This window comes from Embiotoca jacksoni, unplaced genomic scaffold (genome assembly GCF_022577435.1).
Source record: "Embiotoca jacksoni isolate LCO1_2020_lvr unplaced genomic scaffold, fEmbJac1.0.p SCAF_5, whole genome shotgun sequence".
Classification (NCBI taxonomy): domain Eukaryota; kingdom Metazoa; phylum Chordata; class Actinopteri; family Embiotocidae; genus Embiotoca; species Embiotoca jacksoni.
Genome location: NW_027185403.1, coordinates 22,485,722 through 22,557,810, shown reverse-complemented (window position 1 = coordinate 22,557,810; position 72,089 = coordinate 22,485,722). Strand labels below are relative to the sequence as shown.

At 42.6% G+C, this 72,089-nt stretch overlaps 2 protein-coding genes across 3 annotated transcripts in view; one reads left to right on the top strand and one right to left on the bottom strand.

The window, feature by feature from the left end:
* Positions 1 to 43,350: 43,350 nt before the first annotated feature.
* LOC138211485 (protein NLRC3-like) lies at positions 43,351 to 62,941 on the bottom strand. Its single transcript, XM_069171417.1, is given in 12 exon segments — positions 43,351 to 43,417; positions 44,324 to 44,464; positions 46,966 to 47,148; positions 47,531 to 47,713; positions 49,159 to 49,341; positions 50,092 to 50,268; positions 50,652 to 50,825; positions 51,328 to 51,504; positions 52,258 to 54,042; positions 55,700 to 55,930; positions 56,338 to 56,437; positions 62,800 to 62,941. Coding segments are annotated over 12 exon segments (3,480 nt in total). The 3' UTR covers positions 43,351 to 43,413.
* Positions 62,942 to 68,910: 5,969 nt separating this feature from the next.
* LOC138211487 (zinc finger protein 782-like) overlaps positions 68,911 to 72,089 on the top strand; it is a 6,090-nt gene continuing 2,911 nt past the window's right edge. Inside the window, exons 1-2 of one of the 2 annotated variants that reach the window (XM_069171420.1) lie at positions 68,911 to 69,159; positions 71,499 to 72,089. The exon at positions 71,499 to 72,089 is cut by the window's right edge and continues 2,911 nt beyond it. In XM_069171420.1, coding sequence (XP_069027521.1) covers positions 68,985 to 69,159; positions 71,499 to 72,089 — 766 coding nt within the window. In that variant the 5' untranslated portion in view covers positions 68,911 to 68,984. Of the gene's footprint in view, positions 70,068 to 70,100 lie in introns of both variants that reach the window. The other variant, XM_069171421.1, reaches the window with a different exon arrangement.

Genomic DNA, 72,089 nt, shown 5'->3' with positions numbered 1-72,089 from the left:
TGGTCTTCCAGTTCAGTCTGTTGTCATGGAGACACCAGGTACTTGTACTCCTCCACCATGTCCACCTCCTCTCCCAGAACTCTCAGCGGTTGTGGAGCCGTCGTCTTCCTCCTGAAGTCGACCACCATCTCTCGGGTGTTGGCCACGTTCAGGAGCAGGTGATTCCTTCCCGCCCACTCCACAAAGTCCTCCACTACTGCCCTGTACTCCTCCTCCCGTCCATCCCTTATACATCCTACCACTGCAGAGTCATCAGAGAACTTCTGCAGATGTCTTGACTCTGAGTTGTACTGGAAGTCAGTGGTGTAGAAGGTGAACAGGAAGGAGACAGAACAGTTCCCTGTGGAGCTCCAGTACCACTGACCACCGTATCAGACAGCACACTGCCCAGACGGACAAACTGTGGTCTGCCTGTCAGGTAGTCAGTGATCCAGGAGACGGTGGACGTGTCCACCCCCACCACCCGCAGCTTCTCACTCAGCAGCAGTGGTTGGATGGTGTTAAATGCACTGGAGAAATCAAAGAAAGTGATTCTCACAGAGTCACCGGTTCCATCCAGGTGAGACTGAGCTCGTTGCAGCAGGTAGATGATGGCATCGTCCACTCCCACATGAGGCTGGTACGCAAATTGCAGCAGGTCCAGTGAAGATTTCACCAGCGGCCTGAGGTGGGCCAAGACCAGCCTCTCCAGCACCTTCATCACATGAGATGTGAGGGCAACCGGTCGGTAGTCGTTGAGGCCAGATGGAGTCGTCTTCTTGGGGACAGGAACCAGGCAGGACGTCTTCCACAGCACCGGGACTTCCTCCTGCTTCAGGCTCAGGTTGAAGAGGTGTTGTAGGTTCCTTCACACACACATGGTCGGGATTACACCACCTCTCGTTCACATAGACTTCAATCCCTCCACCTTTCTTCTTACCGCTGCGAACAACGTCTCCGTCCGCCTGAACAGTCCTGAAGCCGGGTACGGCCGCGCTGTGGTCCGGGAGATGTGAGTGCAGCCACGTCTCGGTGAAACACATGATGCTGCACTCCCGGTACTCTCTCTGGGTCTTTACCAGCACCGAGCTCGTCCGTCTTGTTGGCCAACGACCTCACGTTCCCCATTAAGATCTCCGGTACCGCTGGTTTATATTTCCTCCTCTTCACCTTCATCTTAGCTCCAGCTCTGTAACCCCGCCGTCTTCTCCGAAGTTCAACGGGGATCTCAGGCCTCGCTCCGGGCAGCAGCAGTAGAGGTCTACTCAGCGATCAGCTGATCATGAGAGTAAACAATAACAATTCCCCCAACCAGAAAAGTGGAAAAGTTACGGTCCATTGTCTGACCGTTAACTTAACACACGAGAAGAGAAGAAAACAACAACTCCGAAGAGAGAAGAAAGAAAAATACTTAAAACAAAACACACTCGGGGAGCTGCTGTAACAGGCTGCCGCTAGCACGGCGCCACCTTAGTATTAGCCTTCAGATGTTAACATGTAACCTGTACGGTCTGTTGTGTGAGTTTATTTCAAGTTTACACAACCGGTCAGCATTCATATTTGTCCCACGTTGTCCCACATTGTCCCACACAAACGTACTTTTTGACCCATGTTTAAGTTTGTTGTGATCTGATCACCCTTGTTTCGATGGTGTACATTTAACCTCCCACAGGAGAGCAGCGGCTCATTACTTCATTACCACATTACTGAAGGAATCACGATCGGCCTCTTCACCAGGAGAGGCGTCGGCCTCGTCTGCTGGTTTGTGTGTTTGGTCTGATTGCGGCTTCTTATCAGCGGGACCAGGCCTGTCCTTGTCCTCTCCTGTCATGACTGTGGCCCGCTAACCGCTGCCGCGGGACAAGTTCTGTGTGTGTGTGTGTGTGTGTGTGTGTGTGTGTGTGTGTGTGTGTGGTGAAACAGCCAGCAGGCTCCACTCCCCCAGAGTGTGAACAATGGTTACTAAAGCAGAGTTCTGTTGAATCAATGCTCTAATTAACAGTCAGGCTTGTGTCCGTACGTTTATCTCTTATCTGTGCAGATAAGAAACATTGATTCGTTATCAACTCACAGCAACACTGTCTTCTAAAGTTTGGAGAGGATGACCATTGTTAGCCGGTGTTAGCAGCATCGGTACTCAAATGAAATAGAGCTGTAATGTTACAGCGTTTCTCTGTTCAGGGAAAATCTTTTCATATTTCCTGGACAACCCTTAATTAAAAAGGCTAGCCCAGACCAGTACACGCTTCTGACTTATTCTTATCGTCTTCTTCTGTGATTTTGCAATTAAAGTTATAAACAGTCAAAGTGTATTAATCTCTGACCCCCTGTGTTAGTGTCTAATTCTGCCTGAGCAGTAAACTGGTGTTTGTGGTTTATGAGGTACTCTGTGGTTTATCAAGTTGTTTATTAGTATATCAGATGGTGTACTAATAACTGTCAAAAATGTAAGTATGAAATGCGGGACACTTTTCACCCTCAAAGGTCACCACCTTGGATATGTAGCAGAAATGGAGGGATCGGCAAACCATTTTTAAATTCCTGTGAAAGAAGCTGCAGCTGTTTGTGCCACACTTTACAGATTCAAATTGAATGCATCTATACAATAATCAATTTTTACACCATTACGATATAATACATATATATTTAATTATGAAATGCAACTTTTACTAATAAAATCTGATTTGGTTGTTGGCAGTTTTGTTGAAAGGAGGCACAGATAAAAAGATAAATTTTTAAAAAAATCAGTAGTAACAGACAGATAAACTTATCTAAGTCAAACGTATTTTGTCCTCTAATGCACACTGGGTGGCAGAAGTTCTGGTTTAGTGTAGCAGCACTCAAAAGAAGATCAGAAGAAGATCAATGCAAATATTCTGTAACACTGAAGTAGGAAATGACTCAACTCTAAAAACATGAGTTATCAGTTAAAGTCTTTTTACTGAAGATTGAAGGACATATAGTACAGACGAGCCAGGAAAACAAATCTAAGGGAGCAGAGAGACAAAACCAGAGAGCAGACAGAGAATCCAAAAACCGGCCAGACAAAGAAAGGAGTCCGCTGAGCACAAAGACGACCTGGCACTGGGAGCTGGGAACACACGACCATATGGACAAAGGGGACAATAGACAATTAGACACAGGTGGCAGCAAGCAGGGCAATCATAAAGGCGGGAAACTCACAAACGCAGGAAGTCTGAACTCTGAAACAAGAGATGTGAGTTACAACAATAAAACAGGAAATGTCAAAACTGGAAAAAAAAACAGTGAAAAAATAAGTTAATGACGAGGAAGTTCATCCATTCAGAGCTACAGTTTATACACACAGAGATGGACACGTCAGAAGGAATCATCAAACCCTTCCAGCAGTTTCACACCCAGCAGCTCTGAAATAAAGAGGGAAGGAATGCAAGGACTGTTTAACATTTGCAATCCATCCTTTGTCCTTCACGCCTGGTTGAGTTCATGCTGGTCTGAAGACTGAGAAATGTTAATACAGATATCCACTGTTTGCTATTTTGACAGACAGAGCTGTGTTTTTCTGAGTTTTCCTGCTCGAGGAGCCACGATGGTCGTGCCTTTGTGTAGACGATGCTTTGGGCGTGAGCTTCTGGAGCCCAACTCCCAAATCCAAGCACTGAAACTTTGAATGCCTACTCATGAACATTTTGGTGGCATCAGAGGGATATAAAGGCCCCAACAGTCCCTGTGTCCTCTCGGCAGCTCAGTTTCTGGATGCTCCCCGCTGCCTTTATCCCTTTGCATGACTAACACAGCAGCAGCTCTGCCTCTCTTCAAATCTTCGACCGTATACTCAAATAAATAAAACTCAGTAACTAGCCAGCCAAAACACTGCAAAACAAATCCTCGTCCATAAAAATCTGCCCTCTTATTTCAGGATGCCATTTTCAGCATTGAAAACGTAACTAGTTTCAGTACAAGCGAAGGCTTTGTTTGGATGTCCCATGGCTCCCCAGACAGACGCATTCATGTGTAGTTCTTCCAGCTCCAACTACGACACGTCAAATGATGGAGCTGGAGCTGGAAGAACAGACGCTTTAGCAGAGAGTTCATTGAGGAATTTAATGCTTCACACACCATCAACGCTGAGCGAATATCCGCGTAAAAAGAAGCTAATTTTCCTTTTAACACAGCTGCACACACACACGAGGTAAATGTAATAGAATCATAACTCCACTGTGAGATCATTTTTAATTAAATGCCACACGACTGTTGCTCCATCCCTGTTTAAGAGTCACCGGCAGCATCATGTTGTGTTGTTGGCAGCCGGCTATCAGCTGGAGGTTGCTGCTGCTTTTTATCCCTAGTATACACAGTCGCGTGGCAGCAGAGAGAGATTTGGGTCTGAAATCTGTTATCTCGCTCCACCACAACAATGACAGCCAGAGATTACACCGGTTCACTCATACATCCTACGGTGATGTCGGCGCCTCAGTTTACTGAGCCGGACGTTCACGCTGGACCTTCATGTCTGAGGCTGGCGGAGGAGAGGGAGGGGCGAGTTTCACTCACTGCTTCTATCTATTATGACCGACGATGACGGGCACATGTGTTTTCTTTCATGTAAATCTAATTATATGTGTATATTAAACTATATTAGCTTAAACAGAGCCATTCAGTAAAACACACTTTTTATTTGTCAGATTTACTACTTCCTGAGACATTTGGGATTTCAGTTTGTGTCTACACAGCAAGAAATGATATGGAGCTATTAGAAAAGTAGCACATGGTGTTGTTGTCTGTGCAGTTGTTGACTGATTGTACATGAACAAAGGTAATATTTTATTTTCTAAATGATTTTAACGTGTGCATTGCTCAGGGATATTTCAGGATTAGTCTTCACTGGATACCGTAACAGATGAAATTGGTTGTGAGGCCAAAATGACTTTGATGTACAGTGCAGCCTGACTCAAGGTTGTTTTTCACAGAGTTCTTTCATTTACACATTATGATCTTCTCTTCTAACGTATGGCGCTGATGGGTGCAGTGGACTTTACGGAGTAAAGATCTCATTAATGTATGTGTTAAAAGGACATTTTTAAAACAAGACGGAAGCAAGTAAATAGGAAGTATGTATTGAGATCTTGTCCCCTTTTTTTGCCCCCAACATGCTTTTTCTAAAACTTTTTTTTTCCAGTGGAAACCGATGTGTCCCTCTACAGTAAAATAAAACTGCACTGTTGAGACAATAGGTGGCTGACTAGCTTTCATTATTACTCATGATGGAAATATGACGGTCTCATTTTAAGGTAACAAAAACACAGATTCTTAGTTTCCGATGATAACACACTGATATAGATTCCCCAGAGTCCTCCACACTGCACCTTTAATGTGGAAGGAGTGACATACCTCTGATTAATAAAATAAAACAAAAAACATATATTCATGATCCATACTGAATAACATCTCTGGGTTTGTAATATTTATAGTGGAAACAGTAAAATAAGTCCCAGACTGTGTAATGATGACCTTCAAAATAAAGCATGTCTCATTTAAAAATTATTTCATTTCAAATGTGAATTCGTACCAGAATTATTTCAAGTTCAAAAACTACAAGGATGTAGAATTATTAACAACAACAATTCAATCAGACCTGAGTTTATTACTTTTTGACCACTGTCTCATTATCAGTTAACTGATCTACTTCTGTTTTCACACATAACACTGAATATAACATGGAGCAGTGAGAGAATATATTGTGATGATGGCACAGGGTTGTTAAAATCCTGAGCTCACAAGGCCAACAAGTGAAAACCTTGACTTAATTTAACCAGGCTGTCTGCACGGAAACATCGTTTCCCATCTACACTTTGAAAAGGTTTTATTTCATTTTTAATCTTTTTTGCCATCTCAACTGTTGAAGAGAAAGACAAAAAAAAATAAATCCGACCTTCATCGTTTGCTGATGCAATTTTGTTATGGAGGTAAAGAGAAGGTCACTTCTAATAACGGAGAAATAAGAGAGCAGCCCTGAGGAACTGTTTTCACATAAAAACGTTGGTGGCCCAGGAAGGACAAAGGCTCATTTCTGTGGAGACTGATAACCAGGAATTTAAAAAGAACCGGCTCGGCTGAGCGCGTTCTGCAAACTTTCAGTGAGAGTGACTTTCAGTGAGTAAAAAAATCAGCAACACAAACCAGATCAAGCCGGTCGAGGATGAATGTCTGTTTATTAATAGATCAACATAGTTTTTGAATAATTTCAGTTGCAGTTGTGATAATTTTGTAATCATCAAAGTAACTTCTGACTTGTATAGTGATGTCACTGTTCCCTGAGCTCAGATGTTACACAAACAGCAAGACAATTGTTCATGGCAGGAAAACTGTGGACATGCTTTGGAGTAAAGATGAGTTACAGCAACAGATGTGATGGATGGATGTTGTCTGAGCTGCAGGAAGAACCTACAAGGTGCCTTTAAAAGCTCAGAAGCTGCTCCTGTTGCACCCAAACGGAGCGCAGCAGGTGGAAGCAATTGCCTTCGTGACTAACGAGCAACATCAGCACCTTTGTTACCTGCATTTCTGTTGTTGTGGTGCAGGAATTAAACATTTTAAATATGGAAATGGGAAAAATAAATCAGTCTTCTTTTCCGTTCATCACAAAAAGAGAAAATGATCCACTGGTGTTGCAGTGGAGAAATGAACCGGTTGTTTTAATTGATGACTCAAGTTCTTGAGCAGCGATAAATGAATCCCACTCCGTCGTGGCCAAACGGTGGCTCAGAAACAACGTGGCCTCTTTGATCTGATTCCAAAGAGACGTCAGAGAGACGGCTGATCTGTTCTCTCACCTCCTCACTGCCTCTGCTGGAAGTTTGATGAGCTCAGGAGGCTTGGAGGGGAGTTCAACTCACAGCACTTGCAAAAGGGCAAAAAACATCAGGCTCTTCCACTTGTGTATTTTTTAAGTTGTGGCACAAAAATCAAGAATAGAGAGATTCATAAACTAAACTGGATTAAATACTTTTGTGGTAAACTAAAAGTTGTCTCATTCAGAAGGCTGGAAAAGTTCATTGAAAAGCAAAAGATGTGTGTGACAGTGTTGATGGTTGGATGTCAGACACTTTGGTGTTTAAGTTGGGATGATAGACTGACGTACAGTACATCCACCTTCCACAAGCTACACGGATGACGAAGATTTTTAGACCCACCAGAACGAAGGATTTAAATCAACACAGAAACAGACCTGATTCTTACACGCGAGTGAGCCGCCGTAAACTCGGCATGATTTGAGATCCAAACTCCTGCAGTGGAGCGAGAGGCGCTTTTTAAGTTCAGAGTCTACTGCTACTGTTGCATGTCGCTATTATTTACTGGTTATGATGCTTGTATGAATAATTAACCAGCCCTTGACCTCTGACTCCTACAAAGTAGAAAAGGTCAGATATAACTGCATGTTGTACTTTCAGTAAATACTGTTGCTCTTCATTTTGGTCATGCTATCAGTTTGTATCAAAACCTCAGTTGGACCACGTCCAGTTATTAAACACATTCAGAATAATAATAATAAATATATCTCTGTTGTGAAACAGAAACAGAGATGCAGATAAACAGACATGTAGCTTTGGACTCCAAGGGTTAGATACGCTTGTTTTTGTGCTCGTATTGCTTTTAAGTGCTGTAACAGTTTAACTAATGTCATTAAAAGGATACAGATTTTCATCATAGCTCTGTTGCAAATGAGCATGTCAGCGTCTACAAACACGCATGGCTCCATTAATGGAAACATCCATAGATATCTGTTAAAATATGAGCAAGCAAAGCCTTAAACTCTCAGAGGAGTAATGGCTTCCAGCCATGTTGCTTCTCATTCCATTAATAAGATGCAGAGAAGCAGAAACCAGCTGAGAGTATGAATGAGGAGCTGAGGTACGTCATGACTGACCTCCTTCACCGACACCCACAGTGCACCTCCTCATTCTGCAGCTGAGTGTCAGAGATCAGCAGGAGAACCTGTGTTTAACAGTCCGTCTCCGGCATTGCAGGGTGTCTCTGTCCTGCAGATTAACTGCATGGTTTTACTGCAACATGGACCAACACAGACGAAGCTGCATGTTAGCACACGTTATCACTCCTTCACGCCGCTGACTGCGCTGTAAGCTGAGTCAGGCTCTTCAAAGCTCTGCATGAAAAGGAGCGTTTGACAAGTGGAGTTAGTCGGATTACCTCACATCAAGTCAATACAATAGTTCTCACTTGTGTTATTATTTTTAAAAGCCCAGGATGTGGAAATGTCTTTTTTTTTTTATTGCCATTACTGTGTAACTTTTAAGGACGCCTTATTGTACTTTTTAAGTGATTTACTCTGTAAGCAACAAACTTCACTACATGCAGACCAGTGAGCAGCCAATAATGTTCAATGACGTACAGATTACTTTTAAATGTGAGACCTCTGTCCAAAGTGGAAGATTATTTTTTTCAAGGAATGTGTGACAGCGCTTGATTAAAAATTTCCCAAGAGGGAAAAAAAAACTGACTGAAACTCATTAAATATATTTACAAGATGTAAAGTAATGGAAACTTTGAAAAATGCCTGAAGTGTCATACTGACAGCGACCACTGATATGTGGACTTCAGCGTCCACGGAGGCGTACCGGACTGTCACATCTCACATCATGTAGTTACAATTGGTAAGTGGCCTTATTTGTATTTCCATGTTGGGAACACATTAAGCCTTTGTCTTAATTAAAGGTGTTGTGTTGGTACCGGTGACACCCGCCTGGGGATTTACTTGGGTGTCGGATTGGAAAGAAAATCATCAGAAAGAGAATCTGAGTGTCCGAGATTTGTGTGTGTATGTGAGCTCTCATTCTTCAGAGACACCCTCTGGTTCATATCTATGTGCAGAAGGATTCATCCTGTCGCAGGATCAGGAGCCCAAATATACCGCAAAGCTTTGCAAGAACTACGTGAAGACCAAAAGAAGACCAATGAGAGCTGGCTGTCCTCCACAGTAACTCGACTTCAGCCCCACTGATTCTTGTTTCCTTCATAAAGGTCATTCCTTGTTTTCTGTGAGTTCTAGTGAGTCCTGTGTTTTCTGTTTTTCTGGATTTTTGCCTTGTCCCTCGGTGCCCTCGCCTGACTGGACCGATGGCCTGGCTGTGATTGTGGATTGATTGGCTGACACTGACCCTGGATAACCCTTCCATGTCCTGATGTTTTCCTCAAGTCATCAGTAATGATTGTTTTTATAACTTGACCATCTGTTTTTTAGTCCAGTTCCTGACCACAAATCAGCCAATACAGGAGAGAAACCCTTATGAATGTAGACACCAGAACCACCAGGGAAACAACAACTAATGACAAATAACTGAGCCTAAAATGTCAAGATGCAGAATTCATATTTGTGAAGGTTGCTGTGATTTCCAAACAGGAAGATGGATGGTCAGTCAGGACTTTGGTTCCTTCTGCATTCTCAAGTATTCACTTCCTCACAGTGTTTCTAGTCTTCTGAGGTCGGCAGACTGACAGCAAATCCCTCCGCGCCGAACGAACAAGCGTGGACTGAACTACTGAGCAGGGCAGGAGTGAGCTGCAGCCGAATGTCAGCTGGAAGGCAGGTCCACACAGGACGACCAAACAGCACACCAATACAGCAGCAAAATGTCCTCCTTTAATTATACTAGTGGTAGTCATTAATATGTCATAGTGGTGTGATGCTTACAAACATGGTGTCCTCTGTGTTTAACATGAAACATATTTATGTGCTTTGTATCCTTTTTTCCTTCATAATGTGGAGCCACACATTAGCACTGCTCAGGTCGGCCATTTCATGTCCTGTTGTGCCTTTTTCACGTCAGTAGGTCATCTGGTCAAAGATCTGCACAGGATCACCACCACCAGCGCTCCTCCGCCAAATCCAGAGACGACCCTTCTCAGCTGTTTCCACCGTTTCTCCCTGTGTTCAGAATCGCACACTATTTATTTTTACTTGTAGTATGGATTACAGATACCCTTAAAAAGTACGTACTGTTGCAGGTAGTATGTGTACAACCGGGACATACTACTCCATCATAAAAGTGCAGCTTGAACTTTGACCCTCCTTGTCGTATCCGTCGCGATCCGCAGCGCAACGTTTTGTAGTCAAAAGAAACAAACCTTGGAACGAGTAGGTTTCCTTTTAATGCCTCTTCTTCCTTTTGTGGGCGGAGCTTCAGCACCACCAACTGTCTCGGCGGCTCAGTCCGCTGCAAAGGATTGTGGGTCAGAACAGCTGGAGTAGCATGCTGACCTGCAGACTGTACAACATAACCGGATGTAGTCGGACATCCTGGCACTTCTGGCATCCTACGTTTAACACACTATGTGTTGGGACAGATACTTTTTGTGGCGTACTAAATAGCTGGTAGCATTATGGTTGCATGGATGTTGGAACGCAGGATCTGTCGCTGTGCTTCTTTCACAGTCCTGAACAGGTCATTCATAATACCAAATCCTCAAATGTGGGTTAAATTTATTGTTATTAGGACTATTCTTCTTATTTTTTTCTTTAGTCTAAACTCTAGAAATAAAATGCAGAGCAAAGTAAAACAGACCAAACTCAGCATAGTGTATAAACATTAACATACATAGCAGTGTGTTTCTTTTCCAGCGCTGCGATATCTGGAGAGGAACGAGAGGAATCAATGTCGCTTTCGATCTTCGATCTCTTTTAGAGCTCTTTACTGTAATTTGTTTCAACAAGCGAAGACACAGTGGACAGTTTGCAATGTGTGGTGGGATGTTTTGTGAAAATTAGTTCTCTACCTTGAAACAGCTGCAGTCCCATGGGCAGATGGGACACTGATTCTGGTATTCAGTGTAAGCAGCACACACACACACACACACACACACACACACACACACACACACACACACACACACACACACACACACACACACACACACACAGGAGGCTTTGTGCCATATGTCCTCCGTGCCCTTGTGTGACCGCGTGTTGCACCGAAATGTCCTTTATGGGTGTAAAGTGGAAATAATTGGCTGGCTTGTCTGGGAAGGGTCAGCGAGATGTGGCATGAAAATGAGAGAGAGCTATCTGGGAAAGGTCAGAGAGGGGGAATAGAAATGAGAGAAGAAGTAATATTTAAGGCCAATGGAGTGTGGCTTCCCCCAGGAGAAAGGAGGAGAGATGGATGGATGGGTGGACATGGAGGTGAAAAGCATCCTCTCACACCTCCACCCTCCCTCCCCACTACAACCTTGTCCCCTTATCAGTTCACCGGGGTCACACTGTCAGGTTTGGAATAAAGCACACAACATTAGGAAAAGATGCACAAACACACACACACACACACACACACACACACACACACACACACACACACACACACACACTTCTGTCCTGCCAACACAACAGCATGTTAAACTTTTCTTTGTTGATAACCATTACATTATTGTGTGATAACAATAAGGAACCAAATAAAGTTGACATACTGTATATCTTTGTCTCTGGAGGTATTTGTCCATGCAGAAAGTTCTGGTTGTGTTTTACTCAGCCTGTCCAGCTCGATGGGACTTTAATATAGAAAGAAATGATGGTCAAGGATTTCTTTCTCCTTTCATTGGTACACAGCGGTATTCTCTGTTCACGGCCAAGTAGTACTCCAGTTTGCTCTGTTTAGTTGAAATTATTTTTTCCAATGTGTTAAACAGTGAACTTTTGGCATTGTGATCATTTCGTTTCATCCAATAGGTTTTCTGTGTTCGGGGTGTTGATTGTTTGTTTCACAAAAAAATGTAATTTCTCTATTAAATGTTTCATAACTTGTGTATATTATTCTAAGTCTACTCTGCATGATTCAGAATTTTCAGTTGGACGCCAATAATGGATTTGTATAATTCTACATGCACAGAATTTGGTATTTGTCCCTTTTTTGTGTTCTTTACAACCATTTAATTCAATTAAATTTGATTTACACACCGCAAATTCACAACACAAGTGATCTAAGGGCACCTTTATTGGTAACATAAACCCAACAATTCTACAAATCCTACATGAGGGACAGGAGAGGAGGAAAAACGTAAGACTTAACAGGAAGAAACCTCAGAAAAAGCCAGACTCAGAGCTGCCATGACCGGTTGAGAGAGAAAAGACCAGCAGAGAGAGCTAGACAGATTGGTGAAGCCAGTAACAGTAGATTAGATAACATGCAGCTCGGGAGACAGAAATAATTGAAGAAAAGTAAAAGGGGGGAAAAAAACAGAGGAGTAAAAGCACAAACTGGGGGGGGGGGAGACACGATAGTGGCATATGAATTCACGGAGAGTAAAAGAGGGTCGAGGAGAGGAGCTCAGTGCATCATAAGATGTCCCCCAGCAGCCAAGGCCTACAGCAGCATCACTAAGGAATATTCAAGGTCACCTGGAGCAGCCCTAAGCTTTATCAAAGGGGTTTTAGGTTTTCAGCTTTATCTTAAAAGAAGATAGTGTTTCTGCCTCCGAACCCCATCACCCGCAATCCCTGATAGTCGGTACGTCCACTCCTGCCCTCGGTCCTATTTGATCAATGACACGGAGACACACTCTGGGATTATGATTCATACATTCACACAACAATAGAGAGGACAGGCCTTCAAATCTTGCACATGAATGTCAAGATGCACTTCATGCTTGGTGTTAAAGTCCATCTGGTATACCGGTTTGAAATTCTCCTGTGATGTGAATTTTTCATACACTGCCATACTGATGCACACCTGAAACTGTTTGTGTAACTTTTCATTGTACAGCAAAAACATGTATACTCACAGAACTAAAGTTACACCTTAGTAACTTCCTTCCTGTTGTGTAGAGTGTAACAGCATTGCAACAGACAGTCGAGAAACTCGTGTTCAGAGTGATGTTTTTAAATGCTGGATTCAGGTCATATCACTGTGCTCCTTCCTCTTTACACTCAGCCATTTGAACACAATAGTTATAATTACCCCCTTATGCCACAAGAGGCATTATATCCATGAGTGAGCACTTTCTTCGTGTATTGTGAAGACAAAGGCTGGTCAGAAAGGTGTTGCAATGTCTTTATATTTTGTAAAGCAGCAGTAAAAGGAAGAAAATAACAGAAGACAGTTTGAAATGTGTGGTGGGATGTGAAAATTATAAACACAAGTAAATTCAATGCAGATGTCTGAATTAAAATACAAACATCTTCGGAAACGTGCAATAAATAACGACAGCAGTGAGTATTCAGGTGCTGTCACTTACAGGTAAACTTCTTGGAGGGTTTATTCTCTACACCCTCCATCTTTGGTTTGTTTACATGTTGTGGGAGCAGGACGACCAAGTCCGTCACGGAGACTCAGACACTCAAAGACAGGTTTGAAAAATCAAGGCTGGAATTTTGTGGCTAAATGTGTAAAGATAATCTCACAAACAATGAATCTGGAGAGCAGATGTAAAACTGACACAAAAATAAAATGGGACATTTAGCTTCAATTAAAGCATTTTAAAACCTGCAAACCGTGTTGTAAAGAGATGTTCTGAAATTATCACTGTAAGATCAATCTGTGTTTCTATTGAACTGAAGTCCTGTTACACAACACGGGGCGATCACAAAGTTCTGCCACTGCGTGACAAAGACCGAACCTGATTGAATGCTGACCGTCAAAGCCGTCCTTTTGGGCTCTAATACACTGATCCACTGCTGCCACGTTGGGACGGCTCTGTGGAAGCCCCGTTCTGAAAGCACATCATCACCATCTGTGATCTGTGCTCGATTTCCTCCGTAGTATCGAAATGGTAAAACCTTTAGCTTGTACTTCGTTATGGGGAAAACAAAGAGCCAAATCCAGTGAGGAGTCCAGGTGGGGAACCACGATTGTGTGATTGTGGAGAAGAAACTCGCGAGTGTGAGCGGGTGAATTCCCGTGGGAGAAGCAAAGTGCCATCGAGCCACACATTGAATGTTTGTCCTCAGAACATGACAGAAGAACTTGACACTGACAGCCTGACCCTGGGGACAAAATCACGGTGCACAACCCTGCAAATATCAGAGAAAACCAACAACATGCTCATGGCTCCAGTCCGGTCCTGACGCTCCTTCTTCGGTCTTCAACAGTTGCGTTTGTGTTTCAAGAGTCGCAGAAAGTCACTCAAAACACCTCGACCAGCTACGTGCTTCATTGCAAATTCCTTTTTTTGGGGAAATTGGCAACAGAGACACTTAAATGCTTTAGAAAGCCTGCAGCACTGCTCAAGATTCAGGCTACATGGCGAAATCACAAATGTTAACGTACGAGTGGTCACAAAAACGTGTGGAACTACGGTACTGATGTTGATCAAGAAAAATAATTTGGAGGACTTCCTTGTGAAAAACAACCTCTGAACTTTTTGATCACATCTTGGACAGAAAGATTTATTAGGATTTCAAATTTGGAATTTATGTTAAAATTACACATCTACTCTGATAAAATACGGTACTTGGCAGGTCTGATGCAGTTTGTTGTTAGTTTAAAGGCAAGCAGAACAGAGAACGCATCTTCAGAAGGTCTCAGGCCGCTTGTTTGAGGTTAAATTTCTGCTTTTTCACCAGTTTAAATGAACAGCACCATCTGGGCTAACGGAGCAGAGTTGGTTTTAACCCAACCAATTAAGCTTGGTAGGGAGAGCACCCGGAGTTAAGATAGCCTTTGGAGGGATCAGACTGCTTTCAATAAACTCCATCTTTTTGCATTTAACATGTAGGTGATGAGTTTCATCAGGTCGTAAAGTTACGAAGCCCGAGTGAGAAGCTGTTTAATTTTCCTTGGTGTCATAAACACAGTGTGCTCTGTGACTTTCCCCCAAACACTCCAGAAAGCCACCTCACAGCAGCTTTGAAATGCACACACACACCACAGGAATGCTTATAGGAGGGATTGGTAGAAGTCTGTCTTTGTCATTCTCCTAATCCTTTAGCCCTATGCTCTCTTTCTCTTTCCCTCTCCACCTCCGCTCCTCAATCCCTCCCTCGCTCTACCCTGCTCCCAGCACCGAGCTAAAACCCTTCACCCCTCGCTCTGTTGTTATTTTAGTCTCCACTGCACTCATGCTGGCCTAATGAAGTGTGGATGAGTGCTATGGTGACTGGATTGCATTTATCATTGACTTTGAGTTTAGTTTACAGAGCTCTGAATAATTTATTATGTATGAATAGGGGTTTAAAGCCTATCACAGTTGGATAATGTATTCCTCCTTGAAGCCTTCCCTGAATCCTGATGAAGCGAGCAGAGCTTCAGCACACACACATTATGCGTGTGCTGATGTGGTTGCTCTATGGCTGGCTGGCATGTGTTGGGAAACAGATATGCCCTCATTCCTTCCTCATAGCTGCAGGGCAAGTTTTTTTTTTTCTCTCACTGATCTTAAATCATTTGGCAGAGAAAAACGTAGAGGAAGAGGCAGAGTTCAACATCAACCCAAATATCAATCAAGTTGTCAACATATAGCTTGTATAACAGGACGGTTAAAACCTTACATTAAAGCCGTGGTTGAGATGTTTTTTATCCTCGTTACAGCGTTCCACCGTGACCCCATGAAGGGAAAAACACAAGTAACATCACATATGTATTAAAGCTTGAAATGTATTGTGTTGGCCACCCAAAGAGCAGAGTAGGGAGAGTACAATATGAAGAAAAGTATAAACTATTAAAATCTGATATTTCCTCCTCTTCTTCCTCAAAGTGCGATACAGTGATGTGATAGTGTGAAGGACTAGTCTACAATTTACAAGTCAGTAAGTGCATTATAACAGAATAACCAGAACTAGAACCGGACCTGAGACTCATCCTCATCTGCAATAAGCCTCTAATTACTTGAGACTAGAAGGCAACAAGCGGAGGAGACGTGACTCGATGACCCATTTAAGAGCACTCGACTTAATGTAGTTTTGTGTTTTGAAGCTCTGATGTAAAAAAGTAACAACATGCAGCTTCTCCATCACCTCCTGCAGCCCTTCAGCTGCAACTCGCTCCAGAATTTAAAATAAGGAAAAACTGTCAAATGTAGATGGTTGTGGTTGTGTTGATTGAGTCACAACCTGCCGGAAGCAAATTCCTTGTGTGTGTTAACATACTGGGTCAATAAAGAGAAACGGATAAATTAGTAGCTTAATGGTTTCCACTCCTCAGATCCAGAGTCTCGCCTGTTTTCTTCCCTGCAGCTTTTTTATGTGCCAGTTTTAGTTCTTTAAAGAGCTCCTTTTTGTATTTGATAAATATTTGAGATTATTATTATTAATACATTTCCATTTGACTAGTGTATTAATGATTACAAATAACCTATTTTCTTTGCCACCCGCCCTGTTTTATTGAACAAGAAGTCTGCTGCCACCTGCTTAATGAATTTTTGATGGAAATAGCTTGTAAAATGTTTTTGTGTAAATGTTCCAACAGCTCAAAGATAAATGATCTGAACTGATGGAAAAATATTTTGAAATTGCAGTAACACACCTGCAGTAACACACCTGGCATGAGTTGTAACAGTTCATGAGGACACCACACGTCATAATACTTTTTCATAATACTGTGAGATAACTATTGATTTAAATGTTGAACTTTGAAGTCAAATACACAACAATATGTCTCTGTGCAGTCACCTCATTTTGATTTGCTTTTCAGAGTTATAGATTTAAGTTTTTTTGTCCATCATGAAACAAGATCTGTTGACCCTCTGTTGTTTTGTCTAAATAAAAGGCGTAGTGTGAGCTGCACATTAGCAGCAGTAGAATAAATGATGATCATTTTAAGCAAAAAAAAAAAACCAGAAACAAACAAGTTAATAACTTTTTAAAATGCCCCCACGTCGGCCCTTCATCCAAACCGATCTATAAACGGGAGTGTAAAGAGGAGAGTCAGAAGAGCCATTCAGCTTCATCTTAAAGACGTTATTTCAGGGTATTTTCAAACCTGCAGTCTGGTTCATTAAATTGTGATGACTAACAGCAGTCTGCACTTTGAGCCATCAGAAAAGATAAATATATAAATAAGAAGCAAACAGCTCACGAACATTACCAGCAGCAGCTTCAGTGTTCACTGTGTTTACACAGAAGGCGTTCAGGCTCACAACTGAGTCGTTGGTTATTTGTGTTTTTGATACTAACGTAACTGATTACTGCCCTGTGGTAGCTTGAAATAATAGACATACAAAATAGAGAAAAAGCATCAGTGGGCTCTTGCTAGTCCATAGAAAACAAACTAAAACCAAATAAATATATGTGTGGAACCAGAGTAAATTATGCACACAACTTAATCATTTATAAAAAAAAAGAAAAAAATTAAGCAAAAAACAAGGTGGAAAAACAAATACATAAACATGTTTTATTTTCTGGTGGAAGTTGCAGCCACAAAAACTATGTGGAGAGCAGAAATGTAGTGCTGTTATCTCAACCGCTGAAAGTAACTGGTCTCTGTTTGTACGTATAATTATTTATATCTAATTATCACAAAGCATCTATTTTTTATCCGCTACCGTTTGCCCTGTTCAAGTCATGTCATTACTGCATCAAAACGACATTTATTGGGAAACATTTGCAGGAACCTTTTGTAGAAAACTGTATATAAAAATGGACTGCCTTAAAGTGCAGTACCACTGAGGGCCACTAGGCTCCAATAGAGTCCCATTGAAAAAGCATCAAAAGTCCCTCCTTCTGATTAGTGTTCTGGTCATCCTTCTACAAATAATTATTTTAGATATTAGGCCCTAAATAGAGGTATGTTTGGGGGTGTCCCTGGTTTGATTGACATGTCTTTGGTATAGGTGGGCGGGCATTGTGTCCTCAAGTTTTTGTCGCATCCACCCATCGCTCCTTCTAAGCTCATCTATAAAATGATCACATCTGGGTTCAAAAAAAACAAGTCGGCTTTAAAGGGCAGTTCATAAACTAGTGGGTGACACTGATTGTGAAAATCGTAAAAAATAACTCATTGTCTGACAAAGTTTCCATAGTGCACTTGAAATATAGGGGTGGCATTAGTGCCCTAATTAATAACAGGTGTGTTCTGGGTGTAACACACACACACACACACACACAAACGATCAGACTGTTACATCCCGTTCCCTTTAAGAAGCAAGTGCACTTGCACCTTGACATATTGCTATTATAATTACAGATTTGCAAAGTAGCAGTAAAGAATGCCTCTGCAGAGGAAGCAGATCTGCCCATGTGCAGACTGAGCAGTTCCATGTCCATAATAATCATCTTTCTCATTGTGATCTTTTTATTTTGTATCTTTTGCATGTTTGTGTGCTGCAGCATGTCCCTGTGTGGAACGATGGGAGGGACATATCTTAAAGCTTCTGCTGCGTCGTTTCCTTTTTTCATTGTGTGTTATCAGCCAACTACACAAGAATTGTTTAAATTAAAGTTGATAAAACAGGATTAAATGTTCTATCCATTGGGATGTTCTGCTTTGGTCGTTACAAAACCATGCATACACTATGATAAGGGATACTACCTGCAACCATCTATTAGTCTGAGCTGTCTGTGGAAAAAGACCTCACACTGCTTATAAAACAACTGGTCTGCTGTGAGCAGCATCCCGAGTACTACCACAAAACTCCCACAGGACATCCCATAACCCCAAGTCTGCAAAATGCCTCTCAGACTGTATAGGCAAACTGCTAAATCAGCACTTTCAGTATTCCCATAAGACTAAGGAGCTGCTAGACTTTGGCTGAAATGACCCCGACACCACAATCCACCGGGTGACGGGTTATTTTTAACAAGACTTCATACAGCACAGGATGTCATTACTGGTTTGTCATTGTCCACAATATGTAATTGATTTGCAGGCCACAGTTATAACATGCTGATGATCATCATCGGTTACATCTTTTTACTACCAGAGAAGATAATTATACACATGGGACGCATCAAAGTGCAGCCAACAGATTTTCATTTTCCCACATTGGTCCTGATGCTGCAGGATGATTCCTAAAACAGTGAGATACCTGTCAGTCTGTGTGACGGGATGTTACACAGACTTCCTATCTCTCTGAAAACTTAGTTTGAATATGCCCTGCTGTCAAAAGGGATAGGAGCTGAGGGTGTCATCAACATGTTAAATGAACCAATAATTTCTTTAGTGATGTGACAATGTTCAGAAGATGAGTTCACAGTACTTTACCGTTTCTGCCTTCAGCATCGTTCAAATTTCCGGAACTAATGAAGCGGGAAATACAGAAAATGGTCTATTAGCGTTATTTGAAAGAGTTCATTCAGAGTTCATCCGTGACGGGTGTTCCAGGGTCTGAGGAATGACCTCATCCACTAATGACTGATTTCAGTCATTTAGTCCAATGCTGCTACCACTGAACTCTTAAAAACCACCACATTACATTTCTCAGAGTGCATTTAAAATGAGTTTGTACATATTGTTCATCTTTTTGTCGTCGTTGTGCTTTGCACTTGCCCCACTCCTGCTTGTCACCACCTTTGAAATGCATGATTGGGAATGAGCAGTTCTGATAGGGATGAAAACACTCTTAAAGCCAGTAATTAGCCCGTTGGTGCTTTTAACTTCTACAGATGGCTGTTTTTCTACCACCTGGTGACTGACTCATTGCAGGGTGGGATGTGGCCACGGTCACGCTATCTTAAAGCTTAATGATGGTGTCGGAGTCCTACACGGCAACACACAGGCTGCTGCACAGAGACGACCGTCGCTAAAGAGTCCCACGTCCCGGAGTTATTATTAAAGACTCAGTTCGAGTGCAGCATGTGGTATTCAGTTGAAGTCAGCAGTCTTTGTGGTTTCATAATGCAGTAATGTCGTGTCAGTGTTCGGAGCAATGGGATGAGATTACATTATAATGACAGATCTCATTATACTGAGATCTTTATCTCCTAATGAGAAAATAGGAGAAGACACTACATGATGACAAATCTCATTATTATAAAAGTGAACGACATGATAAAAGATGAGAGGATATCAATAGTATATCAATAGTGCAAGAATTCAGCTTTGATGCATGTGAGGCTGAATTTAATGTTGCTAAAGCCAAGAAAGGCAAGACGAATGTGTTCCCAGTTCATCTCAGATTAAAAGTCATTCTAGTTAGAAATGTATACAAATGCAAATACCTCCATGCAACATCTTCACATTATTAAAATACTTTTATGGGGTTATGATTTTTTTTTTTTTTTTAAGAATTAGACACAAACACAAAGCAGCACGTATTTTTGGGATATTACCAACTGAGGTTAATATGATGTCTGCATGGATGAAGTCAGCCCTCTCAACAGGAGGCAGGATTGTACTGAGACACTCGAAGCTAAAAGAGAAAATTAAGATGAAAGAATGGAGATATGAGATGAGGACAGCTTCTTTTGAGAAGCTCATTCACAAAGTTAGTAGAATTTAAATACATTCAGAAAAGTCTGGGGTCCATATTTAGAAATGATAGGCAGAAGTGATCATTTTGATGTTTTATCCATATTTCCTGTGCATTATATTATATTATCACTTCTGTGATTGAACATGAATTTAGAAATTATCAAGAGGAATGTGCTATTATTATTATTATTACTATTATTTTATTTATCTATATTATTTCTTTCCAATTTGTTTTTCTTTTGAATATTTTTGTTTTTTTATGCTGTCTTTGGTTTATGTTGGTAAACTAATTGTATGAATCAGAAAGTAAAATAAAAAAGTTTAATCAACAAAAAAAGAATTAGACACAAACAACATGAAAGTGTTGTTAAACTTTTGTCATCAATATGTTTGAGTGATGTTTGTGAAAAAGCTCTAATAAATCTACTCTCCAACTGCTTAGCGCAGATATTTCCACCAACTTCTGAGAATCATCTGAAGATAAGTAAGAGTCACAGGTGACTTTTATTGTGAAGAACTATTCTTTAAACCTGTAATTCATTTCTTCTTCTTTTTTAAACTATGTGAAAATTACACATTTTTGCATTTTAGTTCCACTAAGGTTCATGTACACTTATATTTTGCAAATGTTTATAACATCTTTATAACATAAAGACTTTCTGATCAGACTGTTTCGGTGATCATCTTTCTTTATCTGAGCCCTCACAGGAAAATCTAATTCTGTTGCCTTGATATTTCTCCTACAAAACTTTCTGTTCATTTACCTAATTAAGATATTGAAAACAAATCTATAAATTATTTAAAGCATTTGAACACATCTCTTGAGCATTTTTTTGGCATATACCTTAATCCGTACTGCACCACTACCAGTAGTAACTCTGAGCAGCACATACAGTAGGTGGTAACCCAGAGCATGTGACATTCCTTTACAGTCATGTTTGCAGATTTCTTAGTTCTTTGCTCATACTGTATTAGTGAAGATTGACGGAGGGATTATCGCTGCACTTTGGTGTGTTTAGGCTTTTTATTTGGTGAGAAAAAAATGAGAGAAGGGGACTAAATTCTGTCCTAAAAGAAGTGAGTAAAAAATAACTTAAAATACAGCAAACAGAACTAAATGACTGTTATATAATCTCACTGCTATTGATAGGTAAACATGAGACCAGGGCAAATTGTACGTTGCAACATCTTCAGTTGCAAATTCAGGCCTGAGATTGGCAAAGACATATTCACGTAACAAACGAAGGTACGACAGTACAGGAACAAACCTGAGCTGTCAGTACACAACAATGACTCATGCTGCTTACACTAACTGACCTACAACGGACACGCCTGTGGTCCACGTACCCATCTGTAAGGTTGGTGGGACAGGCCACAGGTGTCCTACTGGAGACGGGACGCTTCGAGGTCAAAGGAAACACCTGCAAAAGTGTGAGCCTGTCATTCCCTCAAAGAACCATCAACCTTAGTGGTCTCCAAGCACTTTACTGTTTGCTTCTCACTCTCTCTCTCTCTCTCTCTCTCTCTCACTCTCTCTCTCTCTCTCTCACTCACACACTCTCTCTCTCTCATTCTCTCTCTCTCTCTCTCTCTCTCTCTCACCCACTCACTCTCTCACCCACTCACTCACTCTCTCTCTCTCTCACTCACTCACTCTCTCTCTCTCTCTCACACTCTCTCTCTCTCACTCACTCACTCTCTCTCTCTCTCTCTCTCTCTCTCTCTCACACACTCTCTCTCTCTCTCTCTCACTCACTCTCTCACCCACTCACTCACTCTCACCCACTCACTCTCTCACCCACTCACTCACTCTCTCTCACTCACTCACTCTCTCACCCACTCACTCACTCTCACCCACTCACTCACTCTCTCACCCACTCACTCTCTCACTCTCACTCACTCACTCTCTCTCACTCACTCACTCTCTCACCCACTCACTCTCTCACTCTCACTCACCCACTCACTCTCACTCACTCACTCACTCACTCACTCACTCACTCACTCACCCACTCACTCTCTCACCCACTCACTCACTCTCTCACCCACCCACTCACTCACTCTCTCACCCACTCACTCACTCTCTCACCCACTCACTCACTCTCTCACTCTCACTCACCCACTCACTCTCTCTCACTCACTCACTCACCCACTCACTCACTCTCTCACCCACCCACTCACTCACTCTCTCACCCACTCACTCACTCTCTCACCCACTCACTCACTCTCTCACTCACTCACTCTCCAATGGTAACAGAGCAGAGGACGATGCCATCGGGAACAACTTGGAGTTCAGCGTCCTGCCTGACAACACTGAGGACGTGGGCATCGAACCTCCAACCTTATGAATAGTTCTCTACAGTCCCGGCCACCTTCACGGTGACGTGTCCCAGGTCAAGTACAGACTGATCCCTGAAACCCCACCACCTCTGAACCGGGACATGCAGGCCGTTGTGGATCAATCTCAACGCGATGTGCACCGACGAGGTTCCATCGAACTCATCCTGGTGCAGATCACCTGCTGACCAGTAGCCTCGAGCAGGAAGCTCAGGGACAACGAAAACGTCTTGTGAGCTATTTGTTCTGGATTCAGGAGCAACCTGCAGTAAAACAAGCACACTGGTTGAAAGTCCTCACTGAACACGTCTATGCCAAGGTGACACCGCCAAGTCGAGGATCAGGGGGAGTCTTTGATGGGGATCAGGCGGGAGGTTCAGGAAGTACCCCAGAGGCTGCGGTCGTGAGTTCCCATCTCGGTTCTCCGCAGGTCATCCACTTCAATTACAAAGTTGAAAACACCGGTTGGGTCGTCAGCACAGATGGAGAGCATGAGGTCAATGACATCGGCTTGGAAGAATTCTTCGTGGGTCAGAGCAGGTCCACGTGCTCAACAAGCAGTTGGTGGTTCTCTGGTTCTTCATCTAGGATCAATGGCCAGCAATCAATATTCAAAACCACGAGGAACTGCCGAGGATAAACCCACTTCTCAACGGTTTTCATCAAAATGACAGAAACAGCTTTTTTCTGCTTTTCTGTAAGTTTTACTTACAAATGTTGTAAGGAATTGTAATAACTTTTATCATTTATGAAGCAATGATAAGCTGATTAATGGTTTGTAAAAATCAATGTCCAGTTTACTGTCAGGTTGCACATTATGAGTTTATGAAGGTAGAAGAGCACCGGCGGCACATGAGCAAGTTTCACCTCGCACTGCACAAGTGAGAAATAAAAGGTTGGTTTTATTTCTTAAATAGCTGCATTAGTTACTCGCTCTCCCTGTTTGCACTGTAAGCATGAATGTTTGAACAATATTCACTTCGATCACTGCAGATACTGGGGAAAAAGTTTAATTGATAGATTATGAAAAACATCAAAAAATATTGCATAATTTCACAGCTTGTTGTTTGTTTGTATTATTTATACGTATAAAAAATGTATCCATACTCAGTTACAGCCACATGTATGCTAGTGTCCACGCTGGTCTTCTCCCGTACGATGTGCAGCAGAATTATCAAGCAGAGGCCATGAGAGCGTCGCGGCCGATCTGAGGCACCGAGTGACTCGCTGTGCTTTCAAAGCTCCTTCTTCACTGAACAGCTGCTGAGATTTAACCGTGGTTTTGATCAGTTTTGTGACACTTTAGGTCCTGCAGGTCTTTGATGAAGTTGTTGAGAGCACCAGCTGATGTAGCTGTGATGAGAGAGACAACATCACAGCTGACCTGATCACTACAAAGACTTCAGATCACAGCCATCAGACGCACACCGGGGGAGACGGACGGGGGGACACAGAGAAGCACTCAAATCAGTCTGCAGGACATCAGCCGCAGTGTTAATGGGCCGGTCTTAATTACAGCTTGGGTCATAGAGTTTTAAACATTCCTATCCGTTAAAGGGAAAATTCAACACTTTTTATGGCAATGTCCACTCAGTGTTAATGGTAAATGTAGTAATCTATGTAAACAACACGTTTGGTGACAAAAATACCGACTCTGTTGTCATCTGCCCCCCCGTCCTGCTTGTTTTAGTTGTTTTTTTCCAGTTAAATCAACCGAATCCTGAACAAAGCCTCCAGCACCACGCTGTCCAAGAGTCAAACTGTCATGTATAGTAATGCCTTTGCATTTCCTGCATTACAGCGTTAATACATGCAACTGGTCACCCTCCATAGGAAATTGTTTCCAGTTGTTGCATCCTACTGGGCATGAACCACACCTGCAGCCAGAAGGCTTGACTTCATCGTCAGTGATTGGTCGGCTCGTCAGAGTGGCTGTGCAAACATTAACACACTATAATCACAGCGAAATAAAACCCTGAAGCTGTGAGCAGCTGTGAGCAGCTCAGCTACCGAGCGCTGTTCACCAGAGGTAGACCCGAGGTAGATGTACTGGAGTTGATGAGCAATGAGGAACAGGTGTGTGCCAATCAGCCCATAATCAGCAGCCAGGAAGTCAGAGCCCGGGAGCCATGCCCACGCTGGGACAGGGGGACACACAGGGGACAGACAGGGGACACAAGGAAGGGAAAACACTGGGAAAGCAGAGGAGGGTTCGGGGAGAGCTGGCAGGATTGTGACAAAACCATGCAAAGATGCTGCTGTAGTTACTTTCAAATAACCTTTGCAAATATGGGAAAGGCTTTTTTTTTTCTAAGACATATGGTCTTTTCTTGATCCTGTGTTCTGGAGCCAACACCTTGAGCCCTGCACCCTCAAACAAACAAATAAATGACAAAGTGAGGAGAGAAAAACAAGGGAAAGGAGTAAAAAAAATTCCATCTGTCTGAATCCTAATGAGGCTTCACAAGCTGCAACTGTGTCTTTCACAACTTCAGAGGTGAAACCGAGAGATCCACTTCAAATGGCTGGGGAGACACCAAAGGGATTTTTTTAATTTCCACCACTGCCAGGGAGGGCAGATGGAGAGAAAAACAAGCAGAATGTCTCTGTGTCCACCTGAATATCTGGCGTCGGCTGGAAGGTTTTAGGAATCCAACCAAGGGTAAAATATCTCAACAGATGCCTCATTCACACCGCCTGCCTGTCATATTTACTGAGGTCAAAGGTCAAGTGGACAGCAGCATTCTAGCACAGCTGCCTCCTGTCACAGGGAATTCAGCTTTTATTATGTGTACTTCTGCTCGATTATAATGGGCCGCACATGCTCACACACCCAATCCGGATTTTCTATCCTTAATGCCCACGACTCCCCACAGGCTGCACTCGGAGACCTTGTTGTTTGTGTGGGCTGTATAATTGCTTCTACCTGCTCTGGCATGAAAATACAATCTTTTATGTAAAGCTTGTTATGCCTGATATGAATCATTGGGATAATCTCTGAAGTGTGGTGAGAAGCTGGCGTTGAAATTAATATTGCACACCTGAGATCTGATTCTGAAAATTACATTTATTCATAATAGACAAGTCTGGTTTTGTGCTCAGGCTGTCAGCAGCTCAGAATATGTTTGGTAAAAGTGCACCGTATCGGTGTGATAATGGCCTGAAGCAGGCTGCGTACAGTACATGCGCCAGGTGTTCGACTCCATCCACAAATAAAGCACAGTGGGAGTATACATCAAGCTCACACATCACTCACACCACCCGCTCCTAGAAATCAATTAGCCAGCCGTGGGGAGACGGGACCCTGTGAGATTTCTGCCCCAATCCACAACTATGAGAAACAGAAAAGGCTCCAGCAGCTGTTGGACTTTTATTCATCCCTTTCAACATGTGTTCTGCACCAGCAGTCGACTCATACCTGACAGTTTCAATGCTTTCATGCAGGAGTTATTGTCTGGATTTCCTCCATCTACATTCAATGTGCATCATCTTTAAAACTAAGTTTATTTTTAATGTCATTGATGTTCAGTAGACACAAAATATATATAAACATATTTTATTTTTGACGTGAACTTTCAGTCAATCACACAATAATTCAATGAAATCTACTCATCCAATGTGATTGAAGAGCTTTTTTTTTTTTAAATGGTGTTGGGATGCTGATCGTCATTTTTTCTTACTCACAGCTGGCAAGTAAATAAAACAAAGGGGTCCAAATCTGGAGGGGATTTATCAGAACACATCCTTCACTCGTCTGTTAGCGGCTGCAAAAAGTCCAGACTCCTTTCTCCCCGTCATTCTTCATCGCAGTGTCCAAACTCTTTACAAACATTCTCCAGCCAGAGGTTCTCAGAAATGTTCATTATTCATTCCATGATACACTTCCACAAACATGTTGTGAAGCTCCGACTCCGATATATCTGTTCTTTAAAGTCTACTCACACCTGATTATCATTGCACGGATTGAAAACACTGGATTCTAATTCCACCTTCCAATTATGGCTAATTCTGGACGTTCACACACGTTTGCCTCTTGTTTAATTGGGTTGTCCTTATCTGCTTTTAGGACTGAGGATGTTTGAGGTATTTCTGGAGATATACAGAACAGTAGTTTATACGTCGGTCTTAAATGTTCAAATCTATTTTATCTATAAAACAGTTTGTGTTCTGGGAGGACTTCTCATCCTTCTGTTGACTGCCACATGAATCATTATTGAATTAGTAGGATTGATCTGATTTCTGATCTGGTTTGAATTTTAAGGTTTATTTCAACTTAAAAAAAAAAACACTGAAACTTAGTTTTTTTTTATGTAGTGGCTCTGTGTTAGTCTGCTTTAGCACTGCTGTGTTCACATGTGTTTCAACTGTCCCATCACAGGACATTTTTGATACATCTGATTTAACATCTCCGGACAACCAGTTAACCTCAACGATCCTGAGATATGCTGTGGTAAATTATAATAATTTACATATATTTATAGGAATCATTTTTTGTGTTTTTAATCTCAACTCTGGAGTTTACTTTGACCTGGAATTGAGTTGCACTTCACAGTCTATTCATATTTCATCCAATGAAGCAAATAAACATTCACAAAGCAAATGTGAATGAGAGCCATCTTTCAACTATGTCCCTCGTCTTGCTGATATTTGGCAGTTTTGCCCTTACTTATCAGGATCGATGTGGGAAAGGTCGACAAAGTTTTTATTAACTGCTAATAGTGTTGTAGGTTACACAAAAAAAAACTTGATTTTAACAGCTGGGCTTGGCCCATTGAGGAAAAACTTCCTTTCAACCCGTTAAGGTCTTGAATTATAATTATGTTCCAGAGTCTGCCGGTCACAAACGAGGAAAAAGAGGGAGAGGAAACCGAAAGAATAGACAGGGAGGGGAGAGGAGACACCTCTGATGCTAATGGAATTTTATATGAGCAGAAAACAAACAGGGAAAGAAGAAATGAATAGAAATAATGCACAACAGTGTGTGTGTGTGTGTGTGTGTGTGTGTGTGTGTGTGTGTGTGTGTGTGTGTGTGTGTGTGTGTGTGTGTGTGTGTGTGTGTGTGTGTGTGTGTGTGTGTGCGTGTATGTGTTTGTGTGTGTGTGTTGGTATGAAACTATATGTGTATGTGTAGTTAGAGGTTTTCTGGTAGCTCTTACTGCACTGACAATGTTTTAACACCACTTTGTTAAAAACAAAAAAGTTTTTTATTACATATTAAAGCTCAGATTTATGTACTAATATGCAAATTACATCATGACTGGCACACAAGGCAGATTTTTACCAGGGTTACTGGGCATATTGGAGCCCGCATACGTCACATAAATACACTCACATAGTCATGTTTCCTTGACTTCAGAAGACGTCATTGGCTTACATTAATTTCAGAGACTCACTCTGACTGTAACCATAATTACAGTCAGACATAACTCGAACCCTCATTGCACCTAAACAGAGTCTGTTTTTGTTTCTAAAAGAAGGGCGGTTCCCCACATTGTTTAAACTAATTTATGTTCCCACAGCATCAGTAATACAAATATACACCCACATAGGCGCAGGTTTGTGTAGCTAATCTCGTTAGGACATTGCATTGACTTCCATTCATTGTGAACTCTGAGGCTAAACATAACCATAACTAATTAAAGACCCTAAATTGACACGTTACTCCATAAACCTAACCAGGACCTCAGAAATGATGCTTAGCCTCTTACGACTGGTCTTTGGGCCCCATGAGGATTGATGGGTGTTCGTACCAGAAAAGGTCCCAAAGAGGTAACAAAAACACACCGTTTGTCTTTCTATCTTTGTGAGGACACACATATTGCATTCCCCAGCATCTTATACCTAATTTTACCCATCATAACTAAGTCTCTAACCCAACCCTTCCAACTTTAAAGGGAAACCTAAGGGTTAAGACTTGGTTTTAGGGTTGAGGTTAGATTTAGGATTGGGTTCAGGTGTGTACCAACCTAATCGTTCTCACAAATGGGTTTTTACCAATATTGGGCCACATAACTAGAGAAACACATTCATAGACACACACACTTTTAAGTTAAGTATATAAACTAGAGAGAGGTTTAACTTTGCTTTACACCACTGCACTCTGCAAATTGTATACTGAGAAAATCCTGAGCCTTTAAGCCCAGTCGATTATATTCCCCCAGATGTGACTGTCAATCTCCAAGTGTTTACAAAAGCACTGATTAGTCACCACCGTCCCTCCTTTCACACACTCATACATACAAATATAAAGGCAACTCACATACCAAACCTCTGAATCCATTCCATGAGGTACAGACGTCTGTCTGAACTCAACAACTAAACTAAACTAAAAAGTCGGTCCCTTCATTTCATTTTCATGCTTTCCTTATGTGCTTATTGGGTTTTCTCTTTAAGTTCCAGATTTCTAGTGACCTGCTTTTCTTTTTTCTTTGACCTTTGCCCTCATCTTTAAGTGGCGGCTACTTCATATGCCACATTTTATTTACATGATTGGTTATACTAAGATCTGAAGCTGAAAAAATAACCGTACGTCAACAACTGTCCCGAACACCAATAGGTACGCACACAGCATGGAAAAAATGAAATGATGGGTAAATTGCCCATTATCTTTGTAATAACGCCATTGTGGGTCACACAGCTCGGGATATTTCTCGACCTCGATAACTAGTCTCTTTTCCTCCACTATGAGACTGCAACAGAAAGATGTGAGGAAGTCGAGCTGCAACAGAATCAGAGTAGAGGATGAGCTGCTGCGGGAGCCACTTAGGACTAAAAAGCCTTTTCTCCGGGGGGAAAAAGTTGTTTTTAGGTGCGGTGACACTGGAAATAGGACAGTGGGTTGAAGTGTTGCACATCTAACCGCTACTTTTGTGTTGGTTTACATGAAAAAATGACAGGAGAGGCTGTTTTGACCTGTGTTGTGGCGTTCACAGTGGAATGATTTCTGTGAAAGCAGAGGTTTCCCTGACGGTGACACTGGGACCAGTGGAGGAAATATTCACAGCCTGGCCACCAGAAAGGTCCAGAGTGTGAGGCCAGTGTTTAAAACTGTCAACATTGGGGCAACACGATGGATGAATGGTCAGGGTGCATGTCACAAGGGAGAAGAATGCCCACAGTTCTCCCAGAGTCTCCGACCAACTAGACATTTGGTGCATGTCATTGCCCCGCACTCTTCCCTCACATTTCTATCGATCTCTCCACGTGCCCTAGACAATCAACAGAAAAATTGCTGAAACAATCTTTTTATTTTTTTTTTATTTTTTAAATCATGTTGTAAGGTTGCTGGTCATTTACCAAATTGCCCAGCCAACTCTAGTAAGGACGCATCCAGAAATGCATTATTATCATCTTTCAAAAACATTTGTGTCATTTCATACTAAACAACAGGCTGTTGTTTTTGCAAGTGTTGATTATAGATGATAGATTTGAAGAATAATCAGAGGGTGAAATATAACTGGAATGAGACTCATGAAAAACAATTTACACATTTCTTTGATTGATTATTACAACCCTGTTTCCAAAAAAGTTGGATGCTGTGTAAAATGTGAACAAAAACGGAACACAATGATTTGCAAATCATGTAAACCCATATTTAATAGCAAATACACCAAAGAAAGCATATCAAATGTTGAAACAGACAGTTTTCACAAGTGTTCCTGAGCCCATGCAGTGATTTCCACTCCAGAATAGTGTGTTTTTAATGCAGTGCTGCCTGAGGGCCCGAAGATCACCACCATCCAATATTGGTTTCCAGCCTTGTCCCTTGTGTTCAGAGATTTCTCCAGATTCTCTGACTCTTTTAATGATATTATGAACCGTAGACGATGAAATCCACTAATTCTTTGTAGTTTTATGTTGAGAAACATTATTCTTGGATTGTTGAACTATTTTCCAACACAGTCCTTCAGAGTGGTGAACCTCTCCCCATCTTCACTGCTGAGAGACTCTGCCTCTCTGAAATCATCTTTTTGTACACAATCATGTTATTGATCTGTTGTCAATTAACTTACTTAGTAGTGAGAAGTTCAACCTGGAGTTTTCTTTTCAGTTTTATACAACTTTTCCAGTCTTTTGTTGACTCTGTCCCAACTTTTTTAAGACGTGTTGCTGCCATCAAATTCAAAATAAGCAGATATTTTTCATAAAATAATAACATTTCTCCATTTCAACTGTAGATATGTTGTCTATTTTCAATAATTTAAAATCATTGCATTCTGTTTTTATTTACATTTTACACAGCGTCCCAACTTTTTGGGAAACAGGTTATATTATGATAATGTCCTTTATTATGATATGTGAATTTTGTAATTTTATATAATTTTCTTAAATGTGATTTTTTTTTTCTTCTGTAGGAGCCACGTGAGTTGTAAATATCTATCCTCTGGCAGTTTATGCTAATATATTATGTTTAAAATTCATATAAAATGCTGAATACACATTTGGTTAAACAGACACTGGTAGCAAGACATGTATTCACATGCACGCTAATGATGGTCCTTGGCCACAGACATTATGTGGTTGGTTAACAATTACTCACCAAGTTTATTCACTTTCACTACTGAACCTCAATTCCACAAAATATTCATTCATCTACACCCCTGAGAATCTCTTCTGAAATGGAAAGCCTTCACCAGAACTATTTTGAAATCTTCATATGATTTTGTGTGTTGAACAGGGAAGGTAATGGTGCCACTGCAAGCTGCTACAGATGGACAGCATATCACGTATTCACAAAAACTTTTCTTTCTTCACTTTTCTTCCCTGTCCTGTTCACCACCGAGGATATATCTTAGAGACAGTGATGGATGTGCAGCTTTCTCCATCTAGTCACTGAAGATAAAATTAGCATTTCAAATTGTTGATTAAGATTGTTAGAAACAGGCCCTGCATGGCCAGTGCTGGGCGGCTAATGTGCTTCTACTACTATATGGACAAAAATGGCACGTAAATGGCAGAGAGGGATTTAATTATGCTGCAGATGGGGAAAAAATGAACAGAATGTTTGTACTGCAGATGATGGTTAGTTAATAGAAAAGTGAGGAAGATATACTGTCAAAGTGCTAATAGGGTTTGGAACAAATGTGCGAATGAATGTTATTGATTTAATTTTACAGAGCAATACAGATGAATAAATTTCATTCACGGAACAGGAAATTATTTTACCTTGCTCCAGTTCCTGGAGGAATTCCTGCTGATGATTCATTAAAGGCACCTCCACCTGTTCTTTGTTTGAGCATCTCACTGAATTCTGCCTGGCACATAGATGACGAAGCCTCTGTACACTGTGTGTGTGTGTGTGTGTGTGTGTGTGTGTGTGTGTGTGTGTGTGTGTGTGTGCATCAACTTTTAAACTAGCCTACATCTTGCCAGTTGTCTGATATACACCACTACAGAGGTCACTAATGAAACACATTGCCTTAGCAATACAAAATTAATAATACATCAGATTGGCTGTTCTGAACCAAAGACAATTTATGTTTAAACTGACATGGTTAGCCATTAAATGTCTTAATATTCCAACATCATATTCATTTTAAAGGGCAAAGCCACTCCCCACAGTTAAGCCATTCCATCATGTCAGGCTGTACAGCATAGTAAGTGATGTAACCACTTGGCAGACACAAATGCTCATTACCGGGATGAGGTAGGAACATGGGTCGCAAGATTAGCTCTGATAAAACTGTGGTTTCGGCCAGCCTTGATCAGCACCACGGACAGCAGCTCAAACAGATCAAAGGTTGGTTTGCATTGTGTGCCTCTCCTTGGTGAGATTGAGTTGTCTGCTTTGTAATTATCTGAAGTGGTTGTGCGTGGATGTCCATGCCTGTGTGCACACACTAGAATGCTTATATTTTGGCAGTGGGTAGAGCCCAAGAAAATTATCATTACCATGTTACACTACTGGTGTACATATACAGGAAAATTCTCAAATTTCAAGCCATACTTAAGTACAGTACTTGAGTTCATGTTCTTAATTACATTCCACTGCTGAAGGTGTTCAATTATCCTGACTATTCATATGTAACTTCTAGCATAGCTTTTCACTATCAGTGCACATCAATAATGGATCAGTGCACGTCAACATGCGAGGTCGTTCAGAGATGGTTTCTGTCGCACCTGAACAGTGCGCGGCACCGTGACTTGCACTGAGAGTGACAAATTTCATCCCTTGAGCGTTGAAAGTAGGATAACATCTGGTTTAAATGAAGCAATTGTTAACTTTAGCTTAGAAAGATCAATAAGAGAGAAGCAGTCTAAATATTAAGTACTAGTGCAATATTGTCAAAATTAGGAACATTCTCTCTCAGCGATGTTAAAAAAATAAGTCCATGCATTTGTTACCTCTTGGCTGGACTATTGTAATTCCTCTATATCGGGATTTCCCAATAATCTAATAACTGCCTGAAAAGCCTCCAGTTGATGTGAGAGTACTCAAAGGATACAGCAAGAGAGAACATACTATTTGTCTTTCATATTTGTTTCTCTTCATTGACTTCCTGAAAAATGAAGAAGATAATCTAACATCTTTACATACAAAGCCCCTACTGACCAAGACTTAAAGACATTATTGTGCCCTATTATCCAAATAGAGCAGTTCACTCTCTGAATAGGGTTAGCTGTTGTTAATAGAGTTTCCAAAAGGAGAACTGGAGGCCTTTAGTATTCAGGCCCATCTGCTGTGCAACTGGTTCCCGGTATGGTTTCCGGGGGCAGACACCCTCTCTACTTAAATATAGAACCATTTCTTAGTAATTGTGATATTGGGCAAGGCCTTGAGCTGTTGGGGCACCTCCCATGATGCACTAAACACCTCTCCCCTCAATATCAATGTATTTGTATGCCAAAATGTTATTAACTTTGTGTCTTCTGGCCCTTGTAGTTTGTTTTTTTCTGCAGGTATCTCTGACCCATAGCTGCATGTTGTACCTGCCCAGTGTTTATTGTTTGTTTTCTTTCTGTGCTGTTCTTTTTCTCTCTCGGCTGAACTGATCAAAGCAGTCCATCCACCTCTCAGTCTGGCTTTCCTTCCTGTTAAAAGGTAGTTCTTCAAACTGACGCTCGTGGGGAATTGTCCGGTTTCTCTTTATAAAGCCTGAGGTCTTGTGTAGATGATGTGAAGTGCCCTGTAGAAGAGGTTAAATGTCTCTGTAATTGTGAAACAGTTCAAACTGATGAGCAGTGCAGCCAAACAGTTGAGTAGAAGTACAGGGTTTCTCAATCACATATTTTCAGTGTTTGAGTGGAGAGTTTACATGACACTAATGCATGGCATTATTTCTTTATACACGACTTCTTTCTCTGATCCTTTGTGTGTGTGTGTGTGTGTGTGTGTGTGTGTGTGTGTGTGTGTGTGTGTGTGTGTGTGTGTGTGTGTGTGTGTGTGTGTGTGTGTGCGCATGTGTGTGTCCATACAGTAGGAAACAACCTGATCCTCCCCTGAGGTCCTGTAAGTGATTGCATTAGACACACACTGTCACAATGTATTGGCCCTTCACCTCAACAGCAGAATGGAAGCAATAGGTAGAAAATTGACCATTTGCATTTTCCCAGGCGTTGCTTGAATCTTGTTAAGGCTCTTCTACATGCTTGACCAAACCCAGTCACAGATACTGCATTGCATCTGTTTATGTGGTCATTCTTTGTTCACTTCCTCTGGCTATTTTACTGGGCTTCAAAACCAAAGACAATATGGCTGAATACACCCATCAGATGATTTAGGATCCCCGAGTGCTGAGGAAAGTGAACACCCCAACAAAGGCAATATGTTCCGACAGGATGAGGTCACATGGTCTGATGTGTGACCTCAGGGCTTGTGCATTTCACAGGATTAAATAGCTCATTCCTGTGTGGGCTGTCGGCCACTGTTTACATGATTACAACAACACACACACCCACACAAACTGTGTGTCTTAAACCATTACAATCAAAAACTGGTCAGCCAACCAGCACAGATTAATAATCTTCAACAGGAAATAGAAAAACTACTGTGTGCCTGTGTTCCTACTAACTTCAACGCATGTTGGGGCTCCATGCAGTTGAATAAAACAGTTTAAAGCTATTTAAAGCTATTATGTTTGCCATGACCATTATTCCAAGGCAGCAGAATTAGAGATATTGTGGAGCTCATTCCATACATTTTGACACATTTAATTGTTGTTCTGTAATGTGTTTTTGTCATATTAGTTTCTTCCTGTCCATTTTAGTCTGATTTTTGTTGTTTAGTTTTGTCAATCTGTGTTTTCCTCATCATCTGGACCTCTGTCTCTGTCCTAAATCTTTAATGTTCACTTCCTGTTTCCAGCTCCTGTGTCAGGCCCTTGTGACCAGCTGCTGGCTTGCCAACCAGGCCTTCAGTCACCTGCCTGCTTTGTGTCTAAGGACCTGTCTGCCCCGCCACTGGGCCGCCCTCCAGAACGGTCTCGTCCGTCTGCCCTGCCATTGAGCTGACCTCCAGAGCAGTCTCACCTGTCTGACCTGCCACTCGGCCAACCTTCAGATCTGTCCCACCCATCTACCCTGCCACTGGGCCGCCCTCCAGAACGGTCTCGTCCGTCTGCCCTGCCGTGGGGTCGCCTTCCAAAATGGTCTCGTCCGTCTGCCCTGCCACTGGGTCACCCTCCAGAGCAGTCTCGCCGGTTTGCCCTGCCACGGAGCCACACTCCAGAGTGGCATTGTTGTCTGCCCTGCAACGGGGTCACCCTCCAGAACGGTCTCGCCTGTCTGCCGTGCCACTGGACTGACCGTCAGAAAAGTCCCGACCATCTGCCCTGCCATTGGGCTGACCTACAGAGCAGTCTCACCTGTCTGACCTGCCACTAGGTCGACCTTCAGAACTGTCCCACCCATCTGCCCTGCAACGGGGCTTCCCTCCAGAACTGTCTTGCCTGTCTGCCCTGCCACTGGGTCACCCTCAAGAGTGGTCTTGCATCTCTGCCCTGCCACTAGGCTGAATTCAGAACAGTTTCGCCTGTCTGCATCGCCATAGGGCCTCCCTTCATAACAGTCTGGCCTGTTTGCCCTGCAAGGGGGTCGCCCTCCAGAGCGGTCTAGCTTGTCTATCCTGCCATTGGGCCTCCCTCTAGAACGGTCTCGCCTGTCTATCCTGCCATTGGGCCTCCCTCTAGAACGGTCTCGCCTGTCTATCCTGCCACCTGACCACCCGAGGTCTATGACTCCTTGGCTCTGCAGCCTCCAGGCCCTCCACCCAAGGTTTTTGACTTGTGTGTCCCTTGGACTCTCCTTCTTATATCACTTCTGTTGTATTAACTTCCTGTCCTCTCGTCTTCCAACCTGTGACTGATTGTCTTCCCCGCCCTGATTGTTTCCAGCTGCGTTCAATTATCTCCTGACCTCCTGTGTATAAAGTCTGCATGCTTCCCTACTTTCTTTTATCACATCGTCATTGTTGTCACCAAGCCTGTTGTCCCAGCAATCTTCCTGTGTCTTGTAAGTTTTGTGTTTTTCCCGAGTTCTTTCCCTTTGGCTCTGGGTTTCATGGATTTGATTCTTCATTGTTTCTGAATAAATTTGGATTTCTAATTGCTTCTGCCTGTGTAACTGATCGTATCAGTGAAGAGCCTAACTTCAGTACTAATCTCTGCCTACGTGACACATTTGTTTGCCTCATCAAAACCTGGTGCTAGTATTACCCACAATGCAACTCCACTGCTGACAGTACACAGTAGCAGCACCTAATGTCAACTTAAGCCAAAGGCCACAGACAAAAGTGCCGGCTTCAGTCTGGTAAGGTCTCTTCTTTCTAACTCCGCACTCCCCATTTTTTTTCATATTTAAACTTGTAGTGTCACTGTTGCAAAGGTTATAGATGTACATATATTGAATTTATATTTATGTAATATAAAAACATATGAAGCAAAAACATGTATTAGATATATGTAGAAACAATGTGAAAAACCCATTAGTATTGGAACAATTTCATATTTTGACATATGTGCCTACACTGTACAAATATGTGTCTTTGTTTATGTGTAATACTTTTTTGACATAATTATTGATACATAAAACATATATGTGTTTAAACCTCGAGCGTGCCCTCTGTTAGCCCTGGTCATTGGTACTGTATCTCATGTTAACATAATGCAAATTAAAAGTATCTTCACAAGTGTTCTTAGTTTTTGGACACCAGTGTATTTCTTTAAGACTGAGCAGGGAGAGCAGCAGCTGAAAGCCAGTAGATTGCCTACCACTTTGACCCCGTCTTTCACGTATAATCTCTGGAGGTCAAACAGAGATAGGTTTATCATTGGCATTGGCATTAGCATTGGTCGTCTTCATCACCCAGTGCTTTCTGTCTCGGGCTGAGACGGTTGTCTACTTAGGTGATTCTCAAAGTGAGGTCCTTGAAAACTTACCGGGGAGTCTGCCAAATCATTTTTAAAAATGAATTAATAATTGATAATGCTGAACTGATGCATAAAAATAACATTTATACATGCAAACACTCCTTGTACAACAATGTGAATCATGAGTCTACCAGCCATGTCTACAATCATCTTGTTTGAGTACGGTAATCAAACCAAGATACTACAGTTAATTTATGATAAATTAATTTACACAGCACCTATAAATAAAAACCCTCTAACTTTTCACTTGCAGCATAAAATTATTCTGATAGAGCTCATCTATTTCCTACACCACGACTCAGTACTCACCCAACCTCCCTGCGTCCTCTCTTTTTCTAACTCTTTAATTAATCATTTTTTAAAATAGATCACGGCCACTGAAGATAAGAGTGCAAATGTTATTCTGTGTAACAGCTAAGCTATGACTTTCTCTGACATTTTTCAGAGAAAATTATTAAAAACCCCAGACAGATGGCCCCTTTCTTATGTAAAACTATGCAGATAAATGTCTTTTCTATTAGCATATATTAAAGTGTCGAAGACGGTGTCAGTGTGCTTCTCTGTGCCTCGCATGGCTCTGCATCCCTTTACTTTACAGTCAAAGACACTAATTACCTGCAAAATTAGGCAGCACATAATGAGGTGACAACTTCTATTCCTAAAAAAGGAGGGTGGAGGGGAGACAGAGAGTTGAAGAAATTTAGTGAAATAATTTGCGAAATGAATGAGGGAATTCCCATGTCTTTCCTAAACAATGGATATTTCATCCAATGCTTTACAGCTTGCTTATCCTTTGAGGGATGCAAGTGATGGGAATGTGTGGGGATGCTATGCCAGGTGAGAGGTGGGTAAACCTCTTTCCATTGCTGCTTCTCTGAGTGTTGCTTCTCTAATGGAAAAACAGTTTCCATTAACTGATTATTTCCAGCAGCTTTGTTTGGAAGTGTTTATGACCACTGTTGAGCTCGTCAATAAAGGATACAATCCCTCCTGTTTGGTAGTGACACACACAGTATGCAGGGAGCGTTGACATTCATTGATTGTATGTGTATAGTGACAGTGATGCATCCTCACATGTCACACAGCAATGTTGGAGAAAACACTCATTTGATAGGAATATGTAAGGAAACACAACCTCTGTAAAGTTGACATGATATTGAATCGTTAACTCACTAATTTTCGTTAAAACACAAACAACATTGTATTCCTACCACAGGAAGTTAGAAAATAGGCTACAAGCTCATTTTCATCAAAACCAGTCGTCCTCTGAGCTGGACAGATAACAGGTCTCTGTGAACAGTCAGCTGTGAGAAGAAGGTACGGACAGTCTAAAAAGTGCATCAGAAATAAAGTCACTATAGAAATATTCAATAACTTCAATTTTATTCAGTGTAGTGTCACCAAAATAATTTCACCCATAAATGATATCCTGTTTTGATATGTACAGAAGTTGACTCAAAAGCACGACTCAGACACAGACTGCTCAGTTCAAAGGCAAGATGGCAGATCCAGAAATACAAAAACTCAGGTCAAACACAGGAAAACTCACAGACAAAAAATGCTGGAACGAAGAGCTGTGAACGACGACGAACTGGCACAGAAGGTAAGGAACACACAGACTAAATACACCTGAGGGTAGGAAGACAATCACAAAGGAGGGAGAACCAGGGGAAGTGGAGTAACCTAAAATGAAACGAGATGTGAGTATTGAAATAAAACAGGAAATGGATGACAGAACACTGAAATAATAAGAGAATAAAACTTAATGGGCAGGACGTGATGGAACACCGCTTGCTTGTACTACAAGAGTTAGTTTGGAAAAATAATCCTTTGCATAATTGTAACGACACATTATATATATATAAGCCTAAATATACATATATATATATACACAGTACCAGCCAAAAGTTTGGACACACCTTCTCATTCAATGTTTTTTCTTTATTTGTATTGTTTTCTACATTGTAGGTTAATATTGAAGACATCCAAACTATGAAGTAGCCACCTTTTGCTTTGATGACAGCTTTGCACACACTCTTGGCATTCTTTCAATCAGCTTCACGAGGTCGTCACCTGGAATGGTTTTCAGTTAACAGGTGAGCCTTGTCAAGAGTTCATTTGTGGAATTTCTTGCCTTCTTAATGTGTTTGAGACCATCAGTTGTGTTGTGCAGAGGCAGGGTTGGTGCACTGTACAGTGAATAGGCCTATTCGACTACAGTTCTAATCCATATTATGGCACGAACCACTCAACTAAGTAAAGAGAAACAACAGTCCATCATTACTTTAAGACAGGAAGGTCAGTCAATCCAGAACATTTCAAGAACTTTGAATGTATCCTCAAGTGCAGTCGTGAAAACCATCAAACGCTATGATGAAACTGCCTCTCATGAGGCACTGCGTGAATCAGGCTTTCAGAGTCCAATTGCTGCAAAGAAGCCGCTACTGAGGAAGAAGAAGAAGAAGAAGAAGAAGAAGAAGAAGAAGAAGAAGAAGAAGAAGAAGAAGAAGAGATTTGATTGGGCCAAGAAACACAAGGAATGGACATTAAACCAGTGGAACTCTGGACTTTGGTCTGATGAGTCCAGATCTGAGATTTTTGGTTCCACCCACCGTGTCTTTGTAAGACACAGAAAAGTTGAGCGGATGGTTTCTACAGGTGTGGTTCCCACCGTGAAGCATGGAGGAGGAGGTGTGATGGTGTGGGGGGGGCTTTGCTGGTGACACTGTTGGTGATTTATTCAAAATTCAAGGCATACTTAACCAGCATGGCTCCCACAGCATTCTGCAGCGACATGCCATCCCATCTGGTTTGAGCTTAGTGGGACCAGCATTGTTAAGACGTAGCGTTGTAAACGGACCCAAACGCAGACACAGGACAGCAGAATTCCTTCTCAAACCAGGGTTCTTTTATTGTCTCCAGGCAGAAAACAAAACAGGACACAAACCAGAAAGTCCAAGTTCTCTGTCTCTTCCGTGATCGTGGCTGGCAGGCAGGCAAACAGACAAGCCAGCAGAGCGCAGCAGGGCGTGGCTTTGCTGGGGGAATCCCGAGGTCCTCCACAAGCGAATGGCAGGCTGACATAGCTTGGTGGGAATCCCGGGGTTCTCCACCAGCACAGCAGACAGGCAGGATGACTGTGTGAAGTCCGCGACTCTACACAGGATGGCTAAACCTTCGACAGCTGATCTCCGAGGAACGAACTGGAAGGTTTCTTTGTACAGGTGACACCCGAGGCTCAACACTGGACGGAAAGGCAGGGTTGACTGTGACGCTCAAAGCTCAACACAGGATTGCCAAGATTGCAGCAGATGATCTCCGAGGAACGATCTGGAATCTTCTTCGTTCAGGTGAATGCCCGTGGCGACACAGAACGGCAGGAAACAGGAAACAGACGGGAGTCAGAACCGGGATCTCAGGCAAGGAGATGGACAGACTTACGGGACATGATGTCGGGTAGGTTAACGGACAGACTGACAAAGAGCAGACGGGAGACCGGGGTATTTGTATCCAGCGGGGTGATCAAGGGAGATGAGGCACAGATGTGCTGACGGAGAACGGTGAGTCAGAGGGCGGAGCTTGGAGGAGGATACTGGGAGGAACACAAAACAAAACACAAGCACGTGGCATACAATAACAAACAGACAGGGAAATGACAGCACACATGAGGAGAGGTGACCGGGGACACAAATAGAGGGAAACACACTAGGATCAGACAGGAATCCTCACAAGCATTTGTATTCCAACAGGACAACGACCCCAAACACACCTCCAGGCTATGGAAGAGCTATTTGACCAAGAAGGGGAGTGATGGAGTGCTGCGTCAGATGACCTGGCTTCCACAATCACCTGACCTGAACACAATTGAGATGGTCTGGGATGAGTTGGACTGCAGAGTGAAGGCAAAGCAGCCAACAAGTGCTCAGCACCTCTGGGAACTCCTTCAAGACTGTTGGAAAACCATTCCAGGTGACGACCTCATGGAGCTGATTGAAAGAATCCCAAGAGTGTGCAAAGCTGTCATCAAAGCAAAAGGTGGCTACTTTGAAGAATCTAAAATATAAAACATATTCTGGTTTAACACTTTCTTTGTATTCCGTGTGTTCCTTCATAGTTTGGATATCTTTAATATTAATCTGCAATAATAATCTGCAAAAATTTAAAAAAAAATAATACAAATTATAAATATTCTTCAATATATATATATATTGAAGAATTTTTAATTATATATATATATTTTCCTACTGAACTGTAGATATCCTATTGTAATGTTTATACTTGCGTTTTATAAGGCTATTTGTGAAACACTTCGCTATTCTGAAAATATACATGAAATATTATTTACATTTATATTTTTTTTAAATAAAAAAATAATACAAATTATAAAAATTCTTCAATATATATATATATATATATATTGAATAATTTTTATAATTTTTTTAATTTTTTAATTTTTTTTTTATATATATTTTTTTTTCTTTTTTAAAACAATGTTCAATAACATGATTGTTTTTCATTGTAGTTTTTTTTCCCAACAAACATTCCTCAAACTAAGAGTTGTAGCATAAACATCAGGAGATCTTTGGTGTTTAATGTGATTTTGGTGACAATAAACTGTGTAAGACTAAATTTATTCAATACTTTTCCAAATAAAAATTCTCCAAAACCATGCAAAAGCTTATTTTCCAAACTAAGAGTGTTAGTATAACCAGCAGGAGACCAATAATGTTTTAAGGGATGCAAGTTATTTCTGGAAAAATAAAGAACTTGGGCAAGGGTGATACGTGTCAAACAATAAATTAATAGTTTTTTAATCAAATCACATGCTTGAATTATAGATGGTGCTGTGGGTGGGTGGTTGGTGATATATTTTTGTTCAACAAATTTCAATAATTTTATTATGTTCATTAAATGTTTATTCTTGAGCAATCTTCTATGTTAGCTCCACAGACATTTCCCCTTCTCATTACTGTGCAAAGATGTAAAGTACTTCCATAGGCCTTCAGAGCCCTTCGGGTGCCGGCAGCTACACAGAAACCTCCCGGCATGGTGCGCTGTGACCAAACAAAACCCTTTTTTGCACACACAAAAAAATAATTGTTTGCACGTACACATGTTTCACTTCTGCTGATACAATTAAGTCCCGGGAATACACCTCATATTGTAAATTCAGCCCTGTAAAATAGCCCCACTCAGCTGCAGTCATGGCGTTCCACTGCATTCTGTACTAGGGCCAATACTTTCTATGTAAAACATGCATCCCTTCTGCAAATTAGCAGGAAATTTCTACTGCTGCAGATGACACCCAACTATATTTATCTATGAAAATGAAATGGATTAGTTAGCAGAACTTTAAGTATGTCTTGAAGACATAGAGGCCTGGATGACCTCTAATTTCCTACTTCCTTATTATCAGGTTGTACCAATAACTCTTTAAAAAGCCTGCAGTCAAACCAAAACCCTGCAGCGGGAGCACTGACAGACATACTTCTCTCATATTAACCTTTCTTTATCAGATTACTGTAAAATGAAGAACAGAATTTTTTATTCTTTTCCTGACTTAAAAAGCTTTTAATGGCCAAGCTCCAGCTCAGAGGACCAAACAGAGTGCTTCACTCTCAGAATGCTGACTCATGGTTTCTTGAGTTTGCTGTGGAACCATCTCACAGTTTGAGTTTGAGAAGCAGACACCCTCTCTACTTTTAAGATCAGGCCTCAAACTTTCCCTTTTGATGAAGCTTGTCATATTATTTTATAAAAATGTAATTTCAATTATATATTTGCCATTAAGATTGTGGAGTGATATCTACCAGGGATCAGCACGGTGTGCTGTCATGCTGATTTGAGCATGTTCTATATATACAGTTGACCAATCAGATTTCTGGGTCAGAACTACTTGTTGTATAATTAAATACAAAAGTCAAACCAGTGAACCTGATGGTGACAGAATGAAAGCTGAGAAACATCTAATGTTGTAGAAAGCTGCTGCTTCTTCGACTGAATCAAAACACCAGCCGACGTTTTCTGTTCCACAAATTGACCTGTGATGGGAATCAAACTGACTGAGACAGAACCTGCTCAGGTTTGATGAATGTTTCAATCACAGCTCCATTTATGATCAATTTTGATTGTTTAAATCTCAAATTTATCTTCATTGATCCAAAGAAACAAAACAGGAGAACCAGAACACAAACAGAGGGGAATAGAACGTATATTAAAATATGTTAGCAGTATGGAAAATTAACACAAACACCACCACACAGCTGTAACAACGGACATCAAGAGATCATCATCATCACGGTCCAGTCAACTGCTGCTGCTGCTTCAACGTCCCAGAATCATCAGGACTGCTCATCCTCTCATCACACACACGGTCCTGATCACCTTTACAAAGATCATCACCTTCATCTGTAGAAAGAAGCAGAAAGAACAGAGGTGATAACTGAGTGTCTGCAGAGACTCCCTCCATCTGCTGTCAGTCAGTGATGCAGCATATCAGAATAAAGAGCAGCAAGACCTAAGGTCAGAGTAGCAGCCTGCTTCTTCCTAGCTCTCATGTTCATGTGTTGGAGTGAACATGCTGAGCTCGAAGCTCAGACACCTGTACACACTTTGGGGAAATAAACTGCTGAGTCATGATTAGTGGACTCAAGCAGATCTTCTGGTGTGTTTAAACACCACATGGTTACCAAAGTAATGATGGTTCTGTGATGTGCAGGCTTCAGACTGATCTCAGAGCTATATCACAGATGAAACTGATCAGCTGTTCAGTGATGAAATGAGAAAACAAACAGATTGAGATCAGATCTGATGGACGAGGATCATTGTCTCTCTACTTCCTGTTAGGCTGTCAGCTGGAATCAGCTTTACTTCCTGCAGATAAGAACTCAACAACAACAGTCATCTTCACAGACAATCAAACACATCATCACAATGAGCTTCTGGCTGATCTGATTGGCTGACTGTAGTCTCTATCACCGTTCTCCTGTCACAACAGCACTGAGAAGGTTTACAGGAAACACTGGATCTTTGCTTTGAAACCAACGGTGTTAATTACAACACTGCTGAAAGCAGCATGGACTGACTCTCCACACCCCTTTACTGACTTTACAAACATTCATTTAACAACTATCAGAGAACATTTTCTACACTTTCTGCAACAAACACTCGTCTGTTGGAACGACTCACTGAGTTCAGGACCAGAAAAACAGAAAATCATTCACAGCTTTAAGGATGGAGGTTCTGTTTGTACATGAATGAGCTGCAGCTAAACAGAGAAGATCTACAATCGTAACAGACAGTCAGTGAACTTACTTCAGAATGTCCAACTGCTTCACTTCTGAATCCTGCAGATCGTTTCCACTCAGGTCCAGATGTTTCAGATGGGAGGGGTTGGACTCCAGAGCTGAGACCAGAGAATCACAGCTGATCTTTGACAAACTACAGCGCCTCAATCTAAATAAAGAATAAAAGCTGTGAGTTTAGAATCATTCAGTTTCATGGTGTGTTCAGAGCTGAAGAAGGTTCACAATTTACAAGCTTCAGGTTAAACCAGTGAAACAGGCGTTTGTTTTGGTCTGACATACAAAGCAGGGCAGCCCGAGTGTCTCGTCACATTCTTCTGCAGCGGCAAAGGTTACGTTGCACGGATGGGACCACAACTTCAGCCTCCTGGTAGGGAAACAGAGGGGTTTGGTAGCGTAGGGAGGCTTCAAAAGGTTACAGTCCGTTGGCAGAGGGTTAGATGCAGTGACAAAATGGAGGATGGCCTCTCGCTCCTGATTCATGCGCTCAATCTGACCATTGGACTGTGGAAGCCAGAGGAGAGGCTGGCCGTGGCCCCGAGGGCGAGACAGAAAGCTTCCCAGACCTGTGAGGTTAACTGGCATCCACGGTCAGGGACGAGATCCGCTGGAATGCCATGGAGTCGGAAAACATGGAGGACCAGTAAGTCAGCGCTCCCACAGGCAGAGGGTAGTTTTGGCAAGGGAACGATGTGCGCGGTAGGTGATGGTGTAGTTGAAACGGGCGAAAAACAACACCCAACGGGCTTGGTGCAAGTTCAGGTGTTTGGCTGTATGAATGCATTTCAGGTTCTCGTGGTCTGTCCAGACAACGAAAGGGTGCACCGTCCTCTTGAGCCAGTGGCTCCACTCCTCCATCACTAGCTTGACTGCCAGCAGCTCTCAGTTTCCCACATCACAGTTCTTCTCAGTTGGCAACAGTTAGCGAGAGAAGTAAGCACACAGACGAAGCTTAGAGTACGAACTCGAGCGTTGGGACAGATCCGCCCCAACCCTGTGTCCGAGACATCCACCTACACAATGAACTGATGGCTGTCATCGGGTTGGATGAGGATGGGTGCCGAGGCAAACCATTCCTTGGGATATTCCTTGGGTACAGAGGAGAGGCTTCAGGCACCCTAGGAGGAGAGTCTATAGGCAGGATTGCCGACCTGAGGTAACGGGAGTGACAGGTGGGGATCCAGCCCGTGACTTTTCCACCAGCCCAATCGATCTGGGGATTATGTGAAGCAAGCAAGGGATGACTGAGGACCAGAGGAGTCTGTGGTGTGGGGAAAACGTAGAGCTGGAGACTCTGCCGTGGATTTCCGGACATGAGCAGGGACATAGGATGCATACAGGGAGAAATACTGGCCAGGGAGATGCCATCCAGCGCACTCACATCCAGGGGGCATTCCAGCGCCTCGACAGGAATCCGGTGTTTGAGAACAAAGGCTGAGTCCAAAAAACTTTGTTAAGCCCCAGAGTCTATGAGCGGCGACCGCAAGAGAGTACCCGATGACAAACATAATGTGGCCGGAAGGAGCAGGCGAGATTGGGGGTGGGGTAGTCTCTGTGAATCACCTGCCAGCATCCCCACAGTTACTAGCGAGCTCCCCCTTTTAGCCAGACGGGACATAACGAGATGAGGTGTCCAGGCTTTCCGCAGTAGAGACAATCGGCCGAACGGAGGCATTGCTCTCTTTCCTCAGGGGAAAGATGAGCCGGTCCGAGTTGCTTTGGCTACTCAGTTGAGGTGGATGGAGAAGCCGGGGCAGGAGAGTGAGGACCACCGAAGGCACCTTGATCATACGGTTCCAGAGAGGGAACATAAGACTCACGGGGCAGGCAGGCAAACAGGTGCTGGATACCTGGTGATCTCCGTGGACCGACACAGGATTAACAAGACACATCAACTGGTGATCTCCGAGAAACGACAAAGGACGGTTTCTTTGTGCAGGGGATCTTCGTGGATCGACACTGGACGGCAGGTACGTACTACAGGGTAGCAGGCTCACAGACACACTGGTAGGACAGGTGAGATGATCAGACGGACTGATGCAGGTGAATCGGGCTTGATATGCTGTTAGGTGGTGATTACTAGAATGAGAACCAGCTGTGTCAGCTGAATGAGGTGTGGTAGTGGGAGGAGGCTGGAGGCGGAAAATGGACGAATCAAGACCCTCCAGACACAAACCAAAACATAGAGCACATGACCAACAAAAACAAACAGGGGAGGAGATAGGAAACATGAGGAAAAAGGTGATATGGGGAAACAGAGGGAACGACCAACAGGGACAGGCTGAGATCCTGACACTCATTAATATGAATGACAACATGCTGCTGCTTCAATAAAGACGGAGTGACTTCAGCTCTTAAACTCTGCAGCTCCACCAGCGGCTCCATCGATACAAACTCATGTTGTCCAACAAACTGATCCCAGATTCCTCTGAAGATCCTCAAGTTTACAAAGAAAACAAACATGTCCGACTGAATGTGGAAGAAAAGTCCATCAGATGATCCAAACTACTAAACCAGAGAAGAAGAAAACAGACTTTCCCCTGAAGATCCTCAGTGTGGATCGGTTGAATATCAGCTGATGTCTGCAGTTTAGTGTCACCACAACTTTCACATCATTTTTCATCTCAGCACAACTAAAACATGGAGTCTTACTTCAGAGTCTCCAGACTACAGTGTGGACTCTCCAGAAAACCACACAGCTGCTTCACTCCTGAATCCTGCAGCTCGTTTCCACCCAGGTCCAGATGTTTCAGAAGTTTCAGAAGGGAGGGGTTGGACTTCAGAGCTGAACTCAGAGAATCACAGCTGATCTCTGACAAACTGCAGCACCTCAATCTGAATAAAGAATAAAAGATGGAGATAAAATCATGTGATCAGTTTGAATGACTTTGTCCTTCTGTTATTGAGGATCTTCATCATGTCAGCCTTCTACTGACATCATCCAAATGTCAGCACAACATTCATCCACCTCTTCATGTCAACACAGATCAGCAAGATGCTGCTCACCTCCGTCAGGTCTCCATCACTACTCTACTGATACTTTAAACAGCTGCAGCTGATGATGTGCTTTCATCTGAGTGTGTTGTGAAGGATCAATATCAGTGCTCAGACTTTATCATTCACAGCTTTAAGGATGGAGGTTCTGTTTGTACATGAATGAGCTTCAGCAGGTAATTAAACAGAGAAGATCTACAACAGGAACAGGCAGTGAACTTACTCCAGAATCTCCAGACTACAGTGTGGACTCTCCAGAAAACCACACAGCTGCTTCACTCCTGAATCCTGCAGCTTGTTGTAACTCAGGTCCAGATGTTTCAGATGTTTCAGATGGGAGGGGTTGGACTTCAGAGCTGAGACCAGAGAATAACAGCTGATCTCTGACAACTTGCAACTCCTCAATCTGAATAAAGAATAAAAGATGGAGATAAAATCATGAATGATCCAATCAGATGTTTTGTGGTCCCAGGGGGCCTCCACTAGAGCTTGTGTGTTGTGTTTGCTTTGTTTGTCTCTTCCAGCACCACTGGTTCCTGGATTGGTTGTGGAGTTAACAGAGCGACTGGAGGCAGCTGGCCACTGTCTAAAGAGGGGTGGACTATGAAGCCAGTTCAACATATCAAGGCTTTCTTCCCCCGAGCTGCTCAACGAAGCTGAAACTCTGAGTCAGAGATAATCGGTACTACAACGGTGGTTATCAGCTTTCTCTGTTAACTCAGGCTTTCTGCTTTCATCTCTGAGCGCGTTCACATAAAATAGGAGGAGTTTGCAGCATCTGACCAATCACAAACACGGACAAGTGTACTGACAGCAGAGCCACATATTTTAAAAAGGAGGAGCAAACTATAATTAAAAAAACACAATGAAGTTAAAGACATAATCCACACTGAAAGCAGCACGGCAGCAGCTGCTGAATGATGGAAGGATGTGGAAAAAAATCGGCACCTGTGTTAATATCACCTCACCACAAAGTACACAGGAAGATCGGACTAATTACAAGTGCACATTTCAATAAATTAATGCATTATTAAATTTATTCTCATGACGTGTATGAACGTTTTAGTTTTATCATTTTGCCTGCAGCCCCAGAGGTGTCAAACGGACTAAAGAGCAAATAAGAAATAAATATGAAATCATAATTCAAAGCGAGAGCAAGGTTTATTGTCAGATCTTATAAGTAGGCAACAAGTGCAATGCTTTAATGCATCAATCAGTCCCAGATATCAGTAAAAAAAAAACAGATGAAATTAATATAAAGCTCATAAAAATCACCGGGGAAAGTCAAAGGCTTGTCAGTCTTTGAACACTCTGTCCCCACGCAGAGGACTGTCCCTCTGTCTCACTGTCTCACTCCACGTACCGAACTCCTTTAGTCTCAACATACCTCATTAACCCACTGATCTCGCTTCGTAGTTCACCCCTCAGGTGGCTTAAACGCCGTCACCTCCAACAGTCTGTGGACTTCTGCTGCCCTGGCACTACATCAGGCTGTGCCACACTTCTTAATTTTGACGTTGCATTAGTTTCCTGGACAGCATGTTTTCTTCATTAAATACTTTTGTTAGAACAGTTTCCTGGACACTTTTGTAAACTTTTGATTAAATAAACGCATTGTTTTAGTTCAATCCTCTGTGTGGCTCGTCATTTGCTATCATCACAAAGCCGGGCCATAACAGATGTGATCAGTAAAAACAAACACTCGTCTGTTGGGACGACTCACTGAGTCCAGGACCAGAGAACAGAAAATCATTCACAGCTTTAAGGATGGAGGTTCTGTTTGTACATGAAGGAGCTGCAGCTGCTGATTAAACATAGAAGATCTACAACAGGAACAGACAGTGAACTTACTTCAGAGTCTCCAGACTACAGTGTGGACTCTCCAGAAAACCACACAGTTGCTTCACTCCTGAATCCTGCAGCTCGTTGTTACTCAGGTCCAGATGTTTCAGATGTTTCAGATGGGAGGGGTTGGACTTCAGAGCTGAACCCAGAGAATCACAGCTGATCTTTGACAAGCAGCAGCGCTCCAATCTGAATAAAGAATAAAAGCAGTGAGTTTAGACTCATTCAGTGTTTCATGGTGTTCAGAGCTGAAAAAGCTTCACAATGTACAAGTTTAGAAAATGGAAACTCCAAACAGCTGCAGGTTGAAACAGTGAAACAGAAGCAGTGAAGAAGAGCTCTCATTAATATGAATGACAAGATGCTGCTGCTTCAATAAAGACGGAGTGATTTCAGCTCTTAAACTCTGCAGCTCCACCAGCGGCTCCATCGATACAAACTCATGTTGTCCAACAAACTGATCCCAGATTCCTCTGAAGATCCTCAAGTTTACAAAGAAAACAAACATGTCGACTGAATGTGGAAGAAAAGTCCATCAGATGATCCAAACTACATCTACAACATGTGATCTGTTTGAATATTTCAGTCCAACATCATCACATGACTCCAGACCAGTGTGAACAAGCACATACTGAACATTTATTTGTTGCAGTCTGATGTTGTGGAAAATATCTCTAGTTTTATTTCCATGTCAGACTTTAAGGGAGTTTCACAGTTTCACAGTCGATCATCCAGTGAAGGATTTCTCTTCTTCTATGGTTTTAAATGTGGACGTTGCTCTGCCACAGTCAGTGGTCCAAACCAGAGAAGAAGAAAACAGACTTTCCCCTGAAGATCCTCAGTGTGGATCAGAAGAATATCAGCTGATGTCTGCAGTTTAGTGTCACCACAACTTTCACATCATGTTCATCTCAGCACAACTAAAACATGGAGTCTTACTTCAGAGTCTCCAGACTACAGTGTGGACTCTCCAGAAAACCACACAGCTTCTTCACTCCTGAATCCTGCAGCTCGTAGTTGTTACTCAGGTCCAGATGTTTCAGATGGGAGGGGTTGGACTTCAGAGCTGAATCCAGGGAATCACAGCTGATCTCTGACAAACTGCAGCACCTCAATCTGAATAAAGAATAAAAGATGGAGATAAAATCATGTATTTTGACGTGTGAGTTGTGAAGGATCAATATCAGTGATCAGACTTTATCTGTGAGGTCACACTGAAAGAAATCATTGAGTTTCAACAGATCAGAGTTCAGAAGATCTTCTGTTTCCAGCTGAGACTCTTTAACACACATTACAAACATTCATTTAACAACATCAGAGAACATTTTCTACACTTTCTGCAACAAACACTCGTCTGTTGGGACGACTCACTGAGTTCAGGACCAGAGAACAGAAAATCATTCACAGCTTTAAGGATGGAGGTTCTGTTTGTACATGAAGGAGCTGCAGCTGCTGATTAAACAGAGAAGATCTACAACAGGAACAGACAGTGAACTTACTCCAGAGTCTCCAGACTACAGTGTGGACTCTCCAGAAAACCACACAGCTGCTTCACTCCTGAATCCTGCAAGTCGTTTCCACTCAGGTCCAGATGTTTCAGGAGGGAGGGGTTGGACTTCAGAGCTGAGACCAGAGAATCACAGCTGATCTCTGACAACCTGCAGCTCCTCAATCTGAATAAAAGATGGAGATACAAATATTATTTTGAATTCCTGTCTCTTCCCTGCATCTCACAAAGGCAACACAAAGACCCTGACTTGATCTGTGAACTCAGTTGGTGAGGACACTCATCAGAGTCAACTTTACATTTTTAACCACAATTTGGCTATGGATGATGTTGTACATCTGGCCACACTCGAGTCCGGTTATCAGAGGATTTCTAAACAGACAGTGTGATAGGAGCGTGAACTGTTGACACTGATAGGTCTTTTAATGTCCATATGGACATGTGAGTATTGTATTAAAACACATCTCTGAACTGCATGTTCAAACCAACATGCAGACAGTTTATTATCAGGTTTCTGTTTTAGTCTAAAGGCCTGTAGCTGATCAGGACTTTTTGGAAAGCTCTGAAGTTTATTCAGCTTTTTGCTCAGGCAAGTCTCCAAAATGAACTAAAGAAAATCTGACACATGAACAGAGATCAACTACAGCATCAGCAGTCAGAGAACCGACCTCAGAGTCTCCAGTCGACGGTTTAGACTCTCCAGTCCATCAGACAGCAGCTTCACTCCTGAATCCCAGAGGTTGTCGTTTCCACTCAGGTCCAGCTCTGTCAGGTGGGAAGGGTTGCACTTCAGAACTGAGGCCACGACTTCATAGTGAGTCTCTGAGAGATTACATCCTGTTATTCTGAGATGATAGAATAAATAAAATGTGTTATGAAAGTAGCAATCACCATTATACTTTGACTCCCAGTGAGCAACAGCTTTTAGTGGAAGCTTCTGAAGGATGTAATTAAAGAGCGAATTCCAGGGGTAATGTAGCCAATGACACTAGGCTGAGTGTTCAGTTTCTAAGGTAGAAAGGCTGGAGAGACTGATTAGTTCATATGTTACAAAGTGCTTAGGCTTCAGTAGTGTTGCATTGTATAGAAGGAGCATCTTCCAATTACCACTGTCTACCCTAACACAGGAACTGAAGTGTGCTAAGGTAAGAGTAGAGTTGCAGTTGGTAGGAAGCAAAGATGAGGTAGTGAGGAAGTTGGCACAAGGACGAAGGACAGGAAGGAAGTAGAATGCAAAGGCAGGCAGCTCAGGAGGCACAGGCAGAGGTAAGTCTGACAGAGGTGATGGGTAGGGTGCAGCAAGGAACAGGATGTTTAGGTCTGAGCACAGTGGTCTCAATGTAGAGTAAGGCTCGTCCTGTAGAAAGAAGGAAGACAGTGGTTGACCAGGGTCCCCAATATGGAGTAAGGCTGGCCCTGCAGAAAGAAGGAAGCAAGTGATTGATCATGGGCCTAATGTCTGAAAATTAACATGAAAACCGATTCATTATCTGATCAACAATGTCACCTAAGAATAAAGACTATAATTAAATCCTGTGTGTATGTGAAGAACCAAACTACTGATCTGATTGATAACATTAATGATCACGTGGACTCACCGAGCCGTCCTGCAGTTCCTCACAGCTGGGATCAGTCTCCGTCGTCCCTCTGATGATGTATTATACTTCTCCAGGTCCAACTCATCCAGAACCTCCTCTGACATCTGCAGCATGGAGGCCAGACCTGAGCAGTGGATCACAGAGAGTTCCTTCTCTGATCTGTTCTCTGACTTCAGGAACTCTTGGATCTCCTGATGGACTGAGAGGTCATTCATTTCCATCAGACAGTGGAAGATGTTGATGCTTCTGTCTGGAGAGATCTCATCACTGTTCATCTTCTTCAGGTGGCTGATGGTTCTCTGGATGATCTCTGGACCGCTCTCTTTCTGACCCAGCAGGCCTCCTAAGAGTCTCTGGTTGGTCTCCAGAGTGAGGCCATGAAGGAAGCGAACAAACAGGTCCAGGTGGCCATTTTTACTTTTGAGGGAATTTTCCAGGGCCCTCTTTAGGAAGTCATCCATAGATGAGTGATAGAATATTCCCAGAAAGTCTTCCAGCACCTCTTTGTTCCTGGTGGAGTGACAGTGGAACATGTAGACTGCAGCCAGAAACTCCTGAACGCTCAGATGAACAAAGCAGTAAACCGTTTTCTGGAAGATCACACACTCTCTCTTGAAGATCTCTGTACAAACTCCTGAGTACACTGAGGCCTCTGTGACATCCAGACCGCACCGCTGCAGGTCTTCTTGGTAGAACATGATGTTTCCTTCCTTCAGTTGTTCAAACGCCAGCCTCCCCAGCTTCAGAAAAACTTCCCTGTCAGCCTCCATCAGCTCCTGTGGACTCGTCTCGTGTCCGTCGTACTTCTTCTTCTTCCTCTTGGTCTGAACCAGCAGGAAGTGTGAGTACATGTCAGTCAGGGTGTTGGGCAGCTCTCCTCTCTTCTTTGTGGTCAACATGTGGTCCAGAACCGTAGCGCTGATCCAGCAGAAGACGGGGATTCCACACATGATGTGGAGGCTCCTGGAGGTCTTGATGTGGGAGATGATGCTGCTGGACCGCTCTTCATCACTGAACCTCCTCCTGAAGTACTCCTCCTTCTGGGCGTCAGTGAAGCCTCGTACTTCTGTCAGTCTGTCCACACGCTCAGGAGAGATCTGATTGGCCGCCGCGGGTCGGGAAGTTATCCAGACGAGAGCCGAGGGAAGCAGATTCCCCTCGATGAGGTTGGTCAGCAGCACATTGATGGAGGACTCGTGAGTGACATCAACCAGCTTCCTGCTGCTGAAGTCCAGAGAGAGTCTGCTTTCATCCAGGCCGTCCAAGATGAACAGAAGCTTCCAGACAGCGAGCTGCTCTGCTGAGACCTTCTGTAATGTTGGATGGAAAACACGGAGCAGCGTGAGAAGACTGTACCGCTCATCTCGGATCAAGTTCAGCTCCCTGAACGACAGCAGAATCACCACGCTGACGTCCTGGTTCTCCGAGCCCTCGGCCCAGTCCAGAGAGAACTTCTGCACCGAGAAGGTTTTTCCGACACCGTTGGTCAGAACCACTCTGATGGGTCTCCGCTGGTCGGGGAAGGCTTTAAAGATGTCGTAGCACTTGATTGGAGCGTCATGGAGGATCTTCTTCTTGGTCTCCAGCTGCCTCACCTCATGTTGGGTATCAACCTCTTCACTCCGTCCCTCTGTGATGTAGAGCTCTGTGTAGATCCTCTTCAGGAGGGTTCCACTTCCTCTTTCATCACTTCCTTCAGTCACATGTTCACATCTCCTCTTCACACTGATCTTATGTTCATCTAAAACCTGCTGCAGACCAACATCTGGACAAAGAAGAGAACATCTGTCAGACTAAAGGAAGAGAAGCTGCACACAAACCAAAGTAAGGGAAAGAAAACTATTTCAGTTCTGCTAGATTTATGATATTATATTTTAATACTATAAAGTAGGAGATCGCTTATTTTTTCCTCACAAACTTTGATATGGGATCTCGGCTCAAGTTTAAGGTGCGTAAAACATTCCCATGCACCCAGACCACTGCTCACAAAACACACGTGACTCAGGTTCTGGTTTTGATCAAGTGATGAAACTTGGAGTATTTACTCATGAAGAGAACGTATTCTCTGCACATGCATACCAACAACTAACGGATTTGCTCTATGGATTTGCGGATTTGCTCTACCATTAAAATATTTAGGTGCAGCGCCTGAGTGCTTTTTCACAGCTCTTAAGCCAAATGAACAGTAACACCTCACGGCTGTTGCAGCAGACGATGGCGAGCTAGAGAGCGAGTGCAACACTGCAAGTGATCGCTGCACCACAAGGGACAGAGTCCGAGAGAGTGAATCCGCATGGCGGTGACAATGAAGTCCAGAGTATGATGATAGCACCTAAAGAACAGAGAAATATGTTGCTGCTGAGTTTAGATTAGTTTCTTAACGTTTTTTAAACCTGGTCTGGTTTCCTCTCAAACCAGCCCTTCCTCCCTCTGAAAAATATGACTAAAAAGATGTTTTATGAAAAATATCTGCTTATTTTGAATTTGATGGCAGCAACACATCTCAAAGAAGTTGGGACAGGGTCAACAAAAGAGTGGAAAAGTTGTGTGAAACTGAAAAAAGAAACACCAGGTGTAATATCTCACAACATGATTGGGTATAAAAAATAAAAAATTTAAAATTAAAAAAAAAAAAAAAAGATGATTTCAGAGAGGCAGAGTCTCTCAGCAGTGAAGATGGGGAGAGGTTCACCACTCTGAAAGACTGTTTGGGAAAATAGTTCAACAATCTAAGAATAATGTTTCTCAACATAAAACCACAAAGAATTAGTGGATTTCATCGTCTACAGTTCATAATATCATTAAAAGATTCAGGGAATCTGGAGAAATCTCTGAACACAAGGGACAAGGCTGAAAACCAATATTGGATGGTGGTGATCTTCGGGCCCTCAGGCAGCACTGCATTAAAAACACACTATTCTGGAGTGGAAATCACTGCATGGGCTCAAGAACACTTCTGAAAATGATTGTCTGTGAACACAGCTCATCGCTGCATCCACAAATGCAGGTTAAAACTCTACCATGCAAAGAAGAAAATAAATATAAACATGGATGTCATTTCCTCTGGACTAAAGAGGAGAGGGATCATCCAGCTAGTTATCAGTGCACAGTTAAAAAGCCAGCATCCGTGACAATATAGGGATTCATTAGTGCATATGGCATGGGTAGCTTTCACATCTGGGAAGGCACCATTAGTGCTGAGGTTTTACAATACACAAAGTGCCCACATTTATTCAGAATAACACTGCAAGGGCTAACTGACTCAATATCTGCCAAACATCTTTCTAACTAACACGTTGCATGCTATGCTCATTCACCAAAGTAGGGACCACCTACAACAAAGCCTATAACAAGGCAACACGGTGACAGTGTGCAGTATCTCACTGGGGTTATCAGGTGGGCATCTCTCTTCACCAGTGTTTCATCAATTTCGCCCCACAACACCTCAGGAGGGGTCTTACCTTCAAATCTGGTTCTGGATCTTTGTCCACACTGGGGACAGGAGGAGTCTCTTGATGGAGCCCGCTGTTCCCAGTAGGAGGTGATGCACTGTCTGCAGTACCAGTGTCCACAGCTGGTGGAGACGGGATCCTTCAGGACGTCCTGACACAGAACACAGCAGGACAGCTGGTCCTCCTCATTTTCTTCTGACCTGTGGAACGAATAAAAAACACTGAAAAATAATAACACATTGATGCTGATGTGTCTGCATGTCTTTCAAGTTGACCTCACACATGGAGGTGTGTCTGTTTCTTCATTCCCGTGACAACAGCGAACACCACATCCTGCTGCAGGCTTCTTCTGACCACAACAAGAAGCCCTGAACTCAGTCTATCTGATGTATTGTCAATTTTGTATGAATATTGTGTCCTAAACTGGAATCATTAAACTCACCACTGCTGCTGCTGCTCAAACAAAGTCCATATTTAATCTTTTATGGGTGAAACTCTTCATGTAGGCTGTGAAGTTGTCATGCCTATCGTCTCCTTGCTAACTCTCTGTAGTGTGCCAGGATCTGATTGGCTGCTGCAGGTCAGGTTATCAGTTTGGAGATTCAAAGGTTTGCAGCAGATCTCTTACTTTGAGTCTGGTTCATGACTGAGGGTGATAGGAAGAGCTTTGGACCAATCACTCTTCAGAGACTGGCAGATGGATCCTGGAGACTTAGCCCGGTCCTCCTCTTCCTCCCCACAAACACTCATCTTCTTCAGTCAGTCTGAGGAAAAAAAACAGCGACACTGACTGTGAGCTCAGAAAGGACAAAAGTGAAAGTATCACTCACAGATTCATGTTTCTCTGTTCTCAGTCAGTTTCTTTGTTTCCACAGATGTTTACTCTACAGCAGACATGCCCAAAGTCCGGCCCGCGTTCATATTTCCACTGGCCCGAAGCCTCTGTCATAAAATCAATAATATGTGGCCCCCCAGTACTGTTGTCCACAGTCTAAAATACACGCGTAAAAAAAGCAATTTTATATTTCACTACAGGATGGCAGTAAAGTTGTGGCCGAACTCTCGCGATCCAAAGCCCTGTGCCACCGCCAGTTTCAACAATTTCTACTGGACATCCACGCTGAGTACGGAGATGTTGTGTATCACACTGATGTAAGATGGCTCAGTCGGGGGTCTGCACTGCAGCGTTTCTACTCTCTTAAAGAGGAAATTGGACAATTCTTGGAAAAAAAGGGACAACCGATGCCAGAACTAACCGATCCTGTTTGGCTGGCTGATTTCGGATTTTTAGTTGCCATAACCCGACATCTGAACGCCTTGAACACGAGCCTTCAGGGGCAAAATGCAATGATAAGCCAACTGTATTCACATATCAAAGCCTTTCGGACCAAGCTGCTACTTGTCCAAAGCCACCTGTCACAAACACAGCCTCTGCAAGCAATAATGACCCGTTTTCCAGCGCACAATATCAGTGCGCAAATGAGGAGGTATGCCGCAAACATCTCATCTGTGGCTGAGGAGTTTCAGCAGCATTTCAGTGATTTTGCAACTATTGAAAAGGAGATCAGGCTTTCTTCCTCCTTTTTCCGTGGATCCCGGTGACGTTCCAGCCCACCTGCAGCTGGAGCTCATTGAGCTGCAGTGTGACACGGAGTGTCGCGGCCGGCACCAACAACTCCCTCTTGTCAACTTTTACCAGCAGCTGGATAAAGACAGGTTTCAAGAGATTCGAACATTTGCTAAGAAAATGTTGAGCCTGTTTGGCTCGACATACTTGTGCAAGAAGACATTCTCAGTTATGAACATGAATAAGAACCGTGTGAGGACAAGACTAAGTGACTCCCACCTGCGTGACATCTTGCGCATTAAAACCACCGTTTTTGAGCCAGACCTGCCCCATTTACTGCAGTCGAGATCTCAGTATCACCCTTCGCATTAATGCAAACATGTTATTTGTTGATTCTGGTTGTTCACAGCTGAAATTTTCTTTCTCAGACTTCTCAGAAACAAGATTTCAGCTGAATTTAATCTGATTTTTCTTCCACTGGGTATGAATTTTTCTGTGGTTATAGCCTTTCAGCTCAGGGAGCACTCTTCATCACAGACCAGTCACCATCATGAGGTGCATTAATGGTGCCAGTTTACTCAGCAGCAAGAAACAAGCAGCATCAAACTTCATTCCTTTACTAGCCGAGAGCAGCACCTGTGTTGAGTCTTGGTCTGCCTCCGTTTTGTAAAAAGTTTCAGCCATTGTTGTGTTTACTTTTCCATCCATCAGAACAAGAAGTCAGAATGCATGACTTCTTCTTCCTCTCATGTTGGACTGAGAGCAGATTGGACGATAAAGTGACTCACTATCCCATGTTGTCGTACAAAGTGGTGTTACGAGAGGGGACAGCTTGAGGCTAGCTGGTTAGCATGCTAACTTTAGTACATACAGATTTTGTGGATGATTTTAGTTAATTTTTGAATGTTTTAAACTAAATATCTTACGTATTGCTCCTTTAACTTTCCAAAGTTTATACTGAACACCATTCTGCTCAAAATTCAATGATCAATATAGTGCACACCAATCACTACTGACTCACACTGGCTTTATTACATCAGAGCAAATATTCTCTAATTTTGTCTCTCTTGTCTCTCCATTTGTCCCTTTTCACCTGGAGATCCTTAGTTTTCTATCTTTTATACTTGTCACAAGATCGTTATTAATTGCTATCATTGCAGCACCAGTAATTATGATTTTAATGGGAATCATGTTGCCCTTCTGACTTTGAAGCTCCTTGCCTGTTTGTTTCCTGTTACATTGGCAGGCGGATGATCACAATTCAGGTGACAACGGCTGGCAACACTGGTAAAGTTAGAGGACTACTGCTGGTGAAGAAGGTAACGGGAATCCACTTCACAATTTGTTTTTCCAAGACAACCTTAATGATGAAGAAAACTCCAAATAGTGGGGCAGTCAAACCAAGGTGATACCTCTGGACCCAGATAAGGGGCAACAGTCAAGTTCTTCTGGAAGGTCCTGTAATGACGCTGCAGAGGCCGATGGAAAGGACCAACAGAAGGACAAAATGAACCTAAGAAGTTGCAGGTGCATTGGTACATGGAATGTGAGAAGCATGACAGATCCTAGCAAACTACACATTCTGGAAAAAGAAATGGATGGATGTAATATTTCTATTTGTGGTTTGGCAGAAGTTAGATGGACTGGAAAAGGGCATTTTTCACTGGAGGACAGACATACTATCTATTACTCTGGCTCAGATACACTACGCAGCAATGGAGTAGGCTTCATTTTAACAAAGGAGGCTGCAAAATGCATGCTTGGATACAATACAATCAGTAACCGAATGAGGTGTGTTTCTTCATTCCCGTGACAACAGCGAACACCACATCCTGCTGCAGGCTTCTTCTGACCACAACAAGAAGCCCTGAACTCAGTCTATCTGATGCCTTCAGTCACTTTTTTATGAATATTGTGTCCTAAACTGGAATCATTAAACTTACCACTGCTGCTCAAACAAAGTCTACAGTTCACCTATAACTGGCTGTAAGGCTGTAAAACAATCATGTGACATATTGTAAGCTCTTTTATATCTCAGCTGATCGAGGCTCACCCTTCATCTGTTTTCTCCTCCACCATGACCCTTTCATTTCTGACATCAAGCAACTGTAGGACCAGATGTAAACTTGGAACATTTCTCTCCTGTTGATCTCTCTGAGTTAACTAGAATTATTTCTTCATCTGGATCCTCTAGCTGTCTGTTAGATCTCATCCCAACTAAACTTTTTAAGGAAGTCTTCCCTTTAATTAATACTTCCATATTAGATCAGATCAACCTGTCTATTGTAACCGGCTATGTACTGCAGGCTTTTAAAGTGGCTGTAATTAAACCTTTACTTAAAAAGCCGACTCTTGATCAGCTGTTTTAGGAAACTACAGACCAATTTACAACCTGACGTTTATTTCTAAAATCCTTGAAAAAGTTGTTGCAAATCAACTTTGTGATCATTTACAAAGGAATGATCTGTTTGAAGATTTTCAGTCAGTCTTTAGAGTTCATCATAGCACAGGAACAGCTCTGGTGAAAGTTACTAAGAACCTTTTATTAGCCTCAGATAATGGACTCGTCTCTGGACTTGTTCTTCTGGACCTCAGTGCTGCTTTTGATACGATTGATCATACGATCTTGTTACAGAGATTAGAAGATGTTACGAGGATTAAAGGAACTGCATTAGACTGGTTCAAATCCTACTTATCAGATATATTTCAGTTTGTTCATGTCAACAATGAGTCTTCCAGACAAACAAGAGTTAGTTATGGAGTTCCACAAGGCTCAGTGTTAGGCCCAATACTTTTTACTTTGTACATGTTTCCATTAGGAGATGTCATCAGGAAGCACTGCATCAACTTCCATTGTTATGCAGATGACACTCAGCTATATCTTTCTATAAAACCAGATGAAACTAATCAGTTAGTAAAACTTGAAGCCTGTCTAAAAGACATAAAGGCCTGGATGACCAAAAACTTCCTGCTTCTAAATTCAGACAAAACAGAAGTTCTTGTACTTGGTCCTAAACACCTCAGAAACTCTTTCTGTAATCACTTAGTTACTCTAGATGACGTTGTCTTGGCCTCTAGCAAAACTGTGAGGAACCTTGGAGTCATCTTTGATGAGGATTTGTCCTTTAGACACCATATAAAGCAAATCTCCAGAACTGCCTTCTTTCATCTACGTAATATTAATAAAATCAGGAAAATCCTTCCTCAGCGTGACGCAGAAAAACTCATTCATGTGTTTGTTACTTCTAGACTAGATTATTGTAATTCCTTGCTGTTAGGATGTCCAAATTACTCATTAAAAACCTGCAGCTGATCCAAAATGCTGCAGCAAGAGTACTGATGGGATTCAACAAGAGAGATCATATTTCTCCAGTTTTAGCTTCTCTTCACTGGCTTCCTGTGAAATCAAGAATAGAATTTAAAATTCTCTTGATGACTTACAAAGCTCTACATGACCAGGCTCCATCATATCTTAGAGATCTTATAGAACCATATAATCCTAGCAGAGCACTTCTCTCTCAGTACGCTGGTCTACTTGTGGTTCCTAGAGTTTCCAGAAGTAGAATGGGAGGTGGAGCTTCAGTTTTCAGGCTCCTCCCCTGTGGAACCAGCTCCCAGTTTGTGTTGGAGTGGCATAAACCCTCTCTAGCTTTAAGATTAGACTCAAAACGTTCCTTCTTGATAAAGCCTATAGTTAGGGCTGGCTCAGGTAGACCTGAACCAACCCTTAGTTATGCTGTTATAGGCCGAGGCTGCTGGGGGACCTCGTTACATGCTGATCTTCTTTTCTTTCCTCCTACTCTTTAACTGACTCATACCTCACCATCTTCTTCTCTCCCATAGTTTCTTCTTATTATCTGTTGTCTCCATTCAGTTCCTTCACTCGTGTAGTTTCTGTTCTTTCTTTTCCAGATGTCCCGTCATGGAGCTGCATGTCTCTGCTCTGTGATTGTCGTCTCCACCAACAGTTCTTCTCTTTTATCTCTATGCTGTCCTTTTCTCTCTCTGCTCTCCTCTCACCCCAACCGGTCGAGGCAGATGCTCCGCCCACCTCTGATCCTGGTTCTGTTAACAGATGCTCCGCCCACCTCTGATCCTGGTTCTGATAACAGATGCTCTGCCCACCTCTGATCCTGGTTCTGTTAACAGATGCTCTGCCCACGTCTGATCCTGGTTCTGTTAACAGAAGCTCCGCCCACCTCTGATCCTGGTTCTGTTAACAGATGCTCCGCCCACCTCTGATCCTGGTTCTGTTAACAGATGCTCCGCCCACCTCTGAGCCTGGTTCTGTTAACAGATGCCCCGCCCACCTCTGATCCTGGTTCTGTTAACAGAAGCTCCGCCCACCTCTGAGCCTGGTTCTGTTAACAGATGCTCCGCCCACCTCTGATCCTGGTTCTGTTAACAGATGCTCTGCCCACCTCTGATCCTGGTTCTGTTAACAGAAGCTCCGCCCACCTCTGAGCCTGGTTCTGTTAACAGATGCTCCGCCCACCTCTGATCCTGGTTCTGTTAACAGATGCTCCGCCCACCTCTGATCCTGGTTCTGTCAGAGGTTTCTTCCTGTTAAAGGGAGTTTTTCTTCCCTCTGTTGGGGGTTTTTCTCCCTTAAAGAGGAGTTTTTTCCCTCCTCGCTTATGTGGGATGTTATGAGGTGGAGTTTAACAGGACCCAAATGCAGGCTCACAGACTCGGGTATCAGTTCCAAAATACAGTCTTTATTCCAACAAACAAACAAACCAAAAGGTGGCACCTACAGCGTCCACTTGCTTCCAAGTCGGGAGGGCAACTCCACCAACTGGTGACTCCGACAGGGAGCTCTGCAGCAGGAACAGGGGCCGGAGGAACGGGAACGGGAACAGGACAGATGGGTGATGGACGGGTGACTGGCGGTCCTTGCGGTGATCAACAGGCACTCACAGTAACTCACCGTGTCTAGCTGTTGCTAGTAGTAGTAGTAGTAATGCACCGACAACCAGAAGAGTGCAGGGGCAGGGTACATATAGTCCGGGGAGGTGATCAGGGAGATGCAGCACACCTGCAGGAGGTGATCCGGGGTGAGTGGCTGCAGCTGCTGGGACCGGTGAGGGGCGTGGCCACAGGAGGAGAGGAGGACACAGAACAAGCAGACAGGGGACTGAGGGGACACAGGAGGAGAGGAGGACACAGGACAAGCAGACAGGGGACAGAGGGGACACAGGAGGAGAGGAGAGGAGGACACAGAACAAGCAGACAGGGGACTGAGGGGACACAGGAGGAGAGGAGATCAGGGGTAAAACAGAGGAAACAGAGGAAAACAGGAATCCTGACATGGGAATTGTTGAATTGTTGTGTTTCTCTGTATAATATTGTAAAGTCTTGCTGTAAGGACTTTAATGTGTTAAGTGCCATGAAATAACCTGTGTTGTGATTTGGCGCTATATAAAAAGTTGAATTGAATCTTTAAATCTGATACACTTATCTACAGGAAAAAATCCTTCCATCCATACACCAGCCCACAGGTCAAAGGTCAGAGTTTGGAGCGGTTCTCTTACTTTGAGTCTGAGGGTCCTGGTTCACAACTGAAGTCTAGAGACGGCTTTATGGACCGATCACTTTTCACAGACAGACGGATGGATCCTGGAGACTCGGCCCGGTCCTCCTCTTCCTCCCCACAAACACTCATCGTTTGGACTTCAGTCAGTCTGAGAGGGAAAAAAAACAGCGACACTGACTGTGAGCTCAGAAAGGACCAAAGTGAAAGTATCACTCACAGATTCATGTTTCTCTTGTGGCAACCCAGGGGGCATAGAGGCAAGATTCAGGGATAAAACAGGCGACTCAGAGACATTATCCATGGAACAAAAAGTGTCCTTTAATAAGCAGGTCAGGGTAAAGGGGGATGAGGCCAAATTTAACTGAAGATTCCTCCCGGTCAGGGTCGCTGTCTTCGGTCTACATCGTGTGAGAGATGATTCCTCTGTCCTGTTAGAGCAGAGCAGAGCGATGAGTCCGCTGTATGACCTCCTATCTGACGCAGCCCCTCTCCAACGGTGCCGGGGATCCTTGTAGTCTTCTTCTGCCCAGTCCGTCCCATCCCCGGCTGCTCAGCTCTGTGAACATATACTCACTCCCTCCAATTAGCTGATGGGCAGCAGGTGTGACCAATGCCACGTGCCGAATGGCTGCAGCACCTGCACTGGATCGTAGATTCCCTCTATCACCTCCCCCAATCTGAGCTTGGGTATCCGCCTCCTGTGCTGTGTCTGCTCAGGTTTTCCCCCTGGTTTGCCACACTCTGTTCTCAGTCAGTTTCTTTGTTTCCACAGATGTTTACTCTACAGTTCAGAGGAAGGAAACTCATTCACAGACTCCAACAATAAAACTTTGCAATCCAATCAGTGACTGAATGATGTCTATTCGTCTTCAGGCAAACCCTGTCAACATTTCCATCATCCAAGTTACTCACCAACCTCAACAGCAGATGATGAGGAAATTGGCTCCTTTTATCATGAGCTCCAGGAAACTATCAACAAAATTCCTAGTATAGATATTACCATCATCATAGGGGATTTCAATGCCAAAGTTGGGAATGACCTGGAAGGCAGCAACGCTACTGGAAAGTTTGGACTGGGCAAAGTTAATGAGACCGTTGAAGGACTGGTCGATTTCTGCAATGAAAATGAATTGACTGTAACCAACACGTTATTTCAACAACATCCAAGGCAATTGTAAACCTGGATCTCGCCAGATGGGAAAACCAGAAATCAGATAGACTACATCTTAATAAGAGGAAGATGGAGGTCGAGCGTAAAGGTAACAAGAACATACCCTGGTGCAGATTGTGGTTCAGATCATCAACTACTTGTAGCTGAAATCCGGATGAAGTTGAAGTCAGTGAAACGGGAAACTCCTCCACGTAGATAAGATGTGAGGCGGATTAATGATCAATACCGACTGGAAGTGATACATTTTTTTCAAGTACTGCTTGAAAAGGAAGAAGAATGGACCCCAAATTAACTTTGGGAACAGACAAAGGAAGCAATCTATGAAGCGGCACTAAAGAACTTGCCAAAACCAAAGAAATCTCGTTCACCATGGCTATCAGATGAAGTTGGTAAACTAGCTGATGAAAGACGGCTGATAAAAGCAAAGGACCTACAATCTGAAAAGGACAAAAAGCAGGATAAAGATCTGACCAGGAGAATCCAACGTAGGACTAGACAGGAGAAGCAGGCTTTCCTTGAAAAGAAGTGCGAGGAGGTTGAATCACATTCATCTTCCAATCACTCTACAGATCCTTTTAAGGCAGTGAAAGAAATCACACGGAAGGAAACACCAACCTTGAATGTCGTCAAGGATGAAGATGGAGAAATTCTAACTGAGGATGATCAAATCGAGCAAAGGTGGAAGCAGTACTGCAGAGGGTTGTATGCTAGCAGAGATAGTAGCTACTAGACAGTAGGTACATCAGGTAGAACAATGAACAACTTGCGATATGCTGATGACACGACTCTATTAGCAGGCAGTGCAAATGAACTGGAGAATCTGATTGAAAGAGTGAGAGTAGAGAGGGAGAAGTTTGGCCTCTAAATGTAAGCAAGACAAAGGTGATGATTGTCAACCAATGTGTCATTCATCTGCCGACTGCAGATCTACCAGTGTGCCTGTCAGCCTGATACCCTGTGATACGCACCTGTCGTCTAGTGTTGATCCACGGAGATCACCAGTAGACGTGTCTTGGCAATCCTGTGTCGGTCCACGGGAAACCACACAGTCGACCCGACCCGCTGTCCGTGTCAGTCCACAGAGGTCACCAACCCCCTGTAACAGAACTGGCTTTCTCATGTTCTGTCTATTCGTTTGTATTTTCTCAACTCAGTATCACGGCAAAGTGTGTAACTTTGTGTAAAATGTGTAACTTCCACGCTTAGACTGACATTTATTTGTGTCTAAGTTTAATGTTTACACAAGGTGTAACTTTCACACCTAGACAGCCTACAATGTGGCTATTTCACATTTTTGCTGTCATGGACAGGCGTGTCTATATCACGCTTTGCCGTGATACTGGATTGGTTTTGTTCAGTTGCAGTATGTTGAGCTCTCAGCACCACAAAACCAAAACTTACTGGAAAAATATCTTTCCAGCAATGATTTACTTGTGTGTTGCCTTGCTATAGTATCATAGTGGGAATGTGGTGTGTGTAAGGCCTGACACTGACCCTATCCTCCTACATGTGGCCATGTGGGAGGATTTTCTTTGGATCTTATCTTGTACATATTAGGACTTCAAAAAAACAAGGGGACACAGGACAAGCTTCACACAAGTAGTTAACTTGAACAGGGCAGAAAATAAAGACGAGCTCTTTAAGCTTCCTTCTCCAGTTCAGGAACCACCTCTTGTCCGAGCTTGCCTCACAGAGCCACTGAAAGGACTGCTGAAGTGTGTTAAGACTGGTCTCTCTGAGACTGTCAAGCATGAAACTGGATTATTAGCATCTTGGCACAGTGTATACACTGGCTTTTTGGCCATGGCAGCACAGGAGCAGGGAAGTTAACAATTCAGCTCGGGAGATGGACTGAGAGCCAATGAACCGTCTGTACCTCCCCGATTAACTGAGCCCATCTAACTGTCCGCATATCCAACTGCCTGCCGATACATCCGTCAATGTTGCTGCTTCACCTCCTCCATCTGCTTACATCAGTCAGCTTGGTATCTTTCAATTCAAGACTTTCAATCTTTCATTTCCACTTCATCTCTTCATGTTTGGCCTGAACTGGAGGATGTATAGAACAACAGAATCCCTATGATTCAAACATGATGACATTTCTTGCATCTTATTAGATATGTATCGAAAAACAATACAGCAAATGTTATTTATAAGACATTATTTACATATTGTAAATTTGTACACTTGCACGCGCAAACTCTCACTCTCAAATACTAAACTGGTGTTGTGGGTACGAATTTCATTTGCATATTTGCAGATCTAATTTTGTGCATTCGTCAGTCTCATCCTATGGGTACAAATTTATAAATGCAAATTTTGTTTGTTGTACACAGATATTCACATACAATTGTGAAATTTTTTTAACCCTGCACAAAACCTTATTAATGTTTCTAAGTCTGTGTCATATCTCCCTCTCTCAGCCCATGTTTCCTGACTGCTGCTTCTCTGCTCATCGTCCAATACAGGAAAAAAATCCCAAAGTAATAACACCTTTTCCAAATCCTGTACTTCCCTTAGTTCACTCATATATAGTACTCGCACATGCTAGCACATTTACTTGTCTAGTAGTACTTCAACATCAACAGAGTATTGTTGTCTCAAATTTCACACTGCACTTACCGGAAATAACCTTAACATTTGAATGCATCACCTGCCAACATATTTGCTGGCTTTGATTATTTCCTCCAAATATGCCTTCTGTTTAATGCACATAATAAACACGCTGATGGCGTCCGTCCAGCATCAGTATGGTGGTACTTAGAGAAAGAGAAACACTTCTGTGAGGTGTTCAGCAACAGCTGCAGCTTCTTCGGCTGCCCCAGATTGAAAATACATTAGACTGGTTGTCCCTCCTTTTCTGCAGAAGAGCGGGTGAAAAGTGTCTGTTGATTGACACTCATTTTATGGACCGTTTTATATACACCATCTGGGTATTCACAGTGTACTGCATGTTTCCATACTTACACACTTATGCTTTCAAAACTGAATGTGAGTATGAAGGTGTGTGATCCGGAAGGTCTGGTGACACCAGGGGTTTTATTTTGCTGTAAAAAGTACCAGTAGGTGCTGTTTCCACTATGAAATAAGATTTTTTAAAAAAACCAATTTAATGTATTGCGACAGCATAGCGTGCAGCTGGGGTATTATTTTCAAAACTGATTAATCTGATGTTTTTTTTCTTTTGTTGTTTGATTGTTTTGTTTTTGTCATTTATCTTAACGATTTTAGAAAAATTATGCTGAATTTTGTATGAACCCTTATGAATGAAAACATTTTAACCATAGGTTTGTGATGTTATTAGGTAGTTTCCTGTGAACACAGGTCTTAGAGGGGAACACAAGTTTTGCATTATAGATAATTTTGGAAATGACTGCACTGCTGTATTTTTACTTGTTTATTTCTACATCTATTTATCTAAACATCTAAATTTGTTCATAAGAATTTTCTTGAAGAGGTGTTTTTTAAATATTTTTAATAACACATAGAATTACTTAACTTTCCATGATCTTCTGGCATCATTGCTGGAAAAGTGAATTTCTGCTGGAAGTGAGTTTATTTGTGTCGCCCCAATGGCAGCTCAGGCTAATTAAAACATGGCTTCACAGTTGAGATGAGCCTTAAATCAGTGTTAGCATGGTGTCACACTGCCCCCTAGTGGAGCTTCAAAGTGTTGTTATTTTTGCAGTGACGTTGTTACGCTGCCTCACAGTCTTGTCAGCTTACCTTTTATCTCTTGGTCATTTCACACCTCTCTTTTCTGTCCCTGGCTCTGTGTTAACCACTGCAGCAGTTACAGGCTTTTACTTCACCTCTGAGAGCTGTTCTTTAAATACACGTATGAAGACGCCACCAGCAGACCTGCTTCAGACACACTGCAGTCCCACCATCTTCTGTCTTCTCACTGGAGTCCCTTTTCGTTACGTTTCACCAGAGGGATTATTGAGGTTCATCTTTCCTTCCCACTGAGCAATTACCTTGTTGGAAAGGCGCTCTGCTGTCCCCTGCTGATAAACCATCAGACTGCATTGTGCTGGAGCAGTCTGGGTTTACAGGAACCTGCAGTTTTCTATATGAAGCTCACTGCTTATGAGCAAGAAGGGGAGGCAGTGATTCTCCGAGCAGCATCCCGAGTTCATGAGTGTTTTCCTCTTCCTCCCTCTGGCTTCAAACTGTGTGCAATTAAAATTGTTTAAATCCAAAATGCTTCGAAAATGATATAATTAAACACACACAAAAAAGATGGACATAAATGCAACCAAATACTCAAACCCTAATTCAAAAGTCTGTATTTTTAATGGAGAGCCAGTGGAGAAAATAGACGGCAAATGTATCTCATATTTAGACAGTCGGTTAAAATAACAACCATAATTATGTATAAATTAGTGGTTGCAAAAAACAGGGCAAAGTCAATTTCTTTTTATTCTGTTTTATTTATACAGCTCCAAATCACTCACAAAAACACATTCAATCCCAAACCAACGTGTGATGATGCTGTTGTCCAAATTAACTTCTGTTTACTAATTCAAAGTTAGTCAGTCAAGTGAAAAACATGAGTCACTCAAAATGAGAAAGTACAAGTTAGAGAGAGAGAATAAAGAGCCAAACTCCCCACATCATAAAGGGGAAATATTTAATTTGGAGGGAAATAATCAGCTGCACAACAGCAGTACTGCAGAACAAAATGACAATTACATGATACACAAAATAAAGCATGCTTGAAGAAGAGTTGAGGGAAGTCTAAAACATGTTATGGAATTTATAAATGAAATAAGTTTAATGAAGAATTTTTGTTGTTGTTTTGTTTTGATTTCCTGCCAAGCGTTTGCTCCACACTCCAGTCCAGCAGGTGGCAGTAAGTTGGTCTGCCAACCACCAACAAATAACCTAATAGAAGAAGAAGAAGAACATCCGGCGGAAGTAAACAGAAAGCGCTACAACCGTAAACTTCCCGGTCGTGTTTCGTCTTCGCAGGTAAACGTTTCAGATGTTTGAGTCAAAATGTCTTCAGCTCGGTATCCGAGAGAGTTTATGAGCTCGCGACTGACTGCTGCTGCTGCGGAGGAAATATTCTCCGCGTGGGAAACAAGTGTCGTCCAGCAGCAGGAAGAGACCGAGCGTCGGCGCGCACAGCTGGAGGTCACGTGGAACCCGCACGTCAGGTTACACAGAACAGGTGAGTGAAGCTGAAACACAGGTAACACACAGCAGGTGAGTGAAGCTGAAACACAGGTAGCTGAAACACAGGTAACACACAGCAGGTGAGTGAAGCTGAAACACAGGTAACACACAGCAGGTGAGTGAAGCTGAAACACAGGTAACACACAGCAGGTGAGTGAAGCTGAAACACGGGTAACACAGAGCAGGTGAGTGAAGCTGAAACACAGGTAACACACAGCAGGTGAGTGAAGCTGAAACACAGGTAACACAGAACAGGTGAGTGAAGCTGAAACACAGGTAACACAGAACAGGTGAGTGAAGCTGAAACACAGGTAACACACAGCAGGTGAGTGAAGCTGAAACACAGGTAACACACAGCAGGTGAGTGAAGCTGAAACACGGGTAACACACAGCAGGTGAGTGAAGCTGAAACACAGGTAACAGAACAGGTGAGTGAAGCTGAAACACAGGTAACACACAGCAGGTGAGTGAAGCTGAAACACAGGTAACACACAGCAGGTGAGTGAAGCTGAAACAGGTAACACACAGCAGGTGAGTGAAGCTGAAACACAGGTAACACACAGCAGGTGAGTGAAGCTGAAACACAGGTAACACAGAACAGGTGAGTGAAGCTGAAACACAGGTAACACAGAACAGGTGAGTGAAGCTGAAACACAGGTAACACACAGCAGGTGAGTGAAGCTGAAACACAGGTTACACAGAACAGGTGAGTGAAGCTGAAACACAGGTAACACACAGCAGGTGAGTGAAGCTGAAACACAGGTTACACAGAACAGGTGAGTGAAGCTGAAACACAGGTAACACACAGCAGGTGAGTGAAGCTGAAACACAGGTAACAGAACAGGTGAGTGAAGCTGTAACACAGAACAGGTGAGTGAAGCTGAAACACAGGTAACAGAACAGGTGAGTGAAGCTGAAACACAGGTAACAGAACAGGTGAGTGAAGCTGAAAGACTCTGAAGGAACTGACGCTTCAACAGGACTCCATTATTTATCAGCAAGAAACATGAATGCAGCTGGGGTTAAAAAAAGAAAGAAATATTTAGCATATATATACTCACCTATATAGACTTTTCTTGATATATACTCACTTATATATACTTTACTTGATATATACTCGCCTATATATGCTACATGCTTTTCTTGATATATACTCACTTATATATACTTTACTTGATATATACTCGCCTATATATGCTACATGCTTTTCTTGATATATACTCACCTATATGTACTTTTCTCGATATATACTCACCTATATGTACTTTTCTCGATATATACTCACCTATATATACTTTTCTTGATATAAACTCACCTATATATGCTTTTCTTGATATATACTCACCTATATATACTTTTATTGATATATACTCACCTATATATACTTTTCTTGATATATACTCGCCTATATATGCTACATGCTTTTCTTGATATATACTCACCGATATATACTTTTATTGATATATACTCACCTATATATACTTTTCTTGATATATACTCACTTATAACTCTATAATGTTTAGTTAACAGGAGTATTGATTTCGTGTAGTTTAAAGTGCTGAGTCGTGTGTCAGTTTCACAGGAGAACAGCAGGTGATTTGTTTTAATCTCCTGCTGTTTTTTATGGATTATAGTGAATATGGTTCGTTGTAGTGCATGCAGGATTTATGACAAACATGTGTTACGTTAACAGGACTCATGGTGGTTATTTGACTTCTTGGGGAGTCACAGTGTTTATTGAGACCCTTGATTTCCAATAAATCAACATTACATCAGACTGAGTGGTGTGAAGGGACCGGACCAGAATTCACACCACCCAGTTGAAGATCTTCTGTTTTATACTTTTGTAGTGTTTTATTATTTTGCATTGTCAATAAAAAGCTCAAAGAAGACCTTTAATAAACAACCTAAAACATAAGTTCAGCATTATTAAATTCACAACAGGCTCCAGATATCTTTTCTCTTGTTAATCTTGATGTCCTGAGGGTTGTTTCAATGCAGTTGATGACTATATTTTCAGTTAATAGAAAAACACAAGGGAAGTCGATTTATTCGCAAAAATAGGAGTTTAAAAAAACAATGAAAACAGTCCTTTCAACGAAGAGAAAAATATTCTGTTCATAATGTCTGTAGTGGATTTAAGGAAAATATAAGAATCCAATGAAAAATGAAATGGTGGGTTTCACATAAAAACAGATATAAAGGAAAATATAGAAATGAAACATTTGAAGATATAGAAAATAAATGAAATTAACACAAATAAATCAAATTGAAAATACAGCAAAATGTGTTTCCATATCATCATATCACATTTCTGCCACGTTGTTCCTCCAGACGTCCGACAGCTACGCGCCTGTAAGGAGGAGGAGGTTCCCGCTGACCTGGAGAGGAGCTCCGGTCTGGACCAGCCGGAACCAGAACCTCTACTGATTAAAGAGGAACAGGATGGAGAGCAGCTGATACTGAAGCAGGAGACGGAAACCTTTGTGGTAACTTCTACTTATGAGGAAAGGGACCAAAGTGAACCAGAACCAAACAGCGACCAGCTCCTCTCGCATCATTTTCCCGTAACAGAGAGCGAAGATCAGAAAGGAAGCAAGAATGTGGACTCAGGTTTGACCTGGAATATTGAGTCGAAGCAAAGGACGAAACATCACAAGAACAGAAGTCATGTTAACCATGAAGACGACTCTCCCATGTCAGACAGTCAGCGTGATACCGACAGCGTTAAAAAGCCTGTGAAATGTGACACTTGTGGAAAAGTCTTTAAGAGTAAGTCTCAAATGAAGAGACATCACCGAACCCACACCGATGAGAAGCCGCACTCCTGCAACACCTGCGAGAAGAGATTTAACGACGCATCAAAGCTGAAACGTCACATCAGAACTCACACAGGTGAGAGGCCGTACCTCTGCAACACCTGCG